Source organism: Ochotona princeps, chromosome 2, assembly GCF_030435755.1.
Source record: "Ochotona princeps isolate mOchPri1 chromosome 2, mOchPri1.hap1, whole genome shotgun sequence".
Classification (NCBI taxonomy): domain Eukaryota; kingdom Metazoa; phylum Chordata; class Mammalia; order Lagomorpha; family Ochotonidae; genus Ochotona; species Ochotona princeps.
The window spans coordinates 32,993,928-33,064,660 of record NC_080833.1 but is presented as its reverse complement, the minus strand read 5'-3'; the positions used below and the strand labels follow the sequence as shown (position 1 = coordinate 33,064,660).

The window sequence follows — 70,733 nt, the reverse complement described above, 5'->3', positions numbered from 1 at the left end:
GCTGGGATATCAACGAGCATCCATCTAGGGTCCCATGACATGTAAGGCAAGGCCTTTAGCCACTAGCACCAGGCCCAGAATTCACTTTTTTTTTTTTTTACATGTTTATTTATTTATTTTTAGGCCTAGCGCGATGGTCTAGAAGCTAAAGTCTTTGCCTTGCATACACCAGGGTCCCATATGGACACTGGTTCTAATCCCAGAAGTCCTGCTTCCCATCCAGTTCCCTGCCTGTGGCCTGGGAAAGCAGTTGAGGATGGCCCAAAGCGTTGGGATCCTGCACCCAAGTGGGAGACCCAGATGAAGCTTCAGGCCCCTGGGTTCAGATTGGCTCAGCTCCGGCTATCGTGGCCGCTTGGGGAGTGAACCATCGGACAGAAGATCTTCCTCTCTGTCTCTCCTCCTCTCTGTATATCCACCTTTCCAATAAAAATAAACAAATCTTTAAGATAAATAAATAAATAAATCTTTAAAAACAAAACAACATGGGTGGACCCGATTCTTTTTTTTTTTTTTTTAAAGATTTATTCATTTTATTAGAGCCAGATATATACAGAGGAGAGACAGAGAGGAAGATCTTCCGTCCAATGATTCACTCCCCAAGTGAGCCGCAACGGGCCGATGCGCGCCGATCCGAAGCTGGGAACCTGGAACCTCTTCCGGGTCTCCCACGCGGGTGCAGTGTCCCAATGCATTGGGCCGTCCGCAACTGCTTTCCCAGGCCACAAGCAGGGAGCTGGATGGGAAGTGGAGCTGCCGGGATTAGAACCAGCGCCCATATGGGATCCCGGGGCTTTCAAGGCGAGGACCTTAGCCGCTAGGCCACGCCGCCGGGACCTGGACCCGATTCTTGATTGTAGCTTCTTGCCAATGTGGGTCCCGGGAGGCAGCAGTAATGGCTCAAGGAGCTGGATCCTACAGGAGAGGTGGACAGCATTCCCAAATTCCCAGATCATTGAGTGGTTTTAACAGTTCTGAAAAATTGTTGACTTTGTTTCACCAGGGTCGAGAAACTCGTTCCAAGGTTAATTGGCTGATCAGGTCCACCTCAAAGTATATCCATAGACCCAGATACTTGCTGCAAAGCTTGGTTAGGAGATTAATCCAACCTGTTCTACTTTCCATCCTCTGAGGAGACATTCCACATCTTCGACTGCCTTAGATGAGCTGCCTGACATGTCCCCTGTATACTTCTGGGCATGTTTCCCACCGCATGGACATCAGCAACTGAAGAGACTCAGTCCTGATACACACACTCCAGCGTCAGACCACATATCTTATGATCTTCCCTGTGGCCAGATTTTGATCCAGCGATCTAGTTGGGGAATCCTCACCTGGGATGACCTCAGTTGTGATTTTTTTGTGGGCCAGTTGGTGTAAGGTCAGGTTTGGTCCATTACCTAAACCAGCCATCACACATACTGGGGGAGGAGCTACCTGGTCAGTTCCTCCCCCAGCCCCATCTCATGCAAACTGACAGGGCGGCCTAGCCCAGCCCAGCCCAGCCCCCCACAGGACTGATCTTTACACACACCAGCGGGTGCCATGGCTTAGTTGGGGTGATCACCAACAACCTCCCCCCATGCATATCCCCAGCCACAGTTTTTACATGTGCCAGCATGTGCTATGACCTAACCCAAATTGTCATCCCATCCAGCCTTTGTGTACACCCATGGGTGCTGCAACTTAGCACAGCCAACTCATGCCCAGACCTGACCCTGTGTATATTGACAGATGCTATTGCCTTGACCAGCCTGTCCTGCCCCCAGTCCTGGATCTTATGCTTACCAGCAGTAGCTGCAGCCCAGCAGGAGAGTGTCCACAGTTCCCCTATCAGGCCCACTCCCAGCCCCGGACCTTTTGCCTGGCAGGGAGTACTGCAGCCCATCTTGCTCTGACTTGCCCCCAGTCTTGGCACATACCAGCCTGGGAAAGTAGTGGAGGATGGGCCAAAGTTTTCAGACCCTGCACCCACATGGGAAACCCAGAATAAGCTCCTGGCTCCTGGATTTGAATCAGCTCAGCTCTGGCTATTACAGATATTTGAGGAGTGAACCAGTGAATGAAAGCTCTTTCTGTCTCTCCTTCTCTCTGTAAAATCTGATCTGCCTTTCCAATAAAAATAAATAAATCTGTAAGAATTTCCTACCTCCTGGATCAAGCTTGAAATCCCAGCACCACATTCCCAGCCCTTACAGATCTGGATCCAAGGTCTTCGGGCAGCCTCACAAAGTGGCCCCAGGTCCCCAACCCACTCAGGCTCTCTTACCCCAGTGCTTTATGTTACATCTTCTTTCTGTCTTCCCTCTCCTCCACTCAAGGGAATCTGTACAGGTCCTTCAGGGGCCCAGCAAACATTCTACCTCCTATGAGGAGCCTTCCGCACTCTTCCTCCATCTAGCCAGACAGAATTCCTCTCCCACCACCCTATGCCATAGTACCCATCACTCTGCCCCTTGTTTACTGATGTCTGTGCCAGGCACTTTGCATGAGCTGTCTCCTATAAGCTCCCCTGGAATCTTGTGAAGCGAACGATGCTGGTGGCGATGGTCATCGTGATGATGAGGGTAGCTCTCTCTGTGCTGTTAGTAATCAAGTGGATAGCAGTGCTGGCGGTGGATTTTACCTTTTCCGACGAGGAGTCAGAGGACTAGGGGACCCATTTGCTCAAACTCACCATTCTCCATGCATTTTACATTTTACCCTCAGAAGCCTCTGATCTCAGGCTTCTATACTTCCCCACAGCCCACCTAAGGGCCAAGTGCTTCTTCTTTCCTTAGGATCTGCATTGTTTCCAAATCATTGTTTTATTTTGCTTTGTTTGAAACTCAGAGTTACAGAGAAAGGGAGAAGAAGGGAGAGAGAAAGAGAGAGGAAGAGAGAGAGAGAGAGAGAAGAGAGTCTTCCAAAAAAAGAAACAGAAAGAAAGAAATTCTTCCATGCATTGGTTAACTCTCCATATGGCCACCATGGCCAGGACTGACTCAGGTCAAAAGCAGAAATCTGGAACTCCACACTGATCCCCAAGGCACTGCTGTGTCTCATCATAAGTTTGTCAGCACAATGAGGCCTCCCTGAGGTTCCCATGCCCTGGCTGCCCTGGCTGCCCCAGCTGGAGTGAGGATACCTTCCCCTGGCACCTCTGACCCTTTCTCCAGTTACTGACCTCACCTGCCCCACACCACGTCCCCACACAACACACCACCAGTTGGGACCATTAGTCACTACCTAGAAATAGGAATGAAAACTTCCATTTTTCAGCAGCTCTATTTGCCGAGCCTTGGGGTAAGAGTCTGAGTTTAGGAAGAATGAAGCAGTTCATCCCAGGTGACATACCAAGAAAAGGGTAGCAACAGGATCCCACGTTCACCTCCCTCCAGAGACTGGGTGGCTGGTCTGAGTCCTGGGAAGTTGCATAACTCTGAGTCCCATTCTCCATTTGGGTCTAGCCTCCTGTAGCTACTTCTTCCTTGTGTCTGCCTTTGAGGCCAAAGCCTAACTCTACTTAGCTTCAGAAAGTGGCATGGTGGGAGAGACACACATAGCCTTTGTAAACAGACAGACCCAAGTTCAAATCCTGCTTTCTATGTGTGACCTTAACAGGGCTATTTAATTCTTGCTGAGCTACAAAAATTGGTTCTACAAAATGAGTAAACCATATTACTTCACAGGCTGACTACAAGGTGGCTTTTTTTTTTTTTTAAGATTTATTTACTTAAAGCAGTTACAGTGAGAGAGATAGATCATCTACCTGCTGGATCACTCTCCAGATGGCCCTGGAGTTGGGCCAGTCCAAAGTCAGGAATCAGGAGCTTTTTCTGGGTTTCCCACATGGGCACAAGGGTCCAAGTTTGGGGGATGTCTTCTGCTGCTTTCCCAGGCTCACTAACAGGGAGATGGATTATAAATGCAGCAGCTGAGACACAAAGCAGTGCCCACGTGGGATGCCTTTACCACAGATAGTGGCTTCACTCATGACACCAAAGTCATGGCTCTGACTATGAGGACTGAATAAAATAATATTGAAGAAGAGCTTGCTTCCAGAGCTGGTGCTGTGGCACAGCAAGCTAAGCTGCCGCCTGTCATGCATCTCATTTGGGCACCAGTTTGAGTCCCAGATGCTCCAGACTCATGTTAATGTGCCTGCGAAAGCAACACAAGGTGGCCCAACAACCCTCCTGAGAGACTTCAACATAGCCCAGATCCAACCACTGTGACATTCTAGAGAATGGATGAACAGCTGGAACATCTTTTTCTCTGTCTCATTGATTCTCTAACACTGCCTTTCAAATAAATAACTAAATATATCTATTTTTTAAATAAAGTTCTCGCTTCCACATGAGGGTTCAATCCATGGCAGCAAGACTTTCAGCCTCTAAGCAGACATGTGAGGAATCTGGGAATTGCCTTCTGCCTTTGGAACAAACCACAAAGTCAACAATCTCTAGATCCATCATTCACGTGCGATCACGTTGTCTTAAAAATGGAGAAGTGCGGGCCCGGCGGCGTGGCCTAGCGGCTAAAGTCCTCGCCTTGAAAGCCCCGGGATCCCATATGGGCGTCGGTTCTAATCCCGGCAGCTCCACTTCCCATCCAGCTCCCTGCTTGTGGCCTGGGAAAGCAGTCGAGGACAGCCCAATGCTTTGGGACCCTGCACCCGCGTGGGAGACCCGGAAGAGGTTCCAGGTTCCCGGCATCGGATTGGCGCGCACCGGCCCGTTGCGGCTCACTTGGGGAGTGAATCATCGGACGGAAGATCTTCCTCTCTGTCTCTCCTCCTCTGTGTATATCTGGCTGTAATAAAATGAATAAAATCTTTAAAAAAAAAAAAATGGAGAAGTGCATGCAGAGAATCATAACTCTCTGACACAAACGTTCAAAAGTAGAAACCTCACTAGAACCAGTGCCAGGCAAGGAAAACCCAAGCTACAATTGAAGAATTCCTAGAGTAAAAACTGCAGGAAGAAAAGGGCTCACATATGTGAGCTTCATCTTGAGGCCCTCCGCCCTGTTGTCCCAAGGAACACCAGAAGCTATCCCCTCCTGCCTCCAGGAACCATTTTGAAACATGCCAGTGCACTCTGTTCTTAACCAGGTCTGCTCTCCAGAGCAGCTATTTTATCTGAGCTAAATCTTCTGGGATTTTATCAGAGCCTAGCTGACCTGGGTAAGTAAACACCCAACTCCAGCCCACTAGGGCCACCTTGTCCCACCCCAGGAGAGAAAACCAAGGTTTGCAACCCAGGGGCCCAGACTGGTTAGGAGACCAAGACCTCATGTGAGGACTGTGGAGTGCTCCCCTCAACCACACCCACCACCACCTCACTAGAGATTAAAAACTTTGCTTTTGGAATTCCTTTTCTCTCGCACAGCATGCGTGATTTTCAACAAAAGAATGAGCAGATACACAAAAGACAAAACACACGCACGCAATTTGGAGAAACAGAGCAAATATCAGAACAGAAATAGGCTCAGATATGTGAAGAATGCTGAGATGATCAGACTAGGAATTTGAAACAATGACGATTAACAAGCTGAGAGCTCTCCTGAGAAAAAGAGATAACAGGCCTGAACAGATGGGCGATGCAAGCAAAGCAATGGAAATGATGAGGAAGAAGTGAGAAGAAAAACACCATCACAGAAATGAAGAATGCCTTTGATGGGCTCATTAGTACACTGGACGTGACTGAGGAAAAGCATCTCTAAGCTTAAAGATAAGCCAACAGGAAATTTCAAACTTTAACAGTGAGAGGAAAAAGTGAGGCAATGAGGAAAAATATCTAAAATGGGGAGACAAAAGCAAAAGGCATGCTACATACACCTACCGGAAAATCTAAAGAAGAAAGCAATAGAGGAAATAGCGGGAGCAGTGGTGACCGAATGTTTCATCAAAGTGCTATCAGACAACACACTAATGACTTGAGAGGTACAGAGATGACCAAGCAGAAAATGCAACACCCACACGCAGATATTCCAACCGCATAAAAATCAAAGAGGAAGCAGCAGGGCAAAGGGTTACCTCCAGAAGAGCCCGAATTGCATCAACGTCTCCAAAAGCAACCCAGCAAAATACATTAGAGATGGGAGACAACACTCTAGTGTTCTTCTCCTGTGAAATCCACTTAAAAGTGAAAAGAAATAGACTCAAATCAAGAAAGATGAGGTAATTGACATATAAAGGAATGCCAGTTACATTCACAGGAGACCTCTCACAGAAAACTCTAGAGGCCAGAAGAGAATGGAGCGACATATTCCAGATTCTAAAAGCAAAAAATTGTTGGCCCAGGATAATGTACCCAGCAAAGCTTTCCTTTGTCTTTGAAAACAAAAGAAATTTTTTCCACAGTAAAGTTAAAAAAAATATGCCTCTTCCAAACATGCCCTACGAAGGATACTTAAAGATGTTCTCTCGGGGCCTGGCATGGTAGCCTAGTGGCTAAAGTCCTTGCCTTGCATGCGCTGGGATACCATATGCGAGTCAGTTCATGTCCTGGTGGCTCCATTTCCCATCCAGCTCCCTGCTTGTGGCCTGGGAAAGCAGTCGAGGAAGGCCCAAAGCCTTGGAACCCTGCATCCACATGGGAGACCCAGAAGTTCCTGGCTCCTGGCTTCAGATCAGCACAGCTCTGGCCTTTGTGGTCACTTGGGAAGTGAATGATTGGATGGAAGCTCTTCTTCTTTGTTTTTCTCTTCTCTGTATATCTGACTTTACAATAAAAATAAATGTTAAAATGATGTTCTCTTGACAGACAAAAAGAATAGCACCCACCAAAACCAAAGGCAAGTGTGAAGAACATCCCAGTAAAATAGCAGAAGACTAAATCAATTCACAACCTATTGCCAAAATGACAGGACCAAATTACTACCCAGTCATATTAACCCTGAATCTAAATGGATTAAACTCATCAATCAAATATACATTAATAGACTGGATTAAAATAAATTCCTGGGCCCGGCGGCATGGCCTAGCGGCTAAAGTCCTCGCCTTGAATGCGCCGGGATCCCATATGGGCGCCGGTTCTAATCCCGGCAGCTCCACTTCCCATCCAGCTCCCTGCTTGTGGCCTGGGAAAGCAGTTGAAGACAGCCCAAAGCTTTGGGACCCTGCACCCACGTGGGAGACCTGGAAGAGGTTCCAGGTTCCCGGCATCGGATTGGCGCATACCGGCCCATTGTGGCTCACTTGGGGAGTGAATCATCGGATGGAAGATCTTCCTCTCTGTCTTTCCTCCTCTCTGTATATCTGGCTTTCCAATAATAATAAAATCTTTAAAAAAAAATAACAAATTCCATCTATTTGTTGCCTACAGGAGACACATCTCACCAACAAAGATCAGCAGAAACTGTATCTCATGGTTTTGATATATATTTTTTTGCTTCATTTCTTCAAAATGCTGGTTTTTCTCATTAAATTCTTCACTGACTCAGATCATACAATAGCATCATTTTCTTCAAGAAGATTCTTGATTTTCTTTTTCATTTCTTCAGCGTTAACATTAGTCATTTTGTAGCATGTTATTTAACTTCATGGCATTTTTAATTATCTTTTTCTTCCCATTGTTGATTTTGTTTTATGGCTTTTCATTTAAGCGGATGTATAGTAACTAGGTAATGGAGACAATGATATCCAGTAGCATGTTATTTAACTTCATGGCACTGTAAATTTCTATTTTTCTTCCTGTTGTTGATTTTGTATTGTGGCTTTTCATTTAAGGGGATGTACAATAACTATGTAATGCAGACTATCATATCCAGATGTGCGGACACAATGCAGCATGTATCTCTCTATTTTTTTTTTTAAAGATTTATTTTTTTTTATTACAAAGTCAGATGTACAGAGAGGAGGAGAGATAGAGAGGAAGATCTTCCATCCGATGATTCACTCCCCAAGTGAGCGCAACGGCCGGTTCTGTGCCAACCCGGAGCCAGGAGCCAGGAACCTCTTCCGGGTCTCCCACGTGGGTGCAGGGTCCCAAAGCTTTGGACCGTCCTCGACTGCTTTCCCAGGCCACAAGCAGGGAGCTGGATGGGAAGTGGAGCTGCCGGGATTAGAACCGACGCCCATATGGGATCCCGGGGCTTTAAAGGCGAGGACTTTAGCCGCTAGGCCATGCTGCCGGGCCCAGCATGTATCTCTACTTGCAGTTCAAAGAGGGGCTGCCAATGAAACTGTTAACTATATCTTGAGGATAGGATGCTGGACTCTCTGTCATTGTCCATATACGTAATGAGGGACATAGGACTGTGTATGAAGAACTATACTATAGTAATGATATAGGGGAACTCAGTGTGTGGGTGGAGGGGACTTAGGTAGGAGAGAAGAGAAATCCCAGGACCTATGGAACTCTATCAAAAATTATTATAATAATAACAAAATAAATCGTATACTTATAAAAAGAAAGAAAAATGAGGAAATTTGGAAATCTGTAGTTGGTAGATCAACCTTACAAGACATGTTTAAATAGATGCTTCACAGGAAAGGGAAATGATATAGATCAGAAATTCAAATAACATAAAGAAAGTAGGAGCAGTGAAGAAGGAATAATTGAAAGTAAGATTTAAAGAAACTAACATTCTTTTTTAGTTGGCAGAAAACATTGTAATTTTTATTGTGTGCAGGATGGTGTTTTGAGTGCATTATGGGATGTTCAAGCCTAGCTAATGAACAAATGGTTATATTGACGAATCAACAAATGCATTATCTCTAGTTTTGCGGGAACAACACTTAGCATCCACTATTTTTATTCTCTGCAAGAATGTAACATATCATCATTAATTATGCTAACAATTGACCCTTGTAATTTATTCCTCCTGCCTAATTGTAATGAAAAATATGGAATGCTTTATGAATTTGCATATCATCCTTGCTAATATTCTTTCTATTGCTTCCACTTTAGTCTACGTGCTGCGAAAGCACTGACAGAGTTAGATTTTTCTTAATTGACTTAACAATTTGCTCAATATAATAATAGTAGCAATGTCTATCTGATCACAATTTATGTGTAAGTGAAATTAATATGATGAAGTAAGAGATGGAAGGGTGCAATAAAGAATATTTTGTTGGGCCCAGCATAGTAACTCAGTGGCTAAATCCTCGCCTCACACATGCCGGGAACCCATATGGGCACTGGTTTGTGTCCCTCCTGGCTGCTCCACTTCCCTTCCAGCTCCCTACTGGTGGCCTGGGAAAGCAGTGGAGGATGGCCCAAAGCCTTAGGACCCTGGAGACCCAGAAGAAGCTCTTGGCTCCTGACTATAGATCAGGTCAGCTATGGCCATTGCAGCCACTTGGGGAGTGAACCAGTAGATTAAAGATCTTCCTCTCTATCTCTTTTTCTCTCTGTAAATCTACCTTTCCAATGAAAAGAAAATAAATTCTTACCCACCCAAAAAATAAATATTTTGTTATACTAGTCCCTTCCTTTACCCTTGGGGATACTTTCTGTGTTGGTTGGTTTGTTTATTTGTTTGTCTTTTAAGAGCTGGATGGGAAGTGGAGCAGCCAGGATACAAACCAGCACCCATATAGGATCCTAGCACGTACAAGTCAAAGATTTAGCCACTAGTCTTCCTCGTGGTAGCAGGGACGCAACCACTTTCGCCATCTTCTGCTGCCTTCCCAGGTGCGTAAGTAGGGAGTTCGATCAGAAGCAAGCAGCTGGGATTCCAATCATGGCTCTGATATAAGCAGCTTAACCCAGGATTCCATGCCAGCCCCCACAGGGAATACATCTTAAGTCCTCCAGTGAGTACTTGAGACAGGTGCTACTGACCCTACATAGAAGCAGTGCAATACCAAAGTAGTTGACCTGGTGGCCCAGACAGCTGTGGAGTGACTAATAGGCAGGTAAAATACACAACATGGGTCTGCTGGACAAAGTGATGATTCACATCCTGGGTGGGATGGAGCTGGTCTATGTGACAGACAGCCCATCATACTACTCCAGGGGATTGCTTGTTGATGGCTGGAGCCTTCTATACACACCTGTGCTGTTGAGTTCTGCTATTCTTGTGTTCATGATTTTCTGCCTGTGTGGAAGGCAGCAGCCCCAAGGGGTTGCATCTTGCTACTCAAGTGAGATACTTGGCTTGAACTTCCAACACCTCACTTCAACCTTGCTCAACTTTGAGAGTGAGCCAGCAAATGAAAGCACGCTCTCTCTCTGCTTTTAAAAGTAAAAGCTTCATGTAAATATGAAATATATAATAAGTCATTTTTCCACACATTTGGGGCTGGAGTCCACCTGAGCCACCACAGGCACAGAAGATACTTAAGGGCCTCCTTGTCTCCTGTTCTCAAAGGCAGCGGCTGCAGTGATCCCACAAAGACTTTTAGAGGCCGGGCTTAAACCAGAGACAATTGGTGCACCTGCTGGCAGTGTTGTGGACCAGCGGCCTGTGTGCCTAAGTCTTTTTATAGCCTCTTCCGAAGTGTTAAGATTTGGGGTATTCTAAAATTCTCTGCGGTCTTTGATTCTTATGACGGAGTATTGTAAACTGGATTTGAATGTTCTGTGAGTCTCAGATGGGCACTGAGCCCATGAATAAATTTTTTTAATTATATGTTTATTTGAAAGGTTGAGTTACAGAGAGATTGAGGAAGATTTTCCATCTGCTAGTTCACTCCCCAGATCACTACAATAGCTAGGTCTACAAGCCAAAGTCTGGAGCAGGGAATTACATCCTGCTCTCCCGTCTGAGTGACAACAACCCAAGAACTTGGGTAAGTAACCCTGCCTTCCCAGGAGTCTACGCAGCAAGCTGGATTGCAAACAGAGCAGCTGGGCTCTGGGATGCTAGAGGCCTCTCCAACTGTGTCACAAAGCCCACACCCAGACCTGACATTCTGTGTTTTGTCAAGCTGAGATGCGTTGAGTCAACAATAAGTTGTGTGCTGTGTTGAACACATTGAGTATGTTTGCCTCCATTGTATTGTGAACTCTTCTAGCACAAACACTGAATCTGATTTGATCCTCCAAATGCAGCCCTCCAAACTGGTATGTTGTGGGCAATTAAGAAAACGTTACTTGCTAGTACAGTGGCTCAACAGACTGATCCTCTATTTGCAGTACCTGCCTCCCCCATAAGCACTGGCACTTCTGATCCAGCTATCTCCTTACGAACTACAAAAGCATAAAAGTATGGCTCAGGTCCTTGGGCCCCTGCATCTACATGGAAGACTTAGAAAAAGCTCCTAACTCCTGGTTTTGGATATGGCCATTCAGGGAGTGAACCAGCAGATGGTTCATTCTTCTCTGTAAATTTGCCTTTCAAATACAATGAATAAATATTTTTTGAAATCTACGAATTCTTTCAAAGAAAGGGAAAAAGAAAGAAAAAAGAAAGGAGGGAGAAGGAAGGAGGGAGGGAGGAAGCAATGGAGGGAAAGGTAGGGAAGAACAACAAGGAAGGAAGGAAGCATTGATTGTGTGAGTGACTCAGCAGCCAAGTGGACCTCAACTACATCCTAACCTACCAGCCTAAAACTGCAAATGACAACGTGACACGCTCTTCCTGAAGACACCTGGGCAGGCAGAGCCAAACCACAGTTCATCCTTACCAGGAGGTCAGAGCCAGGAGCAGGACAGACCTGCTCCTCACTCAGCAGACTGTGGGTAGAGTCCAGATGTTTCCAGGGAAAGCTGTGAAGGATGGCCCAAGGCCCTGGGCCACTGCACTCATGTGGGAGACCCAGAAGAAGCTGCTGCCTCCCAACTTTCTTTCTCTCTCTCAACTCTGACTTTGAAGTAAATAAATAAACCTTTAAAAAATATATTCCCTACTAAAAGTCATGAAAAAAAATATATTCCCAGGTATCTGTGAGTCACCTTTATACACAGCCATAAAAGGGAGGTCCGTGGCATAAAGCAACAGCCAGGGCCTTCTGGACCAGGGCCTAACACTTTGCTTCATGAGAAAGCCTGGCCTCTGCCCTGATTCCCAAGGTGGTTTCTGCTGTGGCTTTCCAGACCCCTGGACACATACCCAACTTGTCCACCCACTCTGTGCCTGTTCAAGCCAAGAACCCAAGAGTCCTGCCTGCCTCAGCCTCCCTTTGACCCTGAACCCCAGAAGCGTCCAACCCTTTGATAGCCCACCTGTCCCACTCCCACCTTGGCTGTATGCTGAGGCATGTTCAGACCTGTTAAACCACCCTCACTGCCCTAGGCGAGGCCTTTTCTATTTCTGCCTGGCCTCTCCTCCACCCATCCCTCAGACAAAATCATATAAAATTGTTCTGAGACACAAATCTGATCATGTCCTTCCCCACCCTGCAAGCCTCCTGAGCTTGTTCATTGTCTGAGGCAGAAAGTTTCTTACCCTAGCAACTAAGGCCTTTCATGAACTTCCCCTGCAGCTTTCACTAGCGTTTTGCCCTTGAATTTTACCCGTGCTCTGGCCACCACAAACCTCAGCATCGCTGCTGTCACTGTTTGGCACGCTCTTTAAATCTCTTTCTTGAAGAATCAGCTTTCTATTGGCTACTCCTGTTTTATAACAGCCTGTGCACAGCCTCCCAGAAGCAATCAAAATATTAGATCCAAGCTGTCTGACGAGACCGGTGTCCCCACCCAACTGGGAACTCCACGTGAGGCTGTGCTTTGCACAAGAGGGGCCTGCCTACCTGTTGAAGAGAGAGATGAATGAGCAGCAGGTAGTAAGTGAATGAGACAGTGACATCCGGCGATGATGAGAGAGGGGCTGGAGTGGGCAAAGAATCCCTAGGAAAGAGAAGGAAGAACAAAGCGCGGGGTGCATCCTGTACCTGAGCTGTGCACTCTGAAATCCCGGGAATCCCTGTCATTTCCTCCTGTTTGTTGTTTCTGCTACCCCTGTGAGGAAACCATTCCGGCCCCTGCCCCTGGGAAGAGTTGCTAAGGAGGTTGTTGCCTTTGTCGGCAGGCAGCAGGAAGGCCAGGTGCACAGCACACACCTACCCTAGGCACCAGGCCCCTCCTGGCAGGGGCCACCCTGGGGAAGGATAGGGACTGAGCAGGCTAAGCCTGAGCCAGGCCTGAGCTGGGGAGGGGGTGCCGAGGGCATGGTAAGGTGGGGAGCAGGAAGCCACAGGGCCTGGAGGCTAGATCACGGGCTATGATGCTGCCTGCTTGAGCCCCGCCAGGGTGGATTTCCTGTCCCAGCTCTCTGGTGCCTAGCTGCGTTCCTGATGACGGGAAACGCTTGGTGCTCAGGCCAGCCAAGGATACTGGGACTTGCTGAGGGAAAGGGAAGAAACTGTATCAACTGTATTCAGAAGGGCACTTCCAGGGCCCAGCACCATAGTGTAAAGACCCCCGGAGGGGAAGCCCCTCACACTGGCCTTTCTGACGGGACGTGAGGTCGCTCGGTGAAACAGCACACACCAGCCGAAGGATGCAACAGCAAGAGGTTTTTATTCAATCACCAGCGCACTGGGGCCGAGGCCAGTTCCTCACGCAGGAGGCTAGGCATCGACCCCGAATCATTAGACAGAGGGGTTTTTAAAAGGCTAAGCTAAGGCTAAAATCATGAAACCATAAGCAGGAAGGGTGAACCATTAACATAAGCAGGGAGTGGGAATCATTAACATAAGCAGGGAGGGGGCCATGCCATTAGGGGCGGAGGCTAGTTGCAGGTGCCCCTTATCTCTTAGGCTCCCAGGCTCTGTCATGAAATGTTTCACTGCCCTTCACTGTCCTTTTACCGCAAGCAGAATACAGAAAGTAAAAAGCAAATTAAATTCTGCTGTCATTTCAATCCTAAATGTCCCTTTTCAATAGCTGGTCTACATAAGCAATGCCTTCTTCCAAAAGTGCTGGAAGAAAGATTTTTGAGGGTGGGATGGGGTGGTCCTTGCTGAGCGTGAGGGCTCCAGCAGGAAGCACCCCCAGATCCCCAGGGCTGGGGACATCAGAGGGTAGGGTCTCTCACACCCATTTCCCACGCCTCAAGCTCTCTGTTCAAGTCTTGGAGGTCTTGAGTGGGCATCTCAAGGGATCCTATTTCTGCTTCAAGAACTTCTCAAGCCCCTTCAACCACCTGGTAGCTAAAGGTAAGATCCTCAGCAAGGCATTCCCAGTGCTTCGGGATCTTAGGAGCTGTGCACCTTGCTCCTCAGTGCGAATACACAGCCTCACCAAAGTGTTCTGTGTTCCCCCAGCACATTCAGGTCTCTCATAGCCAAGTTTGTCTTTCAGTCTTACCCTAGTCCACACAGGGAACTATGCAGGTCCTGTAAGCACCAGTTACAATGCTACTTTCTCTGGGACACCTTCCACACAGCTTCCCTCCACCCAGACAGCTACAATTCTTTTTTCTTTCCTACAAACTTCCTGTCAACACCATCTAGCACATCACTCATCACTGTTCCATAATTGTTTTCATGATGCCCATCACAGTTTGCACAAGCTGCCATGTATCAGTCGCTCAACAATCCTTTGAAGGGTCAACTCGGTGGAACAGCAAGTTAAGCCACCACCTGCAACATCTACATCCCGGATGTGCACTTGTTTGAGTCTTGGCTGCTCCACATCCAATCCAGCTCCCTGCAAATGCAGCTGAGAAGGCACCTGAAGATGGCCGGAGTGTTTGGGTCCCTGCATCCACAAGGGAGACTCAGAAGAAACTCCTGGCTTCTGTCTGGCCCAGCTCTGACTGTTGCAACCATTTGGAGAGTGAAGCAGTGAATAGAAGATCTCTCTGTTTCTCCTTTGCCTATAACTCTGCCTTTCAAATAAAAATAAATCTAGAAAGAAGAAAGAGAGAAAGAAAGAGAGAAAGAGAGAAAGAGAAAGAGAGAAAGAGAGAAAGAGAGAAAGAAAGAAAGAAAGAAAGAAAGAAAGAAAGAAAGAAAGAAAGAAAGAAAGAAAGAAAGAAAGAAAGAAAGAGGAAGACAAGGAAGAAAGACAAGGAAGAAAGGAGAAAAGGAAGGAAGAAGGCAACCTCCTGAGGTGGCTGATGATGGCAGTGCTGATGACGGCTGCAGGTGAAGGGCCTGGCAGAAGCCTGCTTTTCTGCCACACCCTTGCTTCCTCACAACAACCTTGTGACATCAGTTCTGTGGTTATCAGGTCCATCCTGCAGATGAGGACACTGAGATCCAGAGAAGCAAATTTGCTTGTTTTAGATCACCTGGTATGTGGTAGAGCCAGGAGCCGGCCCAGGTTCCAGGTCTCCTCTGGGCTTTGGCCCTTTCACAGTTAAGAGCATTGAAACTCACGGAAATTATTTGCCTCAACTCGCCTTTCTGCCAAGTAGCAAGGAGAGCTTCGACCTCAGAGCTGTGCCTTCCCAGTTGGCCCCTGCCGACACCTTCTGCTAAGTAATCACTGTGCAGGCCCTCATTCCCAGCCAGCTCCAGGCTCCTTCTTCCCTCCCCACGAGCCACCAGGGACTTGCCTTCTCCTCTTCCTGACCTAGCCTCCCCTCTGACCCTATTCCCTACCCATCCTGCCCCACCTCAAGTTCCCTAGAACACCCAGTGTAGCTGAGCTCACAGCCGCCCTCACAGGCAAAGAGCCCAGCAACACTGCTGAACTTGCTTTTCCCTCCCAAGCTCAGGCTGAGTGACTGAGGCAGTGCAGGGAGCAGCACCCACCCCTTTCCCTGGACTCAGTCTCTCCATCGGTACCAGACACATGGCCCTGCCCGGACCCTCTGGCAACCCTGAGAAGAGGCACTGATGAGATAACGGGAACAAGGCTCCATCAGCGTTCGTGGCTCAGGCCTGAGCCCCTCACCCTGGGTCCTGGTAGGGGGATGAGGTCTCAGACCTGGCTAACTCTCCACCTCCAAGCACAGATTTCCTTATGGGTGCTGGGTTCCAGTCTCAGCTGCTCCACTTCCCATCCAGCTCCCTGCCTGTGGCCTGAGAATGTAGTCGAGGATGGTCCAAAGCCTTGGCAGAGTAGGCTCCTGGTTCCTGGCTTCAGATCAGCTCAGCTTTAGCCGTTGCAGACACTTGGGGAGTGAACGAGCGGGCAGAAGATGTTTCTCCTCTTTGTATACTGCCTTTCCAATAAAAATAAATAAATCCTACATAAAGAAGAGAAGAGGAGGAAAAAAGAGAAGAAAAGGAGAGTGATGTTTGGAACCAGCCAGGAGTCAGACCAGGCCACCCTGCGGAAGGATGGGAATCAACACAGTAGCTTTGGTGTAGAAACACTGTGACAGTAGACTGCAGGAAGGGGCTCCAGGAACATAGAGTCTGTAGCACAGAGGAAGGACAATGCTGCAGGTGAGGAGGGAGCCAGAATGCAGGGAAAGGCCCTGCCTCCCTCTGTGGAATCAGAGCTGCAAAGTCATGCACCTTACCCAAGAGCTGCAGTGGGAAACCCAGTCCCCATCCAGCCACTTCACCCACTGAGAATACCTCTAGTGACCTGTCCAGGCAAGACATGCATCTGGGCAACAGCAGAGTTTGAAAGTTGCATCGTAGCTGTTGTAGCCACAGGAGTCTCTATCATCCTTTACAATGCCTGTAGAAGGAGTTTGCACAGTCTCTGGTCCCGGCTCACTTGCTGGGTGGACTTGGGCAGGTGAACTCTCTTCTCTATGCTAAAGAGTAGGCAAAGCCTCGCCACCTTGGAGGGACCCTGCAAGAAGCACAAACCTCAGGCGTAGAGGAAGTACATCAGAATCCAAGGGCTCCAGTGCCCCCCCATTTCTAGCAAAGGAAACTGAGACTCAGAGAGAGGTTCCACTGCTGGCTGCAAGCTCCAGCTGGCAAGACCATGGGCTGAGCTTGGGAGTCCTGACTTCCACCCAGGAAAGCGGCTCCCAGCTCAGGAGTTCCCAAGGCTGTTCAAGGGTGAAGATCAAGGTGGGGGGGTCTTGCTTTCTCTATACCTTCTGTTACTGCCCTCATTTATGATGGCCAGCCAGGCCCTGGATCAGCACAGGCCCACCAGTGTGGGTCAGAGGGAGTAGGGTCAGGATTAAGTTGGGCATGGCAGGCACTGGGCCCACAGGAAGGCTCACAGACACAGGACAGGAACGCAGTGGGCTTGTCCCAGTGGTATAGTAAAGACACGGTGACCTCATGCCCGTAGCCAAGAGCCTGACTGTCAGCACGACACTGCGATTTTACAGCCTGAGTCAGCAGGCAGACAGAGTCTGTGCATCACACTTCCAATGTCTTTCAGCTCACTTTCAGCCTTCTCTCTTCCAAGGACAATGATAAGAACCCCTTCACATTGATCCGACTGACAGTGACTAAAAAGACAAGCCACACCCAATACGGACCAGAAGACGGCAAAACAGAAAGGTTCATTTACAGCTCATCGAGGCAGATACACACTATCTTTTGATGGGCAATTGGCAAAGCATTAACAATGCACCTGTCCTTCTGCCCTGTAATCCCCCTCTTAGATGGATTTGTATCCAGTTCTTGGTTCAAAGTTGTTCTTCCCAGGGTTGTTTACAACTATTCTCAAGTGAAAAACCACCTAAGTATTATCAATAGAGAAGTGGCAAATCAATGATGGACTCTACGGCAACCAATAAAAATCAGTGTCAAGACCACTTGCTCTCCGAGAAAGGTTCGTTATGGATTAGAAGACAAAGCAACATATATCTAGAATGACCGCCATTGCTGCCATCAGGCTGGGGGAGCTTTTCTGCAATAGGGTTTGTCTTCTTCCAATATTCCCTCTAAGCAAGTCCAGGCTGACCTGCAGGAGACAGGATGCTGTGACAGCCCCAATAAGGAATGGCCCCAGCCATGTGTCCCATCACAGTCGAGTGTATCAGTGACCCACAGCTGACATCATGTGGAGTGGATCCACATTATGATCCACAAAATCATAAGAAACATGAAGTCATGGCTATTTAAAGCCACAAAGTCAGGAGGCAGTGTTCTACAACCTCAGAGAGCTGGGACCCCTGTTGGCTTTATTTTCTGGGTTTTAGGATATAGAAGTGCCAACACAAGAGCACCCCAGGTTCCCTGCGCATTCTCAGAAGGTATAGTCTTGAGTGAGCCTCCACCACCAGCTGATCATTGTGCAACCTTCACGAACACCATCACCCACTGGGTGTTTAATATGTATTAACATCCACTGTAGCCTGGAGAGGTGAGAGTTATTGTATGGTGACTCAACCAATACCTTCATTGCAGAAAACTCAGAGACATGTACACGTTACAAAAGGAGGAAATGATCACCCCTGCTTCTACTACCAGAGAATTTCAGTTAACATTTAGTGTGTATTTATAGAAACCCAAATATGTCATATACACATATTTACGTTAAACATGTGATAAACATATTGTTTCATAACCTGTTTTTTCCATTCAAAACCACCATGACTGGGGCTGGCATTGTGGCAGACCAGAATAAAGCCACTCCTACCATGCTGGCACCATATGCAAGCCTGGATGTTGTCCCAGCTGCTCCGCTTCTTCCTGGGAACAGCAGCAGAAGGTAGACAAAGTGTTTGGGCTACTGCTATCCACGTGGGGGACTCAGATGATGCTCCTGGCTCCTGGCTTCAGCCTGGCCCAGTCCCAGCTTTTGCACCCATCTAGGAGTGAACCAGTAGATGGAAGATTTCTCTTTCTCTCTGTAACTCTTTCAAATAAATAAACGATATACATATTTTTTTAATGACTATGTTTCCATGTTAGTGAGTGAGCGTCTCTGCTCAGCATTCTAATGACCACAGGTTTGCCTGTGGGACAACCTCCAACCTCAGGGTTGGGTCCTTTCTGCACCCAATCCATTCAGAGAGGCTCTCTGACAGCCACATTTGTGAGAAGTCTCTGAGGTCTCCAATGGCAACCTCTTTATGACAAAACTAAGCACCTTGAAGAACCATGACTTCCTGCAGCCACTTGGAGAACCCGTAGCAAAGTCTGGTCTACAGTAGCTGGCACTGTGGCACAGTAGATTAAGCTGCCACCTCACAACACTGGCATCTTAAACTAGAGCACTGATTCAAGCCCTAATCCAGCTGTCTCCTAATGCACCTGGGAAGACAGTGAAACATGGCCCAAAGTTCTTGGGCTTTCTTCACCTACATGGGAGATCTGGATGGAATGCCAGGCTTCTGCCTGGCTTAGCCCAGCCATGTGGCCATCACTCTGCATTTCAAATAAATGAAATAAATGTGTAAAAATGAAGAAAGAAAGAAAGAAAGAAAGAAAGAAAGAAAGAAAGAAAGAAAGAAAGAAAGAAAGAAAGAAAGAAAGAAAGAAAGAAAGAAGGAAAGAAAGAAAGAGAGAAAGAAAGAAAGAGAGAAAGCAAGCACCTCTCCCATCTCTGCATCCAGGCAGCCCACAGCACGTTCTCTTCCTTACCAGTGAAACTGCTATGGACTGGGGGCATTAATGGTAAGCCTCAGTGTGCAAGAAAAAGTTCCTCTCAGCAAGGAAAGGGTCCTCCAGGCTGTCTGCCGGTTCTCCCTCCCTCTCGTAAAATGTGACTCACTTCCAGCGTAAGAGGTGAGTCAGCCAGTGCCTTCTGATGCGTATGCATGTGACTGCCAGGTGGCAGCTAGGTGGGGGCTGGGTGGGGAAACCAGCTCAGTAGGACACCAGCTAGGTGGTGGCTGCTCCGCTGGGGGAGGAAAGCTATGCATTTTCTTTGGGTCCAAACTCTTTGTGGCACTGAGGAATCAAGAGGCCTAGCTGTGTAGCTTCAATTGGCTACCAACTTCCCCCTTCAGGGTAATTTCAAGCCAATGCCCTAACCTCTTTGTACCCAGCTGCCTTAAGAGTAGATACGTGAGTGGGGAGGAGCCAAGAAATGGCACGTGGGAGTGTTTTACACAGTTATAAAGTTACATCAGCATCAAGGGCATGGCCATTCCTCTTCTCTAGAGAAAGTTCTCTGGGTTCTAAGAACAAAGCAGCCAGGCCAGTCTCTCTTTTTCTCATCAGTCCCTGGACTTCTCAGGATCTCTGAGTCCTCCTGGTCTCCTTGCTGCCTGCTCCCCCACCCCAGACAACCAGCTTAATGCAGGGTCCACTGTGTGCTGGGCCTGGGGCCAAGGCATCGAGTCCTCCAGAAGTCATTCCTGGGAAGTTGTAGAACAGTCCTGGAGTCTGCATCAGGACCAGCCCTTCCGATCTCAGAGACCCCTGCAAACAACACATGGAAACAGAGAGAAGCAGATTTCTAAAGCCCCAAAGTAAGTCAAGCTTTGAGAATATAAAAAAAAAAAAAAAAAAAAAAATTGGACAGCAGCTTATTAAATTGTATCATAAAATTAAAAACAAAATAAAAAAGAAAAAATTGGATAACAATAACAATAGTTCCATGATTCCAGGACTTGCTGTGTCCCAGGCACCCACCAATCATTTCCAAGACAAGTGTCTTTCCAGGTGAGAACTAATACTGGTTTGATATTTGTTTCAGGGGCAGAGGGTCAAACTCCTTAATTGTGATTGACTTGCATAGTTCAAATTTAATTTTTTAAAGATTCATTTTTTTTTTTTAAGATTTATTTTTATTACAAAGTCAGATATACAGAGAGGAGGAGAGACAGAGAGGAAGATCTTCCGTCCAGTGATTCACTCCCCAAGTGAGCCACAACGGGCCGGTGCGTGCCGATCCAAAGCCGGGAACCAGGAACCTCTTCCGGGTCTCCCACGTGGGTTGCAGTATCCCAGTGCCTTGGGCCGTCCTCGACTGCTTTTCCAGGCCACAAGCAGGGAGCTGGATGGAAAGTGGAGCTGCCAGGATTAGAACCGGCGCCCATATGGGATCCGGGGTGTTCAAGGTGAGGACTTTAGCTGCTAGGCCCCAAATTTATTTTTTTTTTAGTTGTTTTCATTCTTCAGAATGTTTGTATTTTACAGATTGCCACTTATTTTAAGAAACATTGAAACGTATTACTGTCAATAGTACCGGCCACTGACTTTTAAAATATTTAACTCTTTGAAAGGCAGAGTTACAAAGAGAGAGTGAGATCTTCCATCCACTGGTTCACTCCTGAAATGGTTGCAGCAGCTGGAGCTGGACTAAGCCGAAGCTAGGAGGAAGCCAGGAGCTAGGGACTTGAACCAAGTTTCCCGTTTGTCCGTCCTCCACTGCCTTTGCAAGCACACTAGCAGGGAGCTGGACTAGAGAAGAAGTAGTACTTGAGTCAACACTCTGGAATTGGATGCTGGTATTGCAAGCGGAGGCCAAGCCCACTGCAGCACCTGGTCAGCCCCTACTATGGATTTCCAAAGCAGTGTGACTTATTATTCATGGCTCCTGAAGATTCCTCATACCATCAACTGCAAACACAGCCTCATCTTCCATTCGCAGGTCAACAGACATTACAGAGAAAGCAGTTGCTGCAGTCATGGTAGATACTTGTCATTTCTGTCCCAAAGTATGTGAGCGTCACTTTGAACTGCAGCCAAGGCAGCTTGATGTTCAAGTTACTCTGTGCAAACTGACAAGTCCTGCTCTACCCATACAATCAGGTACTTCAGCTGTGCTCCAAAGAGGGAAGTCTGGGGTTTTGATATTGCAGATCTTCGGCCAGCTACTGATGATCTGGAAATTGTTGGCAATCATCTACAGTTCTGCTATGTTGCCACATGTAATTCGGCTTGAAGCTGCCATTCACCACAATTCACAGGCTGCATATAGAAACATTCAGCTTCTCTTTGGTTTGCAACAATTGGTTTGCTCCAATTAATCATAGTGACCCCAATTTCTGTCTCATGTCGCCTCTTGGCCAGCATACCCAAAACATTGAACATTGGACAAATATAAAGCCAGGTGCAGAGCCGTGAGAGGTATTGGTCACAATACACTAGATAATACACTCATGTTTGGCTGAACTATGTGGAATGATTAATTTGGAAATAAAGCTTTCAATTCTCTTGTATTGCATGGATCAGCACAACTTCTTATTAGTTCATCTGATGTTTTGATTCTGGTCCTCAGTATACTTTAGTGCCAATGCACAGAGGCAAATTCTTTAATTGAATACACTTGAGATACAGGTTCTTTAAGCCATCTCCAACATTATTCCCATTTTACAGACAGGAACACTGAGCCATGGGTTTAGGTAATACGCCCAAAAATACACAGCCAGCAGGTCAGTCTCCATAGTCTCTTGTTGGCATCCTCTTCTTTTATACTTTGGTTCATTCATGTATTAAACATTCAGTTTTTTTTCTTGCTGGACACCGGGAAAGTAGGAATGTCTGAGCCCCTGCCCCGGTTATCTAAGGGGAAGATAAGGTTCAAACAATTGCAATCTGGGTGATAAGAGCCAGGCAAGGCAAACAGCTGCCCAGGCACTAGGTCAGGTGTCTGAATAAGCACTGCTGTTCAGAGGGTTTGCTTGTTTATTTTTAAATGTTTATTTATTTTTATCTACTTAAAGGAGAGAGAGAAAGATAGCTGCTATTTGCTGGTTCACTCATTCACTCCAAAAATGCCCACAAAATCCAGGGCTGAGACTCCAACACCGTCTGGTGTCCTGGAGGACCAGGGTAGATGTGGGACGGACTAGGCCGAGCCATGTATATGCTGTATGTGGGTATGGACGAGCCGAGGCTAGGCTGAAACATCCAACAGCAAGAACCAGTTTGAGTTGAAGGCCAGTCAGGAAAAGCTACTGTGCCTGCTAGGACAGGAGGTGAACTGAGTAGTGCTGGCTTATGGACCCCCTGGTATGCGCAAAATCTGGCATTGGGAGGGGTTCTGATGGAGGAGCCTGGGCAACTCCTCTGGCAGGACACAGACCCGGCAGGTAAGCGCAAGAAGCATGATAGGAAACAGCCCAGAACAGACCATGGAAAGTTTCCCACTGGCATACATGTGGCATGGGTCAGGGGCAGACCAGGCTGAATCAGTTCACTTCATCCACTGGCGAATCCGAGCACCGGAACAGAGTGTGGGTCGAGCCAAGGTTGGTCGCGACAAGAACCAGTGCACAGTATGGAATGCCAAGATGAGGTTACCTGTACTGGATGTGACCGCAGCACACAACAGCACATGTGAGACCCAGGAAGCTAGGGGGTGGAACCGGCACAAAGAATAAAGGGGGGTTCCCTTGCTGGACAGCTACTCCCACTGGAGAGCGTGGGCTGGGATGAGGGCAGACCAGACTAGGCAGAGCTACAACACCTGTGGGCCTCATGTGGCCTAGATCAGGGAAAAGCCGGCCTAGGCTGATTGACCCTACTGGTACAAACTACAAGTAGAGTGGGTGAGGGTGGTTTGGGCTTAACTGAAGCATTACCTGGCAGAAGCTAGCACTGGAGGCTAATTCTGTCAAGTTAAATTACAGAACCACCTGGAGAGTGCATAATCTGGGAGTGGGAATGGCCTGGGAGGGAAATAGTCGGCTCCCCCCTCTTGGGTTACCACTCCCACGGGAGGCCACAAAAACTAGGAATGGGGCTGGGGTGGTTAGACAGAGAGACACCCAACAACATCCATGAAGGCTGGATAGTTGAGCTGGTTAGATGAAACTAGGCTTCAATGTCCATTGATATGTATGAGAACCGAATGGGATGTGGGACAGACTGGACGAGTAGGCTGCACATACTGGCAAACCAGAGCAAGGGGCAGGCCTGGTGGGGGTTATTGTGGGTTGCTCTGACTAGGCTGCAGCCCACACTAGTTTATGTGAGGGCCGAGTATGTGCTGGGCAGAACCAGGCTGTATTGCAACACCCATTGGTTCCAGTGGAAGACGGGGCTGGAAGCAGAACCGGCCCAGCAATTGCAACCACCAGCTGATCGTGGAGATGGACTGTGCTGGACCCTGTACTTGCTAGTGCATACAAGAATCTGGTCTGGGATCACCTCGAAGTTTCTTTGGGGATCTCCCCAGTCGAACTGCCAGACTCAGAACCCTAACCATGAAGAGACAGAGGGCAGAAGTCCATCAACCACCTCAGCTATATGTTGGCAGTGAAAAACTGAGCAAATGGAGACTCTATGATGGACTATGTCAATCAGTGGATTCTTCAACGACCTCATTGTGCTTGGAGTGGTGAGATTGGCAGCGCTTCATAACTGTTGAACTACCAAAACCACTTGAGCCAAGACCCTTGGAGCATGTCCCATATCGGGGACCTGGGGTGGGTGGGAGACTAGGTGGGGTTCTCCCTTAAAATCCCCCTTTACCTCAGATATATGAAGGAAACAATATGGAACTAATAGTCTTACCCATTTTCCGGTAGCCCTTGAACCTTTTTACCCTAAGTAACTATGTAAAGATTGTCAAAAATATAATTTAAAAAAATGGAAAAAAATCCAGGACTGAGCCACGATGAAACCAGGAGCTGGGAGCTCCATCTGGTTCTTCTGCGTAGGTGCTATGGAAGCTGTTGACCTTGCACATCAGCAGGAAGCTGGGTGGCAAGTGAAACTGCTAGGACTTGAAACCTGCACTCCAATACGAGCCCTCAGTGTCCCAAGCAACACACTGTACCACAATGTCCAGCCCATTTATTTTTATTCCCAGTGCTAGAATTCACATTTGTGATCTGTGTGATTGTGGGCAAAGCCTTTCCTGAAATGGAGGGAAGAATCCTCATCTCACAGGGACTGGGGTTGTGGCTGCTCTGCTTCCAGTCCAGCTCCCTGCTAATGCACCTGGGAAAACACTGAGGCTAACCCAAGCACCTGGTACTGCTACCCACTGGAGAGAATCAGCTGGAATTTCAGGGTTCAGATGTGGGTTCTTGGCCCACATTTGGTTGTTGGCAGTCACTTGGGGGGATGACCTAGATGATCTCTGTTTCTGTCACTTTGCCTTTCAAATAAATAAGTCTTCAAAAAAAAAAAAATACTCCCAGAGTTTCTGTGGAAATTAACTGAAATGTTATATTCAGTCATTCAAAAAATACATACTGGGTCTGACATGGTAACCTACCAGTTAAAGTCCTCGCCTTGCATGTCTCAGGATCCCATATGGGCACTGGTTCTAATCCTGGCAGCCCTGCTTGCCATCCAACTCCCTTCGTGTGGCCTGGGAAAGCAGTGCAGGACAGCCCAAAGGCCTTGGGACTCTGCACCCACATGGGAGATCCAGAAGAGCTCCTGGCTTCAGATTGGCTCCGCTTCAGCCATCGTGACCACCAGGGGAGTGAATCAACCGATGAAAGATCTTCCTCTCTGTACATCTGACTTTCCAACAAACGTGAAATAACTCTTTAAAAAAATACATACTGTTCCTGGTCCTGGGATTGCAAGGAAATTAAGTTTAAAAAGGATTTTCATTGAACCATAATATGCACATAACAAAGAACAAAAATTGGAAATTTACATGGCTCCATGAATTTCACAGACTGCATTTATCTGTGGTCTGGCACCCTGGCAAGGTAAAACCATCCCCAGTAAGCAGGGGAGCAAAAGCTGGCAAGAGAGGCACTCGCCACACACACACACACACATACACACACCCCTAAGGGGATGGTGTCAGAAACTTTCATCATTGGGATAAATCATATTTCTGAGTTTTTACATTTTTATTTATTTCTTATTTGAAAGAGAAGCAGAGAGACATTTTCCATACACTAGAGCTCACTCCCTAAAAGTCCACAAAAGTCAGGGGCCAAGAACCAGGAGCCAGAAGCTCAATGCAGACTTCCACATGAATGGCAGGGACTCAAGCATTTAGATCACCTTCTGCTGCCTTCCAGAGTGCACATCAGCAGGAAGCTAGAAACGGAGCTGGGACTTGGACCCAGGAACTTTGCTATGAAATATACATCCCCAAAGCAATATTTTAATCACTGTACCAAATGCCCACTTCAAATAATATCTTTGATGCGACATTTTGAAAAACTAAAGCCAAATTCATGATGACAAAATACCAAAAAGTTGAAGTGAAGACAGGATTAGTTCAGCTTGTGGTGTTGACTCATGTTAAAGCTCGGGGCAAAAGGAAAACATCAGGACTGCTGCTCAGGTCTGCACCTGCCCGTGCTGATGCCAGCTGCCCTGGGAGTCACAACTCTGCCTTCCAAGGGCAACTCTTCTCCAGAGTTCTGTTCTTCCTCATTTGATGTACAGGCAATCGCATGCCTTTGCAGAAGCTGCTGTTGCTCCACAGTTGCCCATGAAACGTAGCCACACTGCTTCATGCCAGGGGAAAGTGTGCAAAAGAGGCAGGAGTATGCCAAGTCCTCCATGCATCTTGGAGAGACCAGTTTGGTGGTGGCAGGGAGGATAAGTGAGCAGTGGCTCTAGCTAGCGCTGATGGAAGGCACGTGCAAACAGACAGAAGGGATGGTGTTCATGCGTATTTCAGAACACCAGAGTCCACTGGAGATTCAAAACAAGGGAGAAAGAACAGCTAGGAAGCTGCCAGATCTCTGGCTAGGGCAACTTGGTTGGAAGAAGAGTGGGGGCAGGTAAGGGACCTATGGGACATCCCAAGAACTGTCATAGCAGGCAAGCCTGGTGCGCAGGAGAGAGCTGAACAGCACCAAGTACCTTGGGTATCTCCTAGCATCAAACGAGCAGCTAACGGGATCCACGAGAGCGCTTGCAGGCGCCAAGGTGGTGGCACACAACAGGCTACAGAAGGTGGGCTGGAAAGTTTTCTTTCTGGTTGCAGGTGTGCAAATCAGAATGAACCTATTCAACACAGAAAGCTGCCAGCCCGGAGTCCCACACTGCAGATCACCTACGGGCTGGGAGGACCCGAATTGCAAAACAATGCAGATTAGGGGTTTCTTCCATCCCAGCCCCTGCTGGCACCCCTTGCATCAGCTCCTGCTAACTCAGCAAAGCCTCTTCTTCAGAATCGCAGGGACGCTTGCCTTTAAAGGCAAGAGTCTTTTCCAGGCTTGTCTTACTCACTTTAGAATCTTGAGCTGCAACGACCCGCCTCCACCCCCCACCCCACCCCGCCCCGCCCCGCCCCGCCCACGTGCGTGCGCTCAGGCACGCACCCTGCGGCGCCAGCATCAGCTTGTGCACCTGGCACCTCCTCGCTGGTCCCTGGGAGCTCTTTGCCTCCGACTGGCTGGGGCTGGAACTGTTTGGAACCGGACCCAGAAAAGCCTGCGTACCTTCCAGGGCTGAAGGCAGCCTCCAGGGAACAAAGCTGCCTGTGTGGGCGCAGACTGGGCAGGGGGACACCAACTCATTACAAAACCAATACTGGGGCTCCATGCTGGAGCCTGCTCAAACTCCCTTTAGAACCTCAGGAATGGTGAGCTGTGAGCAGTGGAGATTTCTTCAGGCGCCTCCCTTGCTCAAAATCTCTTGATGGTTCCTTACTGCCTACTGAAAAATTCCTAGTCCCTGTATGGGGCATTGGGGGAGGGGTAAAGATCTCACCTCTTCAGAAACTTTCCCAAATCCCCCATCTTCCACTTCTCTCCTTCTTCTTGGCCCCTATGTGGAAGGACCTGGCCAACCCTCTGGCTTTCCCTGCACCTTCATGCCTGCCCCACCCCCAGGCATGGACTTCTCATGACAGCCTTCTGAGCCCAAACACTACTTCCTCAGGCTTCCTCTGGGTGCTCCCTCCATAGATGGAGTTAAACTCTGCTCCTAGGACTTAGTCATCAAAATTGTAACTTGTCCACCTTAAAACCGCTGGCCTGGAGCCAGTGGTTTCTGACGAACTGCCCCTCAACAGTAGCCTCTGGGGCCATAAAATATGTGCAGAGAAAGAACACCTAGAAGTAAAATTTCCTGCATGTGATGGGGTCTGTGTTGGGCAGGTGGGATGGGGCTGGGCAAAGGCAAAACTATCCTACTTGTTGCTTGGTTTTTTCCTCCGGACTGTCTCTGCTATGGATGGGGGTTTGACTGCATAAGAAGCAGAGTAGTTTACTTGCACAGACCCATACACACATGCAGTCTTCCTAGGGCTGACCCAACAAGGGACTGTCTCACCCTCTTCACGGATATGGATGGGGAGGCTCAACCGAGAGAGGACTGCTCAGGGATGCTTGGCAAGTAATAGCTCAGGAGTCTGAATGTGGTGTCCCACGTGCGGTCTCAGCGGTCCAGAGATTCTTTGGTCCCTCATCCCTCACCCTGACTGCGGGCTCGGCAAGTGCCTCCCCTTGTGAGAGCGTAGCTTCCCCTGATCCACCTGCCGAGCAGACTCAGCCTCTCAAACCCGGCTCAGCACAATCTCCTCTTCCGGAAGCTCTCCCTACTCTCTCTTCTTCCCCATGGAACAAAGTCTTTTCCTGTACACATTCTTTTTAATAAGAGAGAGAGAATTTTCTGTTGGTTCACCAGCAAAACGCCTGCAGCAGCAGGGGCTAGGCCAGGCCAAAGCCAGGAGACAGGAAATCTATCTGGGTTTCCACATGGCTTTCTTTTTTTAAAAAAAATTTATTTATTTTTTTATTACAAAGTCAGATATACAGAGAGGAGGAGAGACAGAGAGGAAGATCTCCCGTCCAATGATTCACTCCCCAAGTGAGCCACAACGGCCAATTCTGCGCCAAAGGCAGGAACCAGGAACCTCTTCCAGGTCTCCCACACGGGTGCAGGGTCCCAAAGCGTTGAGCTGTGCTCGACTGCTTTCCCAGGCCACAAGCAGGGAGCTGGATGGGAAGTGGTGCTGCTGGGATTAGAACCGGTGCCCATATGGGATCCCGGGGCGTTCAAGGCGAGGACTTTAGCCGCCAGGCCACACTGCCAGGCCCTCCGCATGGCTTTCAAATGCTGCCTCCCAGGTGCATTAGTAGGAAGCCAGATCAGAAGTGTGGAGTAGCTGGGACAGGAGCCTGGGATGCAGTGTCCCAAGCAGTGGCCTACCCTGCAGAGCCACAACACTGCTCCTGTACACATTGTTATCCCCATAGGCTGCCCTGGGTACGGTCCTCTCCCTCTCTCCTGCTCCTCTCTGGTTTAGCGACTCCATGAGGTTGGCAGTAGGTGTTCATACCCCTGTCCCTGGGGAAGTGACAGCACCAAGCCCGCCTTAGCAATTGTGGGGCAAACGCACGGCTGGGAAGAGGCAGCTCATGGAATGTGAGGGAGCCAGGAGCTGTAGGACAGCAGGCAAAAGGCAAAGCTGAGAGGTCTTACAGAGAGGCAGCAGGTGTGAGGCCAACAGACTGGAGTGGAAGGGAAGCTGGGGGCAGATGAACTGCTCCCTTGTTTCTTCATTCCTTTACCCTTTTTTCACTCACCCACTAGGTGTGTCAGTTGGGGGAGCGCTTCTCCAGGTGCTCAAGGACTGGGAAAGACCAGGGACAAGGAACAAAACACATCAAAGGGAAGAAGAGACAGATCCCAGCTTGGAGGATTTGGGAGCATTTCCTGGGGGAGGATCCAGGCCTGGGGTGTTGGCCGGCAGGCTGAGATGATGGTGGGGCTTCCCAGGGGAAAGGTGTGGCTGTGAGGTGCTGCTGGGTGATATATGGCTAAGTTGTCAACTAAAGAATGGCCGAGATGGCCTCACTCCCTGCCAAACAAGGCAGACACAGGGGCTGGAGAACAAGAGCATCCGGGGCTGGAGGAGGCGAAAGGGCAGGGGAAGGAGGGCAGCTATGGTGCCATGGAGGGTCAGGGGAGCTAGATTGGGTGGCTTTGGTATATCAGTGCAGAGTGAGACAAGTAGCTCCAAGCTGCCCAGGCAGAACACCCAGAGGCCACAACAGAGCTGCGGGCAGGGATATCCAGAAATGGCAGGGTTCCCCAGCAGAAAACCATGCCAGCACCAGACACACTGCCCAGTGGATGCAGGGGGGTCATGTGGTCAGCTCAGCCTCCTTGTTTCCAATAGACTGCAAGTCACCCCCACAACGATCCCCTCCATGGGGAAGAGGACTCTTGGCCCCACTTCAGGGCTCTGGCTAGACATATGCACCTGCAGGCCAGGGTTGTGTGTGTGTGTGTGTGTGTGTGTGTGTGTGTGTCCTTCCTTTAAGGCACGGGGGCAACAAGGTGACCTCAGACGTCAACAGGACTTAGTGGTTTCAGCCCGTGCTAAGCTGCTGGTGAGCCCATCTGGAACCTGTAACTTTTGCACATGGGATTTGACGTGCAAGAAAACAGACTCAAAGGGCCAGGAGCTTGCCTGGGACCCTACTAGAGCTGGTTATCTATAAGGACCTCAGAAACAGAATGGAAAATGCATACTATCAAAAAAAAAAAAAAAAAGCTATGAATGGATTGCCAGATTTTTTACATCCAAGCAAGCTTACCTTTTAATTCCATGTTCTACAAACTTCTGTAAAAGTGCCTGCCTGCAGCTGAACTGGTTGAACCCCATGCCTTCCTGTGCCCTTAACCACTCAGTTAAGCTGGACCGGTCACTCGAGATCCATCTGAACTGTCCAGAGAGGAAAAGGAACAGGCGTTGATTCTGCAGCCCAGGTAAGATAGTGGCTGTGCATTTGCAGGAGAGGGCTAGGGTGCAGACTTGGGGGGGGGTGGCTAGAAGAGCGAGTCCAGTTCTGGACCCACTTCAGTGCCGCTTCCCAAGTATCAGTCATCCGCGTGTGCTAACCGGTTTTACTATTAACTCACTCAATCTTCCTAAAGACCCCAGGAGCTGCCACCGCGAGTATCCCTATTTACCGAAGTAGTTCAGCCTCAGCGTCCTGCGGGCTGAAGCGCCCTCCCGGGCCGCTCTCGATTAGACTGCCTCACAGCCGGGTACCAGCCGCCACCATCTTGCCGGAGGAGACGGCCAAGGCTCAGAGAGGTGCGCGCACTTGCCCAGGGTCACACAGCGAGGGCCCCACCCTCACCCCCACTCCGGGGCCTGGGATCCCCGAGGAATCGGGCAGCCGCGCAGCCCGAGCGAGGCCCGGCCGGCAGTCCTCCACTCCCTCCCGGGCGCCCCCTCCCCGCCGCGCCCCGCCCCGGACGTGTGTGCCCCAGGCCCCGCCCCGAGCTCGGCCCACACCCCCCGACACACCGGCGGCGTCAACCAATGGCTGGGGTCCTATAAACGCTACGGTCCGCGCGCTCTCGGCCAGGAGGCTAGCGGCAGGAGGCAGGAGGCGGGAGACTAAGAGAGCAAGCACCGGCGAGCGTGCGAGGTCGAGGCTGCGGGTCCCGGAGCGAGCGCACTAGGGAACCGGAGGCCGAGTGACTCAAGTCGGAGTCAGCCGCAGTCCGAGTCCCGGACCAGGAGAGCGCCACCCGCCCATCGCCGCCCGCGCACCCGGCACTGCCAGAGCCACCAGCGCAGCGCGGCCATGGAGCCCAGCAGCAAGGTGAGCTGCGCGCCGCGGGCTTCCCCGCCCGGAACAAAGGCGCCGATCCTGTCCTGCCCGGCGCGACCCCGGCCTCCCCGACCGCGCGGCCGCGCCGTGCGCCCCTCTGAGCCAGCTCAGCGCGGCGGGTCGGGAGCGGGGCACGCGGGGCGCGGCGGCTCCGGAGGTGGCGGGCCGGAGAGTGCCGCGTGCGTACTTGGCGCCCGCTGTCCGTTGCCTGGCTTCCTTCCGGGGGCGCTGCGCCGTCCACGCGGCCCGGAGGGGGCCGGGGACACAGGGCCCCGGGCCCGGCACGTCGCGCACGACCTCGGCGGCGGCGGCGGGCCCCTGCGCCGGCTCCTCCCGGGGTGAGGGAGGGGGGCCGGGCGGCGGCGCCCATTGGCTGAGGCGGCCGAGCCCCCAGCCCGGCCCAGGCGGCGCGGTGGAGGCGGGTCCCGCCCGCGCTCGGCCGGCCGGGGTCCGCGGTTCCCCTTACCCTGGCCCGAGGCTTTGACCATTCCTTGCGTCAGCCTCCCAAGGTGCCGTGGCGAGAGACCCTCTTCAGGTCCTGCTCGGAACTTTTGAGAGTGGTTCGGACCCTGAAATTTTAGCCCAGTCCCGGAGAAGCGCTCTGAGAAGAAGCGAGCACGCCGGGGACCCCGGGCTGGGGGCCGGGTTCGGGGTTGGCGCTGAGTAGGCTTCCTGAGCTGCGGCTGATTGGGCCGAGCGCCCGCCAGGAAGCTGGGGGATGAGCGACTCTCCTCTGAACCCACAGAGGCGCCTCTCGGGGGCCGACTGTCGACGCCACGCGATCTGTTTCCCTTTTGTGAACTGGCTTGTCCTGTCCGGGGTCTGTAACTTTTCTCCAGAGCCGTTCCTTTGCTCCAAGCGTTTTTGGAGCCTCTCCTGGCACGTAGGACATGGTCGCCTTTCCCCCCCTTCTTCCGCTTCGTCTAGAACATTCTCAGGTCACTTTTTTGTTTTGTTTCTATTGAAATGTTCTTATACCTACTTGGATTTCACCTGTCCGGCTGGGAAGACAGTAGAGATGCCCTCCCTTCCTTGCTTGCTTTCTGGGACGCAAGGGTGGTTTTAAACTCAGAACTAACTGCCTGCCCACTCCATGAGCCTTGGAGCTGTCCACAGGGACCGAGGTCTCCAGGCTGCACCCTTGGGGGTGGGGGTGGGGGACAGGTCTCCCCATCCCTTTGGCTCCATTCCCCCTAAGCCTAGGGCTGCAGGTGAGGCCAGACCTGGAGGAGTTCCCCCCGGACAGGCACAGGCTGTGGCAAGGAGGGAAAGAACTAGATAGAGGGGAACGCCAAGAGCCAGAGCGGCCAGGGCTGAGGCTGTGCCGTCTCCACTTCTTGGGGGTCTGTGGTTTCTCTTCCTCAAGAAAAAGAACGGTCTATTGAGTGTGGACACGCCAGGCATGGGTGTTTCTGTGTTGAGTGAAGAAATAGCTGGAAGCAATGGAGAGGGGTGGAGGAGAAAAATCAGCAGCCGCTTATGGTTTCTCCGGGCTCCTGGCTGAAAGAACCGGTTCCATCCAGGTTACTGTTAGTGTAGCCCCGCTGGGTCCTAGCCCGGAGCTCCGTGGAGGCAAGTGCCATCCCTGAAATCACACAGCCGATATTCAGCTGTGCTGGATTGGAACCCCGGCTACTCAGACTGGGCTTTCATTTCTGTTCCCACTGACCCTTTTCCCACCAGCATTTCTTGCATCTTGGGGGGTAGAGGGGAGAAAGAGTTGGGTCAGCCTCCAGGGCGGCCCCTGTGCCAGCTGGTTCTCAATGCCTCACAGTGCTGGACGATTCTGTACTGTGTGGGCCAGACTTGCCGCGGTCCGCCCCGTCGGTAAATAACCTCCGGAGCACCGCCTTCCTCGAGGTTTATCTGTATTTAGAACTTAAATCCTGATGTCTGCTGATTTCATGGGTCATACTATTCTTAGATCATATGCCCCAGAGGGTTTCAGAAGATGAATTTGAGGTAGAAGTTGCAGTGTGTTTGTCTCTGTGCCCCTAAGTCTTTGTGGGGCGTCTTGTATTCAGTCTGGAGTAAAGGCCAGGCCTTTGGAGACTTGCTGGTTTCTTCACCAAGTGCAGGATGACGAGCTTCCATCAGGAGAGCCTGACTGGATCGCCCCGTGTGTCTGGCCCCCAAACTTTGGTTCTGCCGTTTCTCTTCATCTCCTGGGAGCTGGGACTCCACTGAGCTGCACACGCTCTCTGATCCTTGCAGCTTGTAGTCAAGAGCGTCACAGAGCAGACACAAAAGAGGGCACAGGTGGTATGGCCTCTCCTAGCCAGTTCGTCCACCATCCTCAGGCTGCCTTGTGCCCTCCTTTGGGCAAGCGGCTACTCCTGCCCAGGCCTTGGCTGAGCAGTCTCGGCACAGCAGTCAGGAGAAAGCAGAGATCTGCTGGGCCCCTCCGCCCCTCAGTGGTTACCTGGGGCCTCACTGATGTGGTTTTTGAACCTCATCCTTGCTCAGCTCCTCGTTCAAAGGATGGTATCATATTCTATCATTAGAATATATGCAAGAATTCGGATAATCGTGTCTGTCTGAACCCACGGATGCTCCGTGAATGTTCTGGAGCTTCCTAGGACCTATACCTGGGTTTCGGCCTCTGTTGAAAGTCAGGCCTTCTGGCCATGGGAGCTTTCAGGAGCCAGAAGGCCCAGGCACCTGTAAGTATTGTAATCAGTCAAGTCAATCATTAAAGCTTCCTCCAGCCAGTTCTTCCCAGCAGCAGTGTGTGCCAGTAGGAGTGTGCCAGGCCCCAAGCCCCCAAGACTGCCCTGCTCTACCTTAGGCTTCTCCCTCCCTGCCTGAATTTGGGTCCTTTCTAAGAGATGTTTTGTTTTTTTTTTTTAAAGATTTTTATTTATTTTATTACAAAGTCAGATATACCGAGAGGAGGAGAGACAGAGAGGAAGATCTTCTGTCCGATGATTCACTCCCCAAGTGAGCGCAACGGCCGGTGCTGCGCCAAACCGACGCCGGGAACCAGGAACCTCTTCCAGGTCTCCCACATGGGTGGAGGGTCCCAAGGATTTGGGCCGTCCTCCACTGCTTTCCCAGGCTACAAGCAGGGAGCTGGATGGGAAGTGGAGCTGCCGGGACCAGAACCAGCGCCCATATGGGATCCCGGCGCATTCAAGGCGAGGACTTTAGGCACTAGGCCATGCCGCTGGGCCCTCTAAGAGATGTTTTTGTGGCTGTTAGCTCCTGGGATCCACATGGGAATCCCACAGTCTAATCAAAAGTGACTTTGCCAAGGTCACACACTAGGTCGGCCACCCCAAACCACGCTGCCATCCAGAATGATGCAGAAGAGCCAGGAAATTAGAGCTGGAAGGCATCTTTTACCACAGCCTAGCCCTCCCATTTAACTCATGGGGAAACTGAGGCCAGAGAAGACACATGTAGCATTAAAATAAATTAAAGCAAAAGGCTTTCTTTGTCCTCTGCCACCTCAAAGGGCAGGAATCCCCAGAGTGTAAAACTTCCCAAGCTGTGGATGCAGCCAGAGTTTTACAAGTTGGATTAGACATGATTTGACAACTGAAACCCTTCCATGAGTGTAAATGAAACAGTCGCAGTTCCAAGGCTTTGACCTTGGAGGAGTGGCAGCTGCGGTTACCGTTTCTGTAATGTGTCTTGTTGCCCCAAGTCGAGGTGGTGAGACTGGCCCCAGGCCCACCATCAGCTTAGTGGCTATTTTAGGTGGAAAGGCCCCTTTGTGTGGTCAGTTGGGGGCAAACAAACAATGTACACATACCAAGATGATCCCTGCCCACTGCTGAGCCGCCCAGGGCTCCAACCCTACTTGCTCCCGGAGCTGGGTCAGCCCCAAATCCACCATAAGCAGCTTGTGACTTCAGAGAGCTCATCTCTGCCCCATGCCTCCTGGTCACGGGGCACCATCGGGACCCAGGCCTCTGTCCCAGCACCAAGGGTGTGGGCATCTCTTCCCCTCTCCCCCAGGCTGGCCAGCTTCAGGAGGCCGGGAACAAAGGGGAAAGTGTGCATCATTGGCCTGGGGCCTGACACCAGCCCCTCCCCCATCTCCTCCTGGCCTAGAGGTGACAAAGCCACTCAGTCTGGTAGCTGTCCTCCCCAGGAGGGCAGAGGCCAGGGAGGCTCCTGGCTGGACTCAGGAGCTCGGAGAGGCTATGTCCAGGTCAACAGGCCCAGCCCTGGCCACCAAAACAAACCTCCAATTGTTACTTCCCTCTGAAGGAGGGAGGGGTGGAGTGCAGCCTGAGGCTCTGTCCTCAAGCCACTGGGACTGGCGATGGCTGATGCATAAACATGGGAATTTTTCAGTAACTGAGTGGGCCTCGTACCCAGGCAGAAAGAAGTCAAAGCTGCCCCTTACCTGGCTTCACTGGCTTTTGCCACTTCAGGGCCTGGGCGCTCCCAAAGGGGAGAGAGTTCTTGGGGGAGCCCCAGGTGATGGGGCCTTTTGCTACCGGCCCTCCCACTCCCTCACTGGATGGAACATCTACCCCATGGTCTGTCCCAGAGTTTGAGTTCTCCATGAGCTGTTATTTGGGAGTGAGGAGTAAAAGACAGCTTCTAGAACAGCTCTGCCCAACAGGAGCCCTGGAGAGGCAAGACAGGGCCCTGCAAGGCCCTGTAAGGCCTTCTGCTTGCAGGAAGGGGTGGGCCCTCTTGGGATCCCAGCTTGAGGGAAGAGAGACCAGCTTCTGCTCCAGTCTGGGTGCCTTGCAGCTCCCCCTGGTGTGTGGTAACTTGGAACCTGGAGATAACCTCTCTTCTCACCCTTTCCTGTGGCATGGCCAGGAACAGCACTGACCTCGGAATCGTCAACGTAAACACCGGTGTCCCAGTGGGCATGGCTGCATCATCGCCATTCACGGCCTGGTGGTGACCATCCTTGAGTGGTGGCATTGATCTCTGTAGGAGTTTCCTCTTGCTAGTTCTGATCGGAGCAGTGACCAAAGCGTCCAGGCAGCGGGCTTTGAGGGACCCAATGCACCAGGCACTGCCTAGTAGCTCCACCTACTTGTGGGCGTGGCCCTGGTCCTCATCTTCTCTCAGCAGAGTAGTCCCTCCCTCAGCTCACCAGACACAGCATAAACACCCTGACACCAGCAGGGACAGCTGCCCCCTTAGTGACTAACCTCGGAAATGCACAGTGGGACCATTGCTGGGACCCATCAGCTGTTGATCTGGTCCTTCTGCCTGTGAGGCCCCCTGCCATTGCCATGAGGCTGTCCCCACCTAACCAGAGAATGGTGTGTTTTCTAAGATGTTGATTTGTTCTTGTATGTGGAATCCCCCCTACCATCTTCCCAATATAGGTGACTCTCCAGAAAGTTTGTAGAAACTGCATATTATGGAAAACCTGCATACATTTTTTTTAAATGCTCCCATCAAGTTAAACTTTGAACACCATTGTCCATGAACTCTTTAGAGAATTTGCCAATGAAATCTTCACATGGAGCGATGTGTGATGTATTCCCACTTCTTGGGGGGAGGACAAACCTGGCATTAGAGCTGTGTCCGGTAGAGCTCTTGGATGAGACTGGACAAAAAATTTTTTTGTTTGTTTATAAATACATAAGTAATGGAGCCAACTTTCAAGAAACTTTACACGTGAAAACAGCATTTTCTCCTAGGTGTAATGGAGTGGCACTGGCCTTCCCAGACCTCATTTTATACATCTGTTGATGAATGCCTGCCAATGACAGGTTTGTGTGACTGGATCACACTTTCTACATAGTTCTGTGTGGCCCTTGTGGGTAGCCATGTGCAGTGTTTCTCTCCGCACACGCTGGCGAGCACATTGTCCAAGCCCAGGGCTTCTGGCGTTCTTTCCAACAGCTACATACTATTCCACTGTGATTAAGCAGCAGTACCTCCGTCACTTCCTTTCTTCATGCCACTTGGCACCTGATGATATTCCAAGAATTTATTCTTTGCTTTAGTCCTGAACTGAAATATCAAGTTTCCTAGGCAGGGCTTAATGTATCCCCCAGTCTCCATTAACCAGGATAGAATTGGAAACATACATTCAGGCATAGTCTTTCCTTAGCAGTATAATTTACTCTTTGAAAAAAACTATCTTACAGAAAATTGAAGGTTTAGAAAAGAGGTTTTTTTTTTTTTTTTTCTTTTCTGGGGAGAAAAAGAGAGATATAAAGAAAAATGACCACCTGTTGATTTACTCCCCCAAAGTCCCTCAACATGGAGCAGGGAGCTCCATCTAAGTTTCCCATAGGAGTTGCAGGAACATAGTCACTGAGCCATCGCCACCCAGGACACAGGAGTCCGGAGCTCAACAAACCCAGACACTTTGGGGAGAGACATGGGTGTTTTAACATCTTGGCCAAACATCAATTCCTGGGAAATGACCCGTAACTGAAGGTGGAATTTCAACTTCTTTGCTAAGAGTACCAGTGCATATGTGCTGTCTTACCAAACTGATTTTATCTGAGTTGGATTGGTGTCCATCTCACCACTAAATACACATGGCCTCTAGGATGTCAGCTTATCCGGTCTGCAGTTCCTGCCCAAGGGTCCAGGCACACAGCCCAGAGGGCCAGTCATTTACCTTTAGCATCCCAAAGGATGTGCAGGTCTTTGATTACTTAGGGTAAGTAGATTTGGTTTCTTCCTGGAGGATTTTGTGCAGTTCATGCATTGGGTTCAGAGTACCTGGGGACTGAAGCAGCTGTTGACAAACTTTTTGTAAAGGGTTAAAGAGTAGTAAATATATTATCAACTCCCAGGGCCATCTGATCTCTGCCTGTCCCAACCACTCACGGCAGCAAAAAAGCAGCCTTAAACATGACCTGAACAAACATTTATGGCTATGTTCCAATAAAACCTGGTCACTGAGATTTGAGTTTAATATTAGTTTTCATGTACCACAAAGTATCAGTCATCTTTTCCCCTGCCACTTAAAAATATATAAGTCTGTTCTGAGCTGACAGCTGCATTTTGGCCCATGGGCCAGAATTTCTGAGCTTGTAACCAGACTGTCTGGGTTCAGAACAGGCAAGTAGACAAAGCTTGGAGAGTTGCTGGAACAGAATCTGACCTACATAGAAATCACCAGGTAGAAACCTTGTTTCCTTCAGGGACTGGTACCCGGAAGCAAGGAGGAGGGCACAAGCAGGAAGGTTAGAGAATTTGGCATCAGAGACACACACACACCCCTCCCCAACTTGAAACTTCAGGGAAGCCAAGGGCCCTCTGGCTATGGGCCTTTTCCTCTGAGAGCTTGCTCATCTGTGAGCCAGACATCTCCCCCAAAGCTGGTCTGCAGTGGTTAAATCAGAATGTACAAGCAGCCCCTGGCACAGTGCCCACCTCCTCCATCCAGTGCTGCTGTTGATAACTACGCCAGCCGTCTCCTCTGGGCTCCACTTTAAAATCTGGTGAGTGCCTGCCGCCTCCTGGGGCCCTGTGGGGTACCAGTCATGTGGAAATCCAGACAAGGGCTCAAAGGAAATGGCTTCCAGAGGGATTAGCGCCTGTGGGCCAGCACACCTCTTTCTGAAAACACCTGACTGGATGGAAGGGGTTCTGGGTAAAACACCAGCCCAGAACCCAGAGAACACAGCAGGCCTGGCTTCTGTTGGCTGAGTGTCCTCGGATCTCCGACTCCTGCCCATCAAATGACCGTGCGAGAGCAATCTGTAATCCCTTGGGCTCTTTTTCTAAATCCAAAACTTTGTTCAAGTATCAGAAAAGAAGCATATAGAAAGTAAGTGAAAGGACAGCTTTCAAGAATCAATTGGATGCCAACTGCCCCGTTTCCTGAAGCCTTGGACCAGACAGTTAGAGGGGCCTCTGCTCCTGTGCACCTCAGGAGTCCCAAGGGAAGCCGTGGGAGGAAGACAAGGACAAGAGGGAGTGACAGCTGGGTCCTGCCGGCTTGGGACGCTCCTCCTCCCGGGAACACCCTGCCTCTGAGTGGCAGTGGTCACACACCCTTCCTCTGCCAATATTGACTGAGGGCCTGCTGCAGGCCGAGCCCATGGCTGCAACCTGCTGAGGAAGGGCACAGCAGGCAACGGTCAAAAGGCCACGGAGTTTGGCTGCTCATGCGGTGTGGCCAGGGCCATCCAGCATCCCAGTGCGTGGAGGAGAGGGCCCCTTCAGTGGCTTCCTGGCACAGAGAGAGCTCCTCCCGGACTTTAGGACATGCAGCATTGAGGGCGAAGTGTGGGGACCTTGAGCCCCCAGCGCTTGCTAGGCTGGACTTTGTGACTCTCCTAGGACAGTTAGGATTTGAGTTGGCCCCCCTGACTTCATGGGCTTGGGGTGGAGGGTCTGGGGGTTGCAGCTGGCCTGTTTCCACTTCTCAGAGCTCATGTGCCAACCCACATCAGGGGTCTGAAGAACAGCTGGGTAAGGGTAGAATGACAGAGGCACACACGGAAAAGTCACGTGGAGAAGTGTTGCTTTCTCTTTCATAATTGATCTATGCTGTCCCTGCTGTAAGTACTCTGATTGCTTGAGTACCCATGGCAGGGGAAGATTTGGGCTCCATTCTTTATTTTAAAAGTTTTATTTATTTATTTGAAAGAAAGAGAGTGCTAGAAAGATCTTCCACCCATCTGCTGGTTTGTGCCCCTAGTGGCTGCCATGAACAGGGTTGAGCCTCGAGCTTCATACCAGTCTCCCACGTGAGTGGCAGGGGCCCAAGCACATGGTGCATCGAACGCTACTTTTTCCAGGCCATTAGCAGGAAGCTGGTTGGGAAGCACAGCGGCCAGGACACAAATGCATGACCAAATGGGATGCAGACATCACCAGCCCCCCACGTTCCATCCTTAAGGAGTTGCCAGTGAGAGCGGCAGGAGAGCAGTAACTAAGCTGGAGGCTGCAGAGAACAAACGCCTAGAAGAGCCGAGAGTATTTCTGAAGGCGGCCACATTCCCCGGGAGTGGTGATAGGTTGCCACGGCATGGGACATCAGGGAGGGTCCCAGAGTCTGGGTTCCCACTGGCTTCTCTCTCCTAAGGTTTCTACTTTAGGTTCTTACCATTTCTCTAACCCATCAAATGAATGGACTTCATCAATGCCCGTCAGTCTCAGCTGTAGGCTGGCGGAAGTAGGTGTTACTGTTCCTGCCTTCCGGCTTCCTGTCCTTCCCTGCTTCTATTCAGGCAACACTTGTGGCCTGTGATGGGCACTGGTTAGGAGTTGTACAGAGGCAGAGCTGTTGCAGAGTCCCCCTGTGCATGGAGCAGCAGGTTGCGCAGGGCATCTGCTTCTTAACTGGCCCTGCCTGTCCATCCTCCCACTGCACATGCTATTCTGTCTGCCTGGAATGTGGCTTCGCTGCTGCTTTTCCACCCAGCTGACTCCCTACGTACCTAACACAGCCCAACCCCAATGCACCTCCTAGGAACTCATCTCTGACTGTCCCCAGGCAAAACTAGAAATCTCCTCTGCCAGGGCTCCCATGGTGCCTCATGGCACACCCCTGTTGAAGCCAAGACCTTCCACAAGCATCTTCATTTGCCTCCCACTGAGTGAACCAGACTCAGGGACTGAAGGCTGCTTGCTTGTCGTTGGGACTGGGGCCCCAGCTCCAGCATGGGGCCTGCAACCTGGTTACTCACTATCACAGCGAGCCCTGCCTGGGTGGATGTGGCTGCCGTAACTCGGGCCTCCAGGGGCAGGTTTCCTAAAGTGAAGTTTGACCTTGACAAGCCAATGGCAAATGTCCAATGCAGGAGTTTGTCCCTGGCTCCCAGCAGCCCCCACTGTGAGAGGCTGTGGTCGAACAGCCGCTCAGTGGGGCCTGAAGGATGATGTCAGGGACCCAGAGACCCCTGGAAGATCTGAGCAGGCTTAGGTAAAGCAGCGCCTGTACTGTTGGCACTCGTCCCCCACAGTCACTGCTATGCATCCTTCTCTCGCTTGTGCCTCCACTGACCTATATTTGACCAGATCTGTGGGTCACTGGCCCATGCTCTTCTTCACTTAATATTTTTTACTGGGATTGCTTTTTTAGAGTAGTAGGAAGTCGCAGGACTTGTAAATATATATATATATATATATTTTTTTTAAAGATTTATTTTTTGTTGTTGTTGGAAAGTCAGATATACAGAGAGGAGAGAAGGAAAGGAAGATCTTTCATCCAATGATTCACTCCCCAGTTGGCCACAGCGGCCAGAGCTGAGCCAATCAGGACTTCCACACATGGGTGCAGGGTCCCAAAGCTTTGGGCCGTCCTCGACTGCTTTCCCAGGCCACAAACAGGGAGCTGGATGGGAAGCAGGGTTGCCAGGATTAGAACTGGCATCCATATGGAATCTTGACACATGCAAGGCGAGGACTTTAGCCACTAGGCTACCACGCTGGGCCTGTAAAAAATTTTGACTAATTTATTAACATGATTTAGAATCCAAGACAGGTGCAAAAAGAATTCACGATGATGCCTTTCTTTCATGTTTCCTCAGCCATTCTAGTTCCTCCAAGAGCAATGTTCACTTTCTTGTTCATCTTTTTTTTTTTTTTTAACTTATTTGAAAGATGGAGTTTAATAGGGCAAGAGAGATCTTTCAGCCACTGGTTTATTCCCCAAATGGTGGCAGTAGCTAGCTAGCACTGGGCCAGGCTGAAGCCAAAAGCCCAGAACTCCACCAGGGTCTTTCGGATGGATGCCAGGGGCCCAAACACATGGGCCATCCTGTGCTGTCTTTGCTGGTACATTAGCAGGGAGCTGGAAACAAGTGCTCAGCCAGGATAGGTGTAGCTGCCCCCCAGTTGATTTTGATGTTTGCACACAAAGGGTAACAAGCAACGCATGCAGCTCTGAAGCTTATACTATACCTTTTTGGGAATATCCCAAATCAATACATAAGGCGCTTTATTCTTAGGATTCAATTTTATAGTCGTGCTGTACCTTGTAAAATCATAGGGTTGCATTGCTGGTTTTCTGTGTAATCTAATGTGGTACTGGAAAAATTTATCTTGTGTACCCTAAGTATTATTTCCTGGATAACCCTGAGCTAACACGTGTGGCTCACCAGGCAGTGTGGGCTGAGGGCGAGGGACAGGGTGCACTGTGCACAGCGGCACACACAGCTCTCACTGCTAAGATCTCCTCCCACCGCCCACTGCCTTACTGTACCCTCTTGAACCCCCGATGGCCTCCTGATGACTTAGGTCTGGCCTGGTGTTCAGTGGGGCCCCACGGCAGAGCCTGTACTGACAGGTGCTCACTGCTCACTTAGAACTGACAGGCCCCAAACTGAAGTCTCCCTGAAGATTTGAGACCATGGAGGCTTTTGAAGGTCCAGAGATTAGGCAAGGGTGGGCAATTGGACCGGCCAGTAGGCCCCAACATAGTGGACTCTGAGCTGTGTGTTTTGGTCAGCCAACCAGAAGTCCCTTGATATGAGAGCCTTAGTTTTCGCAATGGTTGCCTGGTGGCTTCTGGAGGAGCAGAGACCCTACTGGGAACCCGTCTGGTGAATGGCCACGCCCCACGTTATCGGTGGCCATCTCCAAGTCAGGGCCGCTTTTGGGTTCTGTGTGAGAACCAGGGGACACAACTAGGCTGTGGCGAGCTGAGGCAATGCTCCATGAATGTGACTCAGGCTGAGCCTCCTACTCACTCTTCCTGCTGTGCTGCCCATCCTGAATGCCAGCCCTGCCTTGGGCCAGCCCCCCCAATTCTGAGCTCCCGCAGCCTGCCTGATGTCACATTTCTTGGCTCCCTCCTTTGAAAGACTGGAAGACAACAAGGCGGGCACCTCGCTGACCTTTCACCTGCTGCCTCTGACCCTTCCTGCTGCCTTTCCACCCTCCAGGCTTCCAGGGACCTTTCCTCCTGCTTCAGCCCATTAGAAACACATTGGTCCAACATGCTTACTCGCCTTATGTTGTGTACTTTTCCAAAGCACATTCCTGACTGGTATGTCATCTGTGGCCAGACAACACTGGGAAACTTGTGGTTTGGGGAACATTTGCCATGAAGGGTGCTAGGTAGGGAGTCCAGAGCCTTGAGCTCCCTCCTGGGGTCAGCAACGCGCCTGGCAGTAAGCTGGAGTTCCCAAAGACTTGGTTGCCCACGCTGTGAATGATGGGAAGGGTGGGCTGGGCCACATCTGGGAAAGCAACTGGAAGGGAGGTAACTGTTGACACTCACTGAGGGTGGGCAGAATCAGAAGCTTCCAGGTACTATACCCATCTGTGTTGCCTAGGAGGGTGGCTCCCTGGCACCTATACCCATCTGTGTTGCCTAGGAGGGTGGCTCCCTGGCACCCTATGGGAATGAGACTCCAGAAATGCCAAAGCCTTTCTCTCCTTCTTTGACCAAGACCTGACTACAAAAATAAGACTCTCATTGCCCCCTTCTCAGGAAGAGCCCCTGCCAGCCTGATAACTAGAAGGCAGCAGGGCTGGTTTGGCTACCTAAGGTCAGGAAATGGTCAAGTTTCCTGGGAGAAGGATGGGTGTGGTGCCAGGAGTCAGGCAAGATAGCTGGACGTGGGAACCTGCCACTCCAAGCCCTGCCCTGCAGTAACCTGGGCCCAGACACGCCTGTAACCATGTGTTTTTTTTTTTCTCTGCAGAAGGTGACAGGCCGTCTCATGCTGGCCGTGGGAGGGGCAGTACTCGGCTCCCTGCAGTTTGGCTACAACACTGGAGTCATCAACGCCCCCCAGAAGGTGAGTGCTGGGGCCCACTTTGCTTCCTGACACCTGTTAGCTACACACAGCACACACTGCCCCCTGTGCAGCGCCGACCTCAGCTCAGCGTCTGCCTCCAGCTAATTTTCTGTTCCCTGAACAAGTCAGAGATTCTTTACTCTGGCCTCCAGTCTCTTGGGGTTGCAGTATTCTAGAATCTCGGCCTGCAGAATCTAGGGGTCTTTGCCGGTGAAGGTCTGCAACTTTCCGCCCTTTGTGAGTGCTGATAATAAAGACAGACCCACTACAGAGATGCTCCCTCTATGTGGCAGCCCCAGGCCCTGCAGGCTTTTTCTGGTGCCCTGTGCAGCCCTCTAAGCTTGGCAGGAGGGGAGAGACCTCCCCACCACTACCCAGCTTGCAGAGAGAAAGCTGGTGTCAGCCCTCCCCTGCAGGTGGTCCTGGAGCTCATGCGCCTCCCCCTCCCCTGACCCCTGTCCATACCCAACTCACTCCCTTGTAAGGCATTGACTTTTAGGTTGGAACTGCCTCCCTCTCCCTGCAGGCCCTGTGCCAGGCAAAGCAGAAATAGCGTCTCGCCCTAGGGAACTGCAGTGGCTGGAGGTCTGTGCTGACTTCCTTCTTCCTACAGTGCATCCCAGATCTGTCCTCACTTGTTCACTGGAATGTCAGGACTTGAAGGGACCTTGGTGATCACCTATAGCCCAGCCCACGTGCCTTAGGGAGGAGAGAGGAGGAAGTGGGGACAAGGTGGGGAGGTTAAAGGGAGGAAAGAAGACTGAATTGAGTCGTTTCTCTGTACCAGGTATTTTGCATACATTTGGGGATTGGCTGGTGATTTCCATTTTATAGAAGGTTCAGGGTGACATAGCCAGGAAAGGTTGAGCCAGAAGCAAATTCTGTTGTTCCCGTAACTTCAGGCTGTCTTCCTAACACTCCCTGGTCGATTTAAATGCCCGCATCTTCCCAGGGAGATGGGACTACGCTGCTGGCAGGACCTTGTTCACTAGCCAGCTGGCTGGGGCTGTCTGAAAGTGAGTATGACCAGCTTCTTGGTGATCAGTGGCCCCTTTGGGGGAACAGGGCAGTGCCTGGAGAGTGGGCTGGGCTTCCTCCAAATGGGTGGAGATTGGCTGTAGGAGCCATTCCCGATGCTGGGGAGCAGGTCGCCAGGAAGCCTGGGGCTGCTGAGTCATGCCCAGCTGCAGTAGCATTGATGAACTTTTCCAGGCTCGCCAGACAAGGCAACTGTGGGCTCAGGCTTGGAACAGTCCCAAGCTCCTGCTTTTTGGCTAAGTGCTCCAGCCCTTGCCAAGGTGTGTGCTTTGGAGCTGGTGCCCCCCAGGAATCCTTGCAGAAGAGATATCCACAAGACAAGCGAGGAGGCAACCAAGGTTGGTTGCCTCTGCCCAGGTTGCACACTGGGGGCTCCTGCACACCCCTGGATGAGCATCCATCCTCATTTTAATTGTACCAACATGTAAATAAACAACTGCACAATGTCTTGAGGGTGATCACAAAATGAGTGGGTGACTGAAGGAGCAGTCAAGGCAGGGAAAAACAGCTGTTCTCCTGAAGCAGAACAGCACTGGCAGGTGCAAGGGTTAGAGTCAAATAGGCAGAAGCGGGGAAATCCAGCATTCAGGAAAGAGTGAGTGTAATGTGTCCCTGGGGTGAAGGCGGGGAGATGGGGGATGGGCCGTGGGTGTGCCTGTGACATAAATGCACACAAGGGCTGGGCCACAAAAGGCCATGTGGCAAGGCTTGACTTGTAAACAGTCATTCACCAGCACCTAAGCCAAACCTGAGAGCAGGGACTTGTGAGAGCCACAGGGACCTGCTAAAGTGGACACAGGTGATCAGTTCTGCCTTTCAGGAAAATGATTCAGGGGTTTGAGAACATGAGGCTGGAGCCAGGGGAAGCAATGAGCCAGCTGCTGTTGCACCGGTGACAGGGAAACTGGCACTTGCTGGGAGGAATGAGCAGTATTCTGTCATCAGTTACGTGTGAGGACAAGGGAAGAGTGTAAAATGGCCTGGAAGATGTGGGGTGTGGAGGAGCAGGTACGCAGAGCTGATGGGTGCTTGTGGCGTGTGCAGGAACCATGGTGCAGTAGCACACAGCTGGGGATAGGCGGGAGGCACCTCCCTGGTTGGTCGGGCTCACACAGAAGAGGTGTGGGAAGCTGGTCACTGCTATCCAAGCAAGGGTGGAGGAAGACCTCCTTAGACTGTGTGGAACAGAAGGAACCACAAGGAGGAGGCCCCAGAAAACACCCCCGTGGGTAGGAGGAGGGGCCCCTAGGGTATAAGAGACAAGAAGCCCATGACAAAAGGAGAGAGTGAGCTCACCGAGGGCTGGAGTATCTGGTGAGTTCATTGCTGTGGTGTTAACAGGCATGCTGGCAGGTGAATAGCATGAAGGAGTGCTGTCAGATGCCCTGGAGTTGAACTGGACTGGCCACTTGACATTGCTGAATGCCAAAGAGCCAGTGGCATCCTTGTGACTGCAAAAGCTGGTGGGTGGAACGGGCTGGCTGAGAGGAACAGAAGAACGAGAGGCAAATGGAAGAGTGGAGGCGGCCCTTCCCAGAGAGGGAGGAAAGGAGGCCGAAGCCAGCTGGTCATATGGCCAGGGTTTTTGTTGTTTTTTAATTGAGGATTTCGACTTTAAATCTGCCGTAAGCTATCAGTGGCAGAGAGAGTGAAATGAGGAGGTACAGGTAAGTTTTTTGTTATTTATTTATTTACTTTTATTGGAAAGTCAGATTTACAGAGAGAAGGCAAGACAGAGAAAGATCTTCCATCCACTGGTTCACTCCCCAAGTGGCCACGACGGCCAGAGCTGAGCCGATCCAGAGCCAGGAGCCAGGAACCTCTTCCAGGTCTCCCACGCATGTGCAGGATTCCAAGGCCTTGAGCCGACTTCTACTGCTTTCCCAGGCCACCAGTAGGGAGCTGGAAGGGAAGAGGAGCAGCTGGGATATGAACCAGCGCCCAGGTGGGATCCCAGTGCATGCAAGGTGAGGACTTTAGCCTCTAGGCTACCGTGCCAGGCCCTTGTGAGTTAAGTGTTAAAAAATTTCTTAATTCTAGAATCAGGTTCTCCAATCTTGAGGCCTTCCCATCTAATCAAAAATTTGTGAAAGATCATTACTGCTGGGGACAGTGGATAGAGCAGCTGGCCAAGTGTCCAACAGGACTGGACGAGGGCCCAGGTGAAGCTCCTGTCCAAAAGTCACCCCCAAAACTGGCTCTGGGAACCAGGGCTGGGGGCACATGTAGAACTAGCCGTGTTCCAGGCCACAAGCTTGGGTTCTCAGTCTGTTTACCTTTTTTTTTTTTTAAATACTTATTTATTTTTATTACAAAGTCAGATATACAGAGAGGAGGAGAGACAGAGAGGAAGATCTTCCATCCGATGGTTCACTCCCCAAGTGAGCGCAATGGCCAGTACTATGCCGATCCGGAGACAGGAGCCAGGAACTTCCTCCAGGTCTCCTACATGAGTGCAGGATCCCAATGCACTGGGCCGTCCTCCACTGCTTTCCCAGGCAGGGAGCTGGATGGGAAGTGGAGCTGCCGGGATTAGAACCAGCGCCCATATGGGATCCCGGGGCGTTCAAGGTGAGGACTTTAGCTGCTAGCCCATGCCGCTGGGCCCATGTTTACTTTTCTATTTTACAAGCAAGCCTGGCCAGAGGTTTTCTAGCCAGAAGCCAATCAGAATGGTAAGCTTCACATGCAAGGCAAGGCTAGAAGGATCCAAGGGTAAGAAACGAAAGTGTGGCTCGGAGCCAGGTGTAGTAAAAGGCAGAGTGGCCACTGTGCCTGGGTAAGGCCAGAAGGTGTGGTCGCAGGGCAGATGCATTCACTTGGTTCCATCATTCAGCACGACTTCCTGAGTGTCCCTCGTGCCAAATCCTGTCCTAGGTAGTGGAGGATGATGCCACCCTCAGCCAGCTGCCTCCTGCACTATCTGAGCCAGACTCTGTCCCTGTCCTCCAAGGCCCACCTGCCCCTCCTGGGAGAGAGCTAGAGATAGGCATCGCTTGGTATCCACAGGGGGAGAGGCTCCAGGGCCCCCGACCCCCACAGACACTGGAATCTGGGATGTTCAAGTCCCTTGCAGAGAGCAGCGCAGTATTTGCACCGAGCCTCTGCACATCTTCCCGTAGACTGCTTCGTCTCCAGTTGACTCAGTGCCTTAAGAGACAATGTAAATGCATCTTAAGAGTTGCTGTGCTGAGGGCAAGTCTGTACTGCCAGTCCAGGTATCCTTGCCCCTCCTCTTCTTTTCTCTTTAAGATTCATGTATTTCAGAGGCAGAGTTATAGAGAGATTTCCATCCAATGGTTCACTCCCTGAATGAACACAGAGCTGGGGACAGTACGAAGCCAGGAATCAGGAGTTTCTTCCAGATCTCCCACGTTGGTGGCAGGGTCCAAAACAGTTAGGCCATCCTCCACTGCTTTCCCACGCCATGCAGGGAGCTGAATTCGAAGTGGAGCGTTTGGGACTCAAATAAGCACTCATATAGAGGCCATGTCTTTAACTGCTATTCCACAGCACTGTCCCCTCCATTTTTTTTTAAGCTTTATTTATTTGAAAATTAAAGTTAGAGGAAAAGACAGAGGGAGAGAGAGAGAGAGATTGATCGTCTGTACCATAGTTATCTTGCCAAATGGCCGCAACAGCTGGGACTGGACCATGCTGAAGCCAGGAGCCAGGATCTCCTTCCAAGTCTCCCACATGGGCAGCAGGAACCAAGGTACTTGGGCCATCTTCCACTATTTTCCTAGGTGCATGCTGTACCGGAAGCACAGAGCAGCCAGGACTCCCATACGCGATGCTGACCTTGCAAGAAGCAGGTGCTGGAACACAACACAGTGTCTCCTCCCTGCCCATAGCTCTGGGACCAAGCAGCCTACACCATCCAGCTGGGGCTCCTGCTGCAGACCAGGCTTGCCGGCTCTGTAGAAGAGACAGCGTGGGCTGGCCCTGCTCTCCCAAAGCTGCTTCTCCCCACTAATGGTGAAGATGCCAATTGTGCTGCTAATTACCAGAAACTTGTTCTCTGCCATAAAACAGGCCCCAAAGGGCTTCCTCCTGGAAGTGGCTAATTAATCTTAATATTATCTTAACTGTTTACAAAGCACTGGCCTATAAATGCCTTCCTACAGGCAGGTGGGGTAAAATTATCCCCCCCATCCCCCCGGTTTTATAGATGAGGAAACCGAGGTTGAGGCTGGATGAGGTCACTGGGCGACTGAGAGGCAGAGCTGGAGGTGGAGTCAGGGTTCATGGCTGCTGTGTGCCCCACCCCTGTCCTGCACTGTGACTGCTGGTGCCCTCCCTACTGGGTGTTCCCCTTCCCCAGGGTGGGGAGGACGGCAGCGGCTGCTGTGGCGAGCCCAGCCACAGTGGGGTCGAGTGAATGAGTGTGAAGCATCCTGACCACCCCACGGGGCCCATCCAAACGCCACCCTTCCCCTCCCCTAGTGGCTCAGTTGCCAATCCAGATGACTAAAGGCTGTTGAGAAACTCTGAGGTCTTGGCCAAGAGACAGTGGCAGGCTTGTCTGAGAAGGCAGAGTTGGGGCTGGGAGGGGCCTGGTGGCTGTCCGCTCCACCTTGCTCCTGGCTGGAGTGAAGTCTGCCTGGTGAGCTGACTTTGAGTGGAACAGCCTGCCTCCTGGGCTGCGGGCAAGACACACCTCCCCCGCCCACTTTGTCTCCAGGTAGCTCCTCCCCTTTGTCCTGAGAATCCTGGGTTCCACTTCCCCTTTGCCCTGTCCCGCTACCACAAACTGTAGTAATTCAGTTCCTTGTAACCCTGTTCTTGTAATCCCTGGTTTGCAGGAAACTGCAGCACACAGAGGCGTTAAGCTACTAAGACCAGGCTGCACAGCTAGAAGGTCACAGGGCTGGGAGTCCAAAGAACATGGGCACTGATGCATTCTCCTCCCGTCTACCACTGCTGCCACCCCCTCCCCACCCCATGCTCTGACTGGGGACCTGAGTCAAGCCCAGTCTTGTACAGACGTCTCAACAGTTTCCCACACACAATTGCATAATCTCTTACACCACCACACCTTGACACAAACCACCTCTTCTCAGAAGTCCATCAATCGGATACACACACAGTCTGCTGGTGATCACCCTGCTCGTCCTCTGTACCAGCAACAGTCAAGTGACTGAGCTGGATTCTTCTGGGACAGTGACAGACACATAGGACAGGCAGCGGAAGCAGCCGAGATGAGTGAGGGACGAGGAAGTTGCCCTGACAGCCACCTGGGGACCATTGATATTTTTGCTGGCTAGCCGGTGTCTTGGTGTGGTGGGCTGTCTGGTGCATCACAGGGTTCAGCAGCATCCCTGGCCTCTGCCCACCAGATGCCATGAGCCAGTGTGACAACCAGAAAGTGTCTCTGGACCTGGGCCAATGTCTCCCTGCAAAGGGGAACAAGGGCAGGAGTCCCAGCGTGTCTTCTGAAATGTGATGGAGCTGGAGCTGGAGCTCAGTGATGTGGGCTCCCTGGTCAGGTGCAGGGGTCACTGTGTCTGCCAAAGGAAGGGCACAGCACGTGAGTGTCCAGGTGTGGGCAGAGCAGCCGCCTCATCAGGGAGCTGCCACCATGATGGGGAGGCTGCTGTGTCTACACAGAGGTGGTCTCTGTTCTGGCTCTACCCTGGGATTCTTCTCGCAGCCTCAGAGGGACCTCCAGGGACCCAGTGCGGGCGGTTATCTGTCCAGCCCCACCTAGGCATCTGGCTGTGGACACCAACAACTGACCCTCTGGGTGTCTGAGTTGCTATGGAGATAGGAGCTCTGCATGGTGGGTGGGGCAGGCAGAGAGGCCAGCCCAACTGGAAGGAAGGCAGAGAGAGAGGAGGAGGTCAAGGTCAGGCTGAAGGACTGAGCTGGACAAGCTAGCCTTTTCTAACTGCAGCTGAAAGTTTGGTTGGCTGTTTAACCCATTCTTCTCCACAGTACCACCTAGGAGAGAGGAAGAGGGTCAAAAGGGAGGAAATGCAGGCTACCAGGGTTGGGGGGAGTCCACAGGGAAGGAAGGTAAGGCCAAGTCTGAAACAGGACCGCTTCTCCCAGCTGAGCATGCTCCTCACAACAGAGAGCTCCCTACCTAAAACTGGGCATCCTAGAACTGCACTGTTCTTCCTCCCCCTGAGCTGGAGCCAGGCCTTGGGCTCTGGCCTCTGTATCTGCATGGCCCCTCCACCGGGCAGCTCGGCCAGCGCCAAACTGAACCTCCCTGAGCAGGCTCTCTCCTCCTTACCCTCTGTAGACCTTAGGTGGTAACTGGGCCTCTTCTTGGCAGCAGACACAGGAACCCTGTCGTGAGGGCCTCTCTGAGAAGAGTGGCTGCCGCTGCAGCTTTTGAAAGACAGAAACGGCCATCTTCCTTCTAGGTGGGGCCCCGCTGAAGCCTGGAGCCAGGAACTCGATCTAGGTCTCCCCTCTGGGTGGCAGGGATCCAGGCACAAGAGCCATCAGGATGCACATTAACAGGAAGCTGGAATCTGGAGGGCAGCCGGGGCATGAACCCAGGCACTCTCCAATGGAGTGCCAGCCCCCTAAGCACTGTCTTGACCACCAGGCTAAAACACTTGCTCCCAGAGGCAGAGGCTTCTGTCCTAGAGAGAACAGCAGTGAAGGTAGAAACTAACTATTTGTGCACCAAGCAGTGTGCTGCCACCTGCCCCTTTTACAGACCCAGTCTGCGCTCCGAGAGGAAGTGAGGACTTCCTTTCTGTGGGTAGACACCATGAGGCAGGGGCAACGGGGGGCTTCCCACAACATACCTAGGCACCTGTAGGCCTCGCAGCTGCCCAGGTGAGGAAAATTTATTCACTGGAACCATCCATCCCCAGGCATCTCAGCTGTCGGAGTGTATTCTCCCTGCCAGCCCCAACAGCATCCCCCTCTTTTGTGCTCTAGGCGCATTGTGGGAATTGGACAGAGAGTTCTGATAGTCCCTCAGCTCTAGGCTGGCCAATGCCAAGACAGCACCTTCCACCACCACCACCACCACCCCTGAAAATAACTGACCAGAACTTCCCTTCCTCCCCCAACGCATACCCACTCACACACTGACCCCCTCCACAGGGTGCAAAGGGGATGGATGGGCTGGGAAGTGGTGGCGGCTGTGGGGCTCTGCCATGCTGAGGAGTGAGTCATGGGAAATGGAGGATACTAAGCAGACGCCAGGCGAAACCTAGGCCAAGTGCTGCATGCACGGAGAAGCAACACAGCCCAGGGGGCTGAATCAATCAGAGCTGCCTGTGGGGGCAGTGCCAGAACCCAGGGTATTGCCCAGGCTTGCGATGGCACATGGATAGAGTGTTCAGAATAGGCACGTGCCTGGCCTTGCCTCACATGTGAGCCGGGACTGACCAAGGAGGGAATCAGGAGCCCATGGAACCTGGTCTATTGGGTCTTGTTAGGGCCATGGCCCTAAACTTTGGGCCCTCTCTAATGGTGTTTCCCAAGGCAAGAGACTCAGCTGGTGATGGGGCTCTGATAAGACCTCCTTTACATGTAGTCAGCCATTCAACTGCTGGCCACCTTGGGGAGTGAGCTACAGACCCAGCCGCTAGAGCAGAAACCTGCAGGTTGTGGAAGCCCTTCTAGCGCTTACTTGCATGCAAATCGGAAGTCCCACCAGCTGGCTTCTTGGCAGACTGAGCTACCAGAATGATATGGAAGAAGATCCCGAGAACCCTAGGATGTAGAAACCAAAAGCACCGGGAAGCAGCTTCTCCCCTGTCCCTATGGGAGCCCGCTGATGGCTGAGGTCAGTGCGGCCTTCCCAGGGAACTAGCATCTTCTATCTCCAGGACAGCTTGTTCCCTCCATGCAGGGCCTGACAGAGGGGACCTGGCCGTTCCCAGCCAGTCCCTGGAGTTGGTGTTGTGCCTTGAAGAACACAGGCACTTTGTGTTTTGCTTCAGTGAAAAATCACCCTTCTCTTTCCCCCAGCACGAACTGAGCCTTTCTAGAGGGAGAATCTGAAGAGCGATTCTTTTCTCCTAGTCTCCTAGCTCTGTGGCCCTCCCAGCAGGAGTGACAGCCCTCACAGAGGCGTGCCCAGTGGGAAGGGGGCGTGTGGAGCCAAGGGGTGGCCACAGAGTTGAGGGTGGAAGATGGTGGTGGGGGTGGTGGGGAGCAATGTGGGAGTGAGGCCTTGATTTCGAGTTGTGGGGTGAGGTCTTAGCTGGACATTGTCAGTGGTCTGCACTGTCTTGGGGTTGTTCCCTGCGCATGCTGGGATGAGGCTTTAGAAGCAGGCGAGTCCACTTCCCTAATTCCCTGCAGCGCTGTCCCTAAGGAGCAGAGCTGGGATCTAATTCACTGAGTCTGAATTCACAGGTTCCTAATAAGCCCCACCCTGTCTGGCTTTCCTGGGAGTATGGACTTTGTCATTCCCGCCCGCAAGTGTGGCTGCCCCCCAGCCTCTTCTGTCAGACTCTAGGAAGGAAGGAGAGCACTGTAGGATGAGGGGCTGCACACAGCTGCGTGTGAATTTGTGATCTGAGTCTGGGGAGGGGCTGGGGTGGATTGGGTTGGCCTGGTATCAGGTATGAGCTGCAAGGGACCAGCGGGGGTGGGGGATTGGAGGAGGAAGGCATGTAGGCATGTGACTGGCTGAGGTCAGGTGCATTCAGATGAAATGAGTGTGTGTGGGGATGTGTATGCGGGCAGCTGCTGCTAGGTGACTGGGCCCAGGACCAGCTAGCTACCTGTCTGCTGGGCGAGGCTAGCCAGTCCCATGGTACTGGGAGTGTGCCTGTGTCGCCCAAAATACAGCAAATCTGCTCAGAACCAGTACTGCCTGCCTGCCTGCCACTTAGCTGGCCTCCAGCCAGGCCCTCCCTAGGGTGGGAGCAGGGCTGGCAAGCATGTACCAGGACAGGTGGCTCCAGTTCCTGGAGCTGCTTCCTTGTCCAGTGTTTCCCTCTATCTCTCAGCTGGGTACCTGGGAGAGCGAGGAAACCATAGTGCTTCCAGGTAGCCCTCCCAGGCTAGCCAGGGGAGAGCTGGGGCCCAGGCAACAGCAGACAGTACTGAGACTCCAGAGCTTGGCTGAAGAGTCCTGGCATGAGCCTGACCCATCAGGTCCTGGGTGTAATGCCCTCACCGCACGCACTTCCTTCAGAGCCCAGGGAATGGCAGAACCTGTCTGTCCAGCTGTGTTTCCTCCCCAGCATGGGGTTGGCGACAGAAGCCTTGGCGGCAGGAACTGGGGCCTTAGGGCACAGGGAGGAGGAAGGAAAGGGGGCCAGTGATAAGGAGCGTGGTGTCTCTGTGCTTCTGTCCACTCCGTTGTTTCTGGGGAAAGCAAGGCCTGCCCAGAAGGAAGTAGCTGGCTCAAGAACACCCCCGAGGGAGGCGTGCATGGTCCGGCACTCGCTCACCCAGGCTGCTTCGCCTTTGTAGGTGATTGAGGAGTTCTACAACCAGACATGGATCCACCGCTACGGAGAGCGCATCTTGCCCACCACGCTCACCACGCTCTGGTCCCTCTCAGTGGCCATCTTCTCTGTTGGCGGGATGATTGGCTCCTTCTCTGTGGGCCTCTTCGTTAACCGCTTTGGCCGGTGAGCAGGAGGGCCCTGCCCCTGCCAGGGGGTGTCCTGCAAGGGAGTGGGAGTTGGAGGAGGGCCTCCCATTGTGCCCTGCCTACTGTAGGGTATGACCCCAACACCTTCCTGACTTGTAACCCCACCCGCAGGCGGAACTCCATGCTGATGATGAACCTGCTGGCCTTTGTGTCCGCCGTGCTCATGGGCTTCTCAAAGCTGGCCAAGTCCTTCGAGATGCTTATCCTGGGTCGCTTCATCATTGGCGTGTACTGTGGCCTGACCACTGGCTTTGTGCCCATGTATGTGGGGGAGGTGTCGCCCACCGCCCTGCGTGGAGCCCTGGGTACCCTGCACCAACTGGGCATCGTCGTCGGCATCCTCATTGCCCAGGTAAGCTACAGTGTCTGGGTACAGCAGAGAAGAGCTTTGCCGAGGAGTCCTCCCTCCCGCCCTCTTCATCTCTGGGAAGGACAGGGATGCCCTGTCCCAGGGGACCTCCTTGGCAGGAGAGCAAGGTATCCCACCCTCTCTGGGACCCCCCAGCACAGGGGACCCCATGTTCCTTCAGCATGCTGAGCCTCCCCACTCCTACAGGCCCATGTGCTTTCTGGCTTTCCCCTGTCGTCGTTGAAATGTCCCTGTGGCTGCAGAGCAGCCCCCATTCTCCAGACCCCCATATCCAGCCAGCTAGTCCTCCCAGTGGTCAGGCCTCCTGTTCTGCAGCAGGGAGGGGCTCCATGGTGAGTGGGGCACTCAGCCTCCCCTGCTTCCCCCAGGTGTTTGGCCTTGACTCCATCATGGGCAACGAGGATCTGTGGCCCCTGCTGCTGAGCATCATCTTTGTCCCAGCCCTGCTGCAGTGCATCCTGCTGCCCCTGTGCCCCGAGAGCCCCCGCTTCCTGCTCATCAACCGCAACGAGGAGAACCGGGCCAAGAGTGGTACGGGCAGGGCCCTGCCCTTCTCCCCAGTGGCCCCCCTCCCAGCCGCGGTCGCCTTCCCATCTTGAGCCATGTCCCCTTTCCTCCGGTAGTGCTGAAGAAGCTGCGTGGGAATGCTGACGTGACCCGAGACCTGCAGGAGATGAAGGAGGAGAGCCGGCAGATGATGCGGGAAAAGAAGGTCACCATCTTGGAGCTGTTCCGCTCGCCTGCCTACCGCCAGCCCATCCTCATCGCTGTGGTGCTGCAGCTGTCCCAGCAGCTGTCCGGCATCAATGCTGTGAGTACCCATCCCCCGCTCTTTCCCAAACAAACCCATGATCGAGTGGGGGCTGCCACTAAATCCCAGACAAGGCAACAAACTGGCCTCTGCCAGGAGATGCCTGTTGGGAGGCATCAGTCCCCTTCGTTCCTCTCACCCAGTCCCACACAGGCTGGCACTCTGGTAGGGGCAGGGCCCCAGCGGCCAGCTGGGCCTCATGCCTTTGCTGACCCTGGCAGGTTTTCTACTACTCCACGAGCATCTTCGAGAAGGCAGGGGTGCAGCAGCCTGTGTATGCCACCATCGGCTCTGGCATTGTCAACACTGCCTTCACTGTTGTGTCGGTGAGTCTTGGCTTACCCTTGGTCAGCTGGCAGGGTGCGACTCAAGGTCTCATGACAGAAGGGCAGCTTTTGCTGGGAGTCAGGCACGTGTCACCTGCTCTGTAACCCATATCTCCTTTCACCCACAACAACTTGTGAAGTTCATTACTTATCTTGCCTGGCTGACATGGAGGTTCCCAACATCACAGCCAAAGGGACACTCTATCTTGAGTCTCCAGGGCCACCTGTTCCACTCTCTTCCATCCCCTTCTGTCAGGAACTGCCCCCTCCTCCTGTCTGGCCCCAGGCATAGCCCCAGGGAGGAGTTGGGACTGTCTTCCACACCAGTGCTGCTGGTGCAGTCTTCTGAGTGGGGAAGTTTCCAGGGGGCTCAGGCAGGGGTGGCACTGACATTGTCCCTGCCCACAGCTGTTTGTGGTGGAGCGAGCTGGCCGGCGGACCCTGCACCTCATTGGCCTGGCTGGCATGGCGGGCTGTGCCGTGCTCATGACCATCGCACTGGCCCTGCTGGTAAGTGACCCCACCCTGAGAGGTGACACAGAGGGTAGAGGGTAGTGGCAGGTTTGCCCGTCTCAACCCTGGCATGGCAGGCCACATGGGTGCTGTCTTGTCCCTGATCCTTGGGCCTGACCTCTGGCTTTTGAGGCTGTCTCTATCCAACCCACTCGCCTTTTGTCTTAAATTTACTCCTCTCTAGTGGGTGGGTAGTTTCTCAATAAAGCACCCCTGGCCACAACCCTCAGGCTGTTGTCTCCCTAGGGTAGTTCCATGTCCAGCGTTAGGCTTTTCAATTCTTGATCCACAGCCTCCACTCCTCCTGAACATCTGCACAGAGGTGCAGAGCCACCTGTCCCAACAGCTGTATACCTCAGGTGTAGTTCAGCTGTTACAGGTTGGGCATCCCTTGCCGGAGATGCTTGGGACCCATGGACTTAAGATTTTTTTTACTTTTAGGCTATGTTCCTGTAGATAGTAAGAAATCTTAGGCCCCAAGTCTAAATGTGAAATTCATTTATGTTTCATATATATGTTATACATCTATCTTGAAGGTAATTTTCAGTTTGAATTTTCTTGCTTGAGGGACAGACAGCCTCCCTTTGCTGTTTGACCCCCCAATGCCAGTAGTGGCCAGGACTGGGCCCCAGCTGGAGTTAGGAGCCAGAAACACAACCCAGGTCTCCACATGCATGACCACTGCCTCCCAGGGTCTGTATTAGCTGCCAGGCTAGACATCCGCCATTGAAGATAATTTCCTTTGGTATTTTTAGCATGCCCAAGTTTGACTGCAACCCATCATGTAAGGCCAAGTGTAGGATTTTCTACTTGTAGCAGTGGCTTGTCGGCACTCAGAAATTTGGGATTTGGGATTCTGGATTTTCAGATTACGGATGTCCAGCCTGTATTTCTCTTTTCCAGAACCTAACTCCCAGTGAGGTTAGTAGTGTGTCAGATAAGGGCTGAGGCCAGGAATCAACTTCAGCCTGTGACTGTGGACATTGTGATAACCTGCCCCCAGCACCCACACACAAGAATACTCACTTGTCCATCCTTTGGGCAAGGAAAGCATTGCTCTCATTTTATATCTGAACCCAGGCTTGGAAAGTCTGGTAGTTGTTGAGGTCAGGGATGCAGTGCGGTGAGTGAGGAGTGATGGATGTGAGGCTGAATCACACCAAAGTCCCTAACATCCCTGCCGTGGCTTCCTCTTGGAGGACTGTGTGCAGAACCACACGGGGAAGTCTTGTGCCTACTCCCTGCCAGCCCCCTCCCCGTGTTCTCCATTCTCCTGCTAAAGCCAGGGTGCCACAGGGGCCTCCTTGTAGCAACCCATGCATGCACACCCTATTACCAGTCCCAGAGGGTGGACTCTGGCTGGAAGTCACACACTGCAGGGTGAGAAAACTGAGACTTAGGGAAGCCAGGACCGCCCCAGGCTCTTGGCCTGCTATCGCCACATCCTGATGCCTAATGCCTAGTGCTCCTCTCCCTTCCCCCTCAACAGGAGCAGCTTCCCTGGATGTCCTATCTGAGCATCGTGGCCATCTTCGGCTTTGTGGCCTTCTTTGAAGTGGGCCCTGGCCCCATCCCATGGTTCATCGTGGCTGAACTCTTCAGCCAGGGTCCTCGCCCAGCTGCTGTTGCTGTCGCTGGCTTCTCCAACTGGACCTCAAATTTCATTGTGGGCATGTGCTTCCAGTATGTGGAGGTGAGGACCCCATCTCCTGCCTTTGTGCACCACTGCACAGTGCTGGGGACCGCCCGTCCTGGCATTCCATTAGGAATCACACAGGCCTTGGTTCCCTGACTATGTCCTGTCCTTTTTTGTTCTGACGGGTGCCAGGCACAGTCCCCTGTAATCAACAGAACATCCCTGGGTGGCAGGTGGGTGTCCCCAGTCCTACAGCCAGGCAGTGGGATCGTACCATGACGACACGTGTCTGTGTGTCTTTCCAGCAACTGTGCGGTCCCTATGTGTTCATCATCTTCACCGTGCTCCTGGTTCTGTTCTTCATCTTTACTTACTTCAAAGTCCCCGAGACTAAAGGCCGGACCTTCGACGAGATTGCTTCCGGCTTCCGACAGGGGGGAGCTAGCCAGAGCGACAAGACACCTGAGGAGCTCTTCCACCCTCTGGGGGCTGATTCCCAGGTGTGAGACGCCCCACGCCGCCAGCCCGGCCTGTTCCCTACAGCCCCCAGGATCTCCCTGGAGCACAGGCAGCTGGGTGAGACTTCCACGTGGACAGATCTCAACCAAGCGAGGCCGGGCCTTCTTTTCTTAGCAGCAATGTCCGCAAGAACATTCAGGACTTTCCATGGCACCAGGATTTTAACACCAAGACTGTTGCTCCAATCTATTCCGATGGGCAACAGGTTTTATAAGTTTTTTATTACTGATTTTGTTATTTTTTTATCAGCCAGAATCTCCTGTCCCCACACCGCAGGCTGAATGGCTCAGTGCCTGAGTGTGGGGACCAAGCCCTGTCCAGACACTTGCCTTCTCCACCAAGCTAATCTGTAGGGCTGGACTTCTGACCCAGGACACACTAATCGAACTCCGAACTTCAAGGCTTCAACCCCAGGAGGTGGCTGTGGCCACCCACTTCTGCAAGCCTGGCTCTCCCTGCCCTGGGGCGGGGGGTCAGGCTCCGATAGGATTCACCCACCTCCCTCCCCTTCTCTCTTCCTACTCAAACCACTCAGATTAATCTTTCCTTGCCTGAGACCAGTTGGGAGCACTGGAGAGCAGGGAGGAGAAGGGGACGAGCCAGGCTGGGCTGCCAGGTTCTAGCCTCCGTTGCACTGAGGGCCAGATGATCACCGTGAGGGGAGAGCCCTGCAAGGCAGAAACTCACCAGGCAAGAAGACACGGACACTCCTGCCCTGCTGTGTATAGATGCGAGATATTTATATATTTTTTTGGTTGTCAATATTAAATACAGACACTAAGTTATAGTTATATCTGGACAAACCAACTTGTAAATACACCAACACACTCCTTCTGTAACTTACCTAAACAGATATAAATGGCTGGTTTTTAGAAACGTGGCTTTGAAATGCTTGTGGATCGAGGGTAATGGGGGCGGGTTGGGTGGGAGTGGGAGAGTGGCAGGCTGCACTATTTCCGTGGCCAGGGCTTCACCTTCCTCCTCAGCACCTTTTGATCTGTGCCCTATATTGCCCCGAAATCTGCATGAGTCCTGTGACCACTCCCCCCCCGAAATCTAAGTCCTTTATCTTGACCTTCAAAGCATTCCGTGATACAATATTCACTCATAGCTGCTGTTCAGCAAACCATAGAGTCTGGTGCCAACATTTCTGCTCAGGCATGATAGGCGCTATCTCAAATGGAAAGCAGGAAGTGTGTTCACTGTGTCTTCATTTGACAGGTTGGAGAGTCAGGTGGCGTCTTGAAGCATCCTAGCAAATACACTAAAAATCCAGCTTTTGACGTTTAGGCTGGACAGCCCCATGCCTCCTACTTGGTGGTCTTTGTCCGCCTCAGTGAGCTAACACACTGCTGTCCACTTTCCACCTCACAGGGACTGGCCACCGCCACCTCTGAAGACGGCCAACCCATGCTCTCAGCCCTTGGCTTGTATGTAAGAGCACCTCATTGGCTCCTTTCTGGGGGCACCGCCCTCCTAACCTCTGTCACAGGACCTTGTCCCATTAAGTCTAAATTTCAAGGGAAAGAAGCCATTTGGTTTACTTGAGGCCTCAGCATCATTCAGTATAAAGTAATTCACACCCAGAGGAAGTAAAACATTAAGGATTTAATTCTTTAGGTGACTAGCTGAGCGGCAGGGTGGGGTGGGGCAGGAGAGTGGTTTGCCCACCTAACCACACATAGGTTAGATCTGAAACGGGATGAAAAGGGAAAACCAGTCCTTGGTAGTGCCCAAGTGTATAATTATAATGTAATGGAATTTGTGACAACTTGGCCATCTTCCAAAAGACAGTGGACCTGCCGGAGTCTGGGGCCTCCAAAAGGGAAACTATCATGTGTTCCCCCAAGGCTTCTTTGAGGAGTCATTGTCCACCGGTTTCACGGATCAGTGAAGGGACCTTGAGAGGCTGCCAGGCAGGCGGAAGGGCCCTGGCGCGTTACTCTACGGCTGATCTCCCTGCATCTTAAAACCGGCTGAGGTGCGGATGGGCGGGAACCGCCGGTGGGCTTGTGGGGGGGGGGCGGAGTAAAAGCTGGCAGAGCGCGGGGTCGTTCTGCTCGCTCCGTGTCCAATATCCCAGAAAGCCCGATGCAACCATGGTACCGCCCCCTCAGCATCCCGCCCAGGCCCTAGGGTCCCTACCCATTCCGGCTTCCCTCCCGCAGCCAGTTAGCATCCAAGTCCCAAGAAAGGCGCCATTTCCCTAATGAGAAATGATGCGCAGGCGCAGGGAGGCTCGGGGAGACACAGCTTCCGGTCCCCTACTCCTTTTCAATGGAGACCACAACCCTGTCTCAGAGTGGAAAATCTGGGGCCGGAACAGGACCGCCTACTGCGGGAGGGCGATCCTCCTCCACTCTACGAGATCCTACAGAGCCGCGGCAGGGCAGAGGAGGCGGGGCCGGGAGGGATTTTCACCAATCAGCCGCCTTGGAGCCAAGACGGGCTTCAGCCTTCCGCCAATAGCAGCCTGGCCACGGCGTCAGCCTCTGTGGAAGCCTCCACCCTGTGACTGAATTCTTGGGGGTGAGCTCCGCTTGGGGAGGGCGGGGCCTGTTCCGCGCCGAGCGTTCGGGGGAACGTAACTTCTGGGAACCAGTTGCGCATCAGGTGACGTCTACGGTTTCTGACGGAAAGGGCTAATAGGTAACGGCGCTGCTCGCCAGGCCCTCTCCCCTCAGAGCTGAGGTAAATCACTCGCGGTTCTGTGAGACCGTTTGTCTGAAATCCTAGGCTCAGAATTCCACCCGGAAGCCTACTGAATGGGATGCCCCTGGCGGGCTCCGCGGTGACCCGAATTTCTTGCATCGAAGCTCCCCGGAGTGGGCGAGCAGTAGGCGTCAGGGCATTCCCGGGGCCTCGGTTGCCACAGCAGAAGCTCGCTGGATTTATTGAATGAACGTTTTAGGATTTAGACTTTAGACCCAAAAAACTTCCGAAACCTAAAATCTTCCAATGTCCAAATGTCCAGAAAGTGTGTGTGTGTGTGTGTGTCTGGTTATCTGAAAGAGTTACCAAGAGAGGTCTTCCATCCACTGGTTTACTCCCTAATAGCCACAAAAGCCAGAGTTGTGCCATACCGAAGTCAGGAGCTTCTTCTGGGTTTCCCACGTTGGGCCATCCTCGCCGTTTTCCCAAACGCATGAATAGGCAGCTAGATCAAGAGTGGAATAGTCTGATTTTGAACCAGTTTAGCCCACTATGCCATAGCACTGCCTCCCCCCCCCCCCCAGTTGTTTTTAATGATAAGAAAATCGTATTCATTTTCTTCTGACAAAACCACATGGCCTCTTTCGCACTCCATGGTTTTTATTTCAGGTTTTCTACAGGCCACTCATGTCTGCCACATGCGCATCCACATGCACACGCAGCCTACAGAGATGCCTTTCCGTTCTCCTATTTCTTATTTCTTTACCCCACCCCACCCATTTCTGAACACTCCAATTTTAACGGTGTTTTCAAAAGCCAAGTTGCTCATACTTCTCTCCTATTTAAAAACCTTCTGTCGGGCCTAGCGGCTTGGCCTAGAGGCTAAAGTCCTCAGGACCTTGAACACGCAGAGATCCCATATGGGCGCCGGTTCTAATCCCAGCAGCTCCATTTCCCATCTAGCTCCCTGCTTGTGGCCTGGGAAAGCAGTCGAGGACGGCCCAATGCATTGGGACCCTGCACCCGCGTGGGAGACCCGGAAGAGGTTCCTGGTTCCCGGCTTCGGATTGGCATAGCACCGGCCCGTTGTGGCTCACTTGGGGAGTGAATCATCGGACAGAAGATCTTCCTCTCTGTCTCTCCTCCTCTCTGTGTATCTGACTTTGTAATAACAAATAGATAAATCTTAAAAAAATAAATAAAAACCTTCTGTCAATTCCCATTTCCCTTCCTTAGCCTGAAAAGTCAAGGCCACCCTGTCCGTATCCTCCAGCCGTGAGGCCCCTTCCTTTGTCCCTCTCTGGGCGTTTGGGATTGCCGCCACACAGTCTGCCCTCCCATATTCCTGTTGTCCCCTGGTGATGACTCCAACGCGGTGTGCTGGGGGCCTGGCTCCTCCACCACTCGGCACACTGCTGCCAACTGGTGGTAGCCGTGTGAACATTGAGGTGAAGGCCAGTTTTTACCACAGCCGGGGGATTAAGAGGCACAGGTTGCTTGGGAGGGATCCCTGGTCCTACTCCAGCTACTGTAACCCAGTGCCATGACTAATCTTAGGAAAATAGTGTTCTAACCCTGTTACTCTGTGGCTTTCTGCTCACTCCTGCCTCATGGTAAATTCAAAACCAAATCGTTAGCCACACTCCGGGCCTTACAGCCTTTAGCTCTCACTGGACTCCTCCAGCACCCTAAGCTGCAGCCGTCCTGACCTGTTCATTATTAAATGGTCCGCTCCTCAGCCCGTCCCACTCTGATACCTTCTGGTTGTCTCCTTTCTCCTGAGCTGCCTTCAGTCTCTGTAGGATTGTCGGATTGCAGAAGACCAATTCACTCTCACTTTCTCTATGAAGCATTTGCTTATTCCTTCCGCTGTTGTTTTGCTGAGCACACATTCCTAATCTGTGTAGTTCTCTCCTGAACGAGTTGTTGCATAGACCATGATTTTCACAGTGCAAAAGAACTAATTTCAGATTCTTTCCCTGTTAACACTTAGCTAAACACGAGTTCCTGGGCATCCTTGTCCGTTGCGAAATTAAGGAGAATTAAGATAGGTAGAGTGCAAGTGTCTCCTGGAACTGGGTCCTTTCCCCCCTTCTATATGTTTCAGAAACTGGGCACTTCCCCCTAAGGTTTCTGGGCAATCCCAAGCTGTCCTCTCATTTTAAGGTCATCTTTCAGCTCTGCCGGTTGCCATCCCCGAAGTTGCCTGGTACAAGGTTTCCAGCATGTTGCCTGTCATGGGACTCATCTTTTGTGACTTTTCATTCAGTGTGTTCATTTACTGAGGCTGTTTTGTGCCAAGGACACACTAATAAGAAGACATAGATTTACCTTCGCGGACCTTACGTTCTGCTGCAGGGAAATCCAGTAAACAATCAACATATGTATAATAACAGTGTCCCACATAGAAAATATATAGAAGACGGCAATCTAAGGAGAGAGCGGGTAAGGGATTATCCCAGCAGAGGTAAGAGAGGGAGGGTGTCAGCTTTAAATGAGATCATTTGAAGGCCTCCCTGAAGGAATGATGTTTCAGTTCAAACCTGAGTGAAGTCAAGAAGCAAACCTATCAGACACAAACCTGGAGGCGAGTTTGTGATTCAGTTCCAAGCTACTAGGGCAGGACCACTTTGCTTAGTTGAAAAGTCTGCAAGGAAGCAGAGCAGCTGGACCAGAGCCCCAGAGGAGGCAGAGGGGTGGACACTAGGTCATGTAGGACCACGGGGATCACATGAGGATTTGCATTTTATTTCAATGATCAGGGGAAGCCACTAGAGAACATTGTCCAGAAGGGTGACACTATATTGATAGAATCTTCTGGCTGCCATAAACTACGGGAGAGAGAGAGAAGTGGGAAGACGAGGTAAGAGGCAGTTAAAGTTGTCCAGGTGACAGTGGCTGGCCTCAGATAGGTAGCAGCAAGTAGATATGGTCAAAGTGAAAATGAATCTGAACATTTCAGCCAATAGCATTTGCTTATAGGGTTGACTGGGTGGTTCCAGAATAAGAGAGAAATAAAGGACAGCAGGGTCATCTCAGTTGGTGGTGGTGCTGTTAACTGAGAAAGGAGAGCATCACGGAAATTGGCTGTGTTGAATTGCATGCCTGTGCACATTTGAACAAAGACACTGGGTGGAAGGCAGATAGATATACTGGTCTAAGGTTCCCAGAAATATGGGTTTTTTCTTAAAGATTTATTTTTATTTAAAAGGTAGATTTTTTGTTTGTTTTAAAGATTTATTTATTTTTTATTACAAAGTCAGATATACAGAGAGGAGGAGAGACAGAGAGGAAGATCTTACATCCGATGTTTCACTCCCCAAGTGAGCCACAACGGGCCGGTGCTATGCCAATCCGAAGCCGGGAACCAGGAACCTCTTCCGGGTCTCCCACGCGGGTGCAGGGTCCCAATGCATTGGGCCGTCCTCGACTGCTTTCCCAGGCCACAAACAGGGAGCTGGATGGGAAGCGGAGCCACTGGGATTAGAACCGGTGACCATATGGGATCCCGGTGTGTTCAAGGTGAGGACTTTAGCCGCTAGGCCAAGCTGCCGGGCCCTAAAAGGTAGGTTTTTACAGAGAGAAAAAGAAAGACAGAAAGGGAAAGGTTTTTAAGTTGCTGGTTCACTCCCCAAATGGCTACAGCAGCCTGAGCTGAGCTGATCCCAAACTGGAAACCAGGAGCTTCTTCCCGATCTCCCACATGGATCCAGGGGCTCAAGGCCTTAGCCCATCCTCTGCTGCTTTCCCGTGTGTAGGGAGCTAGATCAGAGGTAGAGCAGCCAGAACACGAACCAGTGCCCATATGGGATGTCGGTGCTGCAGGCAGAGGATTAACCTAAATGTACCACTGTGCCCCTTCCATAGGTCTTTTCAGAATGCTTAAGGCAGAGCGATTTAAGTCACAGCAGTATGACCTAAAATTGAGTTTCAGTCAGGGCCTGGCGCAATAGCATAATGGTTAAGGTCCTCGCTGGGATCCCAAATGGGTGCCGGTTCTAATCCCGGAAGCTCCACTTCCCTTCCAGCCCCCCACTCGTGGCCTGGGAAAGCAGTTAAGGATGGCCCAAAGCCTTGGGACCCTGCACCTGCGTGGGAGACCCAGAAAGATGTTCCTGGCTCCTGGCTTTGAATTGGCGCAGCACTGGCCATTGCGCTCACTTGGGGAGTGAATCATTGGTGGAAGATCTTCTTCTCTGTCATTCCTCCTCTCTGCATATCTGCCTTTCCAATAAAATAAATAAATCTTTTTTTAAAATTGAGTTTCAGTCATGTAGAGCCCTGGGCCTCTTCCTCAGCGCCAGCTCTTGGCCTGAACTCCAGCCAGTTTGTCCTACTCCTTCCTTAGCAGAGATCATGGCTCATGCTTTCGGATGTCCAGGGTTAGACAGCTGGATGTGCCTAACTGTTTGCACTGCCCTTTAACCAGTTTTTAGGAGGGAGTCTGGGGGAATCACAGTCCTCCCCGAATACAATTTGCACTCTTTTGAAAAAGTTATCCTGCATGTTTCCATTAAGCCATGGTTGAGATGCCCTCCGGACATGCATGAGGCGGTCGTGGATTTCTTCCCTTCTAGGGCGCACTGCTTTGATCCCATTGTCCTGAAGAGCTGGCTTCTAGTGCCTCAGCATCTTCATGGACAAAGGGTTGATTTTGACTTATGGTCCAAGAGGAAGGTGGACTGGCTCGTAGCTCAACAGGCTAATCCTCCTACCTGCAGCACCAGCATCCCATATGGGCACGGACTTTAGCTGCCAGGCTGCCATGCCGGGCCCTATCCTAGTTATCTTTAAACTCATTTTGCTCACATGTTTTGCAAAAGAATTTTGAAAAACTCTGCACACTTGTAGATTGACATAAATTTTTTTAAATCCTAAATGTCAATATTTGTAGGAAAGCTTAACTTCTGATATTGTCATTTAAAAGTGAAACTGTTATATTACCCTTCTAAGTATTTTCAGCCACCTGCCACAGTGATATGATATCCATATCCATGAGTTAGGCAATCTGGAACCAGCGTGTGTCATCGTAGAGAGAGCCACCATCTGTTGCATTGGCATTCCATATGAGCACTGTCAAGTCTGGCTGCTCCATTTCTGCTGCAGCTCCCTTTTAATAGACCTGGAAGAACAGTGCAAACTGGTCCAAACATTTAGGCCTCTGGTATCCATATGGGTGGAGTTCTGCCGCCTGACTACAGCCTGGCCCACCCTGCCTACGGTGGCTGTTTGGAATGAATCGGCAAATGGAAGGCCTCTCTTTCTCCCCTCAACCCTCTGCCTTTCAAATATATATACTACTTTGTTTGATTTACAAAGATACTTCAAAAAGTTCATGGAAAATAGAATTAAAATTTTATTTTGGTGCAAAAAGACTTGAGAGTCATACACAATCTTGCATAATATGAATTTTCTATGAACTTTTTAATCAAAAAAGCTATGTCAAGATTTCAACTTTTTTTTAAAGATTTATTTTATTTTTATTTTTTTAATCGTTTTTTTTTTTTTTAAAGATTTATTCATTTTATTACAGCCAGATATACACAGAGAAGGAGAGACAGAGAGGAAGATCTTCCGTCCAATGATTCACTCCCCAAGTGAGCCGCAACGGGCCGGTGCTGAGCCGATCTGATGCTGGGAACCAGGAACCTCTTCCGGGTCTCCCACGCGGGTTCAGGGTCCCAATGCATTGGGCCGTACTCAACTGCTTTCCCAGGCCACAGGCAGGGAGCTGGATGGGAAGTGGAGCTGCCAGGATTAGAACCGGCGCCCATATGGGATCCCAGGGCTTTCAAGGCGAGGACTTTAGCTGCTAGGCCACGCCGCCGGGCCCGATTTATTTTATTTTTATTGCAAATTCAGATATACAGAGAGGAGGAGAGACAGAGGAAGATCTTCCTTCTGATGATTCACTCCCCAAGCAGCCGCAACAGCTAGAGCTGAGCCAATCCGAAACCAGAAGCCAGGAGCTCTTCTGGGTCTCCCATGTGGGTACATGGTCCCAAAATCTTGGGCCATTCTCGACTGCTTTCCCAGGCCACAAGCAGTGAGCTGGATGGGAGGCAGGGTTGCTGGGACTAAAACCGGCGCCCATATGGGATCCCGGTGCGTGCAAGGCAAGGACTTTAGCCGCTGTATTACCGCGCTGGGCCCTCAACTTTTTTTTTTTAGGATTTATTTTATTTTTATTGCAAAGTCAGATATACAGAGAGGAGGAGAGACAGAGAGGAAGATCTTCCATCTGATGATTCATTCCTGAAGTGACTGCAACGGCTGGTGCTGCACCAATCCGGAGACAGGAGCTTCCTCCAGGTCTCCCACGTGGGTACAGGTTCTCAAGGCTCTGGGCCATGCTCGACTGCTTTCCCAGGGCACAGGCAGGGAGCTGGATGGGAAGTGGAGCTGCCGGGATTAGAGCCGACACCCACATGGGATCCTGGCACTTTCAAGCAGAGGACTTTAGCCACTAGGCCATTGCGCCGGACCCTCAACCTTTTTTTTTTTTTTTTAAAGCAAGGTAATTTTTTTTTCTACAGACAGATTGAAAGAAGCAGACAGGAGCTCCCATCTGCTTCCTCTGGCCTGTATTCGCAGGAACCTGGAATCAGAAGCATAGCCCATGTTCAAACTCAGGATTCCAGAATGGGGTACAGGCACCCCAAATGGTGGCCTAACTACTAGGTCAAATGCTCATACTGGTAACTCCATTGCCCACAAATCTTTTTAAAATATTTATTTATTTGTATTTAATGTAAGATATACAGAGATGAAAAGAGACAGAGAAGATCTTCTGTCCAATGTCACTCCCCAAGTGGCCACAACAGCTGAAGCTGAGCCAATCCCAAGCCAGGATTCCAGAGCCTCCTCCGGGTCTCCCACACAGGTGCAAGCTCCCAAGGTTTTGGGTTGTCGTTGACTGCTTTCTCAGGCCACAAACAGAAAGCTGGATGGGAAGTGGGGATGCCAGGATACGAACTGGCACCCATATGGGATCCTGATGTGTGGAAGGTGAGGACTTTAGCCACTAGGTTACTGCACTGGGCCCCCACAGAAATCTTTTTAAAGATTTATTGATTTATTTGTTTGAAAGAGTTACAGAGAGAGGAGAGAGATCTTCCATCTGCTGGTTCACTTCCCAGCTGGCTACCAGCTAAAGTCAACCAGGGGTCAGGAGTTCATCTGGGATGCCCATATAGGTGTGGGAACCCCAGTACTTGGGCAGGCTTCTCTGCCTTCCCATGCGTATTAGCAGGGAGCTCCATCACAACTGGAGCAGCCAGGACACAAACTCACACCTGAAGGAGTGCTGCCATTGCTGGTGGCATTTTTACTGGCACCACAACACTGGCCTCTGTCCACAAACTTTTTGAAGTAGTTTTGTATTCCTAATATGCATTTCATCCTATGCATATTTGGGAGGCAGTAAATGATGATATACTTGAACTTTGAGGTAAAAGTTATTCGTTTACAAGCTATAGGAAAGTTTGTATGTTAACCTCATATTCTGCAAACTTACTGTTGATTCTTTGTGATTTTCCACGTAAGTAATCATGTAATCGGTTTACAAAGACACTTTTATTTCTTTCTTCCTGCTCTGTGGATGTTCACTTCCTTTTTCCGGTCTTATTGCGTAAACGAGGACATTCAGTACGTGCTGAAAATGTGTCGTCAGAGGAGGGATCCTGGTCCTGTTTCTGGTCTCAGCAGTAACTTTCAAATTTCTCACTCCTAGGTAATGATATTGGCTCCAGTGTTTTTGTAGATAACTTTTATCAGGTTGGAGAAGTTCCCCTCTTTTCCTACTTAACTGAGTCTCTTCTTTTTTTTTTAAATCATGAATGGATGGATGTTGGATTTTGCCCAATACTTTTCCTGCCTCTGCTGATATGATTATGTGATTATTATTTAGCCTGCTGTTGTGATGGATTACATTGACTGACTTTTGAATGCTAATCGGCCTCATAAACCTGGAATAAAGCCCACTTATTCATAGCATATTTTACTTACACATCATGGGGTTTGATTTGTTCTTTTGTTGAGAATTTTTTTTAATTTATGTTCTTAAGAAATATTGGTCTATATTTTTTCTTGTGATGTCTTTAAAAATAAATCTTAAATAAAGCTTGGTATTCAAGATGGCAGAATAGGGCAAGGACACGTTTAAATGGATGGAAAAACATTTAATCAGGATGAAGCAGAGAGGATATATTTTAGGAAATAGGAAAGGACAGAACAACAGCAGAGGGGTACCTGGAGACTGACAGACACAGAAAAGCAGCGGGCACAGCAGTGTGGTGTTGCAGTGACTGGTACTCCAGCACAGTGATCTGAACTCCACCAATAGCCGGAATTCCACCAGCAACCAGGTGGGAAGGGACTTTCACTGGGAGCTTGGGAGGTGAACCCAGACAAAGAACTGTGCATCCTGCTGGTCCGTTTGATTTGACCAGGAGCAGAGACAGAGCAGCAGATCTCAGATGGGCAGTGCGAGAACAGAGTGGATTTCATAGCCCAGTCAACCCCCTAGAGCTGAATTGGGCGCCATTTTGCATAAGGAGGAAAGGACAAGGGAAAGGACTGAGCATGTGCTGAGCTGGGAGTGAGCTCATTTCCGACTTGGTGAACTGCAGCAACGTGGCATTCTACGGGTTCCACCTGTGGCATTCTACGAGTTACACCCGTGGCAGGTCTGGATAGCCCTCGGTTCTGACGGCCAGCAAATCAAGAACTGTAGTGGTGGTACGTCAGGCGCCATTTTGTGCACTGTGACAGTAGCTTTAGGACTGCAGGGGACAACAATGAACTGCGCATGTGCTAAGCTCACGAGAACTCACTGAGGTCCGGGATTGCATTGGTCCCGCAGGAAAATAATACCAACTGTGCCATCGTACAGGTCACCTGGTGTCTCTCTAATCCTGGGACCTACTCCAACTGGAAGTGGGAGAAAGGTTGCAGAGACAATGGTGCAGCCTCAGCATGGTATCACAGGAGGTGGAGAGTGGTTAGCCAAGAGCTGGGGCTGTAGAGACCACGGTGGAAATCTGACATAAGAACCCAGACCTGGAACTCGCTGGCGGTTGTGGCACAAGTGGCTGCAATCAAAAAGTTGTGTACCAACAGCAATAAGTAAAATCGCTTTGTAGACCTGTGGGTGACACAGCTTTATAATCTGCCCCAAGGAGAAGACTCTGCTAACCAGAAGTACAATGATCAAGAGCAAAAGAAGAGACAAAGGCACAATGAATAACACTGAAAACTCCCCTGCAAAGGATCAAAACCCTATGCCAACCTCAGAGTTAACTGAGGAAGACATTGAGAAAATGGGGGACACAGAATCCATAAGACTCATTTTAAAGAGTCTAATCAACAATGAGAAGCTCATGCAAGAGTTCAAAGAATTTAAGGAAGCAATAAAGCAAATCAAGGCTGATATATCAGAAATTAAGAACACAGTAGAGCAAATTAAAAGCACAGTGGAGAGTCTCCAAAAGAGAATGAAGCAAGCAGAAGAAAGAATCTCAGAATTGGAAGAAATTTCCTGTC

The 70,733-nt window shown here is 51.1% G+C and overlaps 1 protein-coding gene and 1 pseudogene across 1 annotated transcript; one reads left to right on the top strand and one right to left on the bottom strand.

The window, feature by feature from the left end:
• Positions 1 to 8,827: 8,827 nt before the first annotated feature.
• LOC118758719 (U6 spliceosomal RNA) lies at positions 8,828 to 8,917 on the bottom strand (annotated as a pseudogene).
• A 21,910-nt stretch (positions 8,918 to 30,827) lies between these two features.
• On the top strand, positions 30,828 to 59,414 carry SLC2A1 (solute carrier family 2 member 1). The gene is made up of 10 exons (XM_004591510.3): positions 30,828 to 31,086; positions 43,644 to 43,739; positions 54,180 to 54,340; positions 54,475 to 54,715; positions 55,102 to 55,264; positions 55,357 to 55,544; positions 55,766 to 55,870; positions 56,279 to 56,380; positions 57,873 to 58,076; positions 58,325 to 59,414. Exons 1-10 carry the CDS (start codon positions 31,069 to 31,071, stop codon positions 58,523 to 58,525), a joined length of 1,479 nt encoding a protein of 492 aa, XP_004591567.1. The 5' UTR covers positions 30,828 to 31,068; the 3' UTR covers positions 58,526 to 59,414.
• The last annotated feature ends 11,319 nt before the right edge of the window (positions 59,415 to 70,733 follow it).

Coding starts and splice junctions, on each gene's coding strand:
- SLC2A1 (XM_004591510.3), top strand. Junction 55,871..56,278: donor CTGCCTTCACTGTTGTGTCG/GTGAGTCTTGGC, acceptor CCCTGCCCACAG/CTGTTTGTGGTGGAGCGAGC. Junction 56,381..57,872: donor CCATCGCACTGGCCCTGCTG/GTAAGTGACCCC, acceptor CCCCCTCAACAG/GAGCAGCTTCCCTGGATGTC.